The sequence below is a fragment of the Somniosus microcephalus genome, chromosome 9 (assembly GCF_052327205.1).
Source record: "Somniosus microcephalus isolate GS21.2 chromosome 9, FLI_Smic_1.0, whole genome shotgun sequence".
Taxonomy (NCBI): domain Eukaryota; kingdom Metazoa; phylum Chordata; class Chondrichthyes; order Squaliformes; family Somniosidae; genus Somniosus; species Somniosus microcephalus.
The window spans coordinates 145,832,286-145,904,374 of NC_140995.1; the positions used below are offsets into that span (position 1 = coordinate 145,832,286).

General features: G+C 47.3%; 1 protein-coding gene across 1 annotated transcript; it reads right to left on the bottom strand.

Annotated features, from left to right (window-relative positions):
* Window positions 1–9,644: 9,644 nt before the first annotated feature.
* On the bottom strand, window positions 9,645–34,426 carry LOC147112749 (heparan sulfate glucosamine 3-O-sulfotransferase 5). The gene is made up of 2 exons (XM_085997355.1): window positions 31,611–34,426; window positions 9,645–16,352 (listed from the first exon to the last, which is right to left on the bottom strand). The coding sequence occupies exons 1-2, from the start codon at window positions 31,715–31,717 to the stop codon at window positions 15,428–15,430; spliced, it is 1,032 nt and encodes a 343-aa protein (XP_085853481.1). The 5' UTR covers window positions 31,718–34,426; the 3' UTR covers window positions 9,645–15,427.
* Window positions 34,427–72,089: the final 37,663 nt, after the last annotated feature.

A 72,089-nucleotide genomic window follows, 5' to 3' on the forward strand; every position in this document is an offset into this window, starting at 1 on the left:
ACATGTCTGTAGGATTTCTCCAGAGTAGGTTTTTAACTCTACGGTACTCTTTGTAAGTGGTACTTGATTAAACTTAATCTCATATGTGTCCTTAGTCATGATAGAGCAGTCCGCCACCGTGTTAATACAAATATCAATATATTGGTCATTGATCAAAAGTTTTGTATGGAAGTCTTTCTCACAACTACTAGTATTGCTGCTAACGGCATAGATGCTGTAGATGCCTAATTCTTCAAAATCAGGTGTGTTCACCTCAATATTATGAATTCCTCCCTTTTGTTATCGCTGCTTGCATTGCCACTAGAAAGGTTCTTACTTCCTGATTTAGATCTAGCTCTGCAAGCTGTTGAAATATGGCCTGGCTTCTGGCAGTGAAAACACTTCACAGTTCTGTATTGGCAGGACTGTGGTGAGTGATTTCCATTGCAGCGATACCATTTCACTGAACTGCTCTCACCGACATGCTTTTGACTCGGTCTCACAACTTTAATTTTGGCGGTGGCTTTGTGACTGTAGACCTCAGCTGCACTAGTCACTTGATTTGGACAGAGCTCCCAGCATTCTTAGATGCCATCTCCATAGATAGGGTAATTTTGCATGCTATATCAAGCTTTAGGTTTGGAGTGTTCAGTAACTTGGACTGTGTGCGCTCATTCACCAGTCCACACACAAACTTACCTCGCAACGCACAATCCAAAAATGTGCTGAAGTTACAATGCAAAGACAGGTTCTTAAGAGCTACGTTAACTCTGTTTCTCTCTCCACGGATGTTGCCTGGCCTGCTGAGTTTTTCCAGCGTTTTCTGTTGTTATTTCTTAAGAGCTACAACATACTCACTGATGGTTTCACTTTCTTTTTGGTTTCTGGTAGCAAACTTATAGCTCTCTGCTATTTCTAACGGCTTTTGGGTCAAAATGGTCCTCGAGTTTCTCGACAATATCTTCAAACGACACATCCATCTCTATTATAATAGCAAAATACTGTGAATGCTGGAAATCTGAAATGACAACAGAAAATGCTGGAAATACTCAGCAGGCCAGGCATTATCCCCTCTGACCTTCCCCTCTCTGACCCCGAACGATCAGTCCTCAGCAAAGGCCTGAGCTTCATCCCCTTACGCCCCCATCTGAATGAATTTCGAGCTCGGCACGATGCTGAGCTCTTCTTCCGTCGCCTTCATCTCTGTGCCCACTTCTCTGGCCAGGAGTCTTCCCCCTGCATGGCTGATCCTTTCTCCCGCTTTCTAAATTCTCGTTCTACTTGGACCCCTCCCAGTGGCCTCTTACCCTCTCTAGATCTTTTCATTGCTAACTGCCGACGTGACATCGGCCATCTCCATTTCTCTGCTCCCCTCTCTCACTCCAACCTATTACCCTCTGAACTTGCAGCACTCCGTTCTCTCCGATCCAACCCTAACATTATAATTAAACCTGCTGATAAGGGTGGTGCTGTTGTTGTTTGGTGAACTGACCTCTACTGTGCGGAAGCTGAACGCCAACTCTCCAACACCTCCTACTACCTCTGCCTGGACCATGACCCCACTAGCAAACATCAAGCCATTGTTTCCAAGTGTGTCACTGACCTCATCTCCTCTGGAGATCTTCCCTCCATGGCTGCCAACCTCATAGTCCCCCAACCCCGCACAGCCCACTTCTACCTCCTTCCCAAGATCCACAAACAGGACTGCCCTGGTAGACCCATCGTTTCAGCCTGTTCTTGCCCCACGGAACTTATCTCTTCCTATCTCGACTCTATTTTTTCTCCCCTTGTCCAGTCTCTTCCCACCTACATTCGTGACTCTTCCGACGCCCTCCGTCACTTTAACAGTTTCCAGTTTCCTGGCCCCAACCGTCTCCTTTTCACTATGGACATCCAATCCCTCTACACCTCCATCCCCCACCAGGACGGCCTTCGGGTGCTCCGTTTCTTCCTTGAACAGAGGCCCAACCAGTCCCCATCCACCACCACCCTCCTCCGCCTGGCTGAACTTGTTCTCACATTGAACAACTTCTCCTTTGACTCCACTCACTTCCTCCAAATTAAAGGTGTTGCTATAGGAGCCCGCATGGGCCCTAGCTATGCCTGCCTGTTCATGGGATATGTGGAACATTCTTTGTTCCAGTCCTACTCAGGTCCCCTCCCTCACCTCTTTTTCCAGTACATCGATGACTGTATTGGTGCCGTTTCCTGCTCTCGCCCTGAACTAGATAAGTTCATTCACTTTACTTCCAATTTCCACCCTTCCCTCACCTTCACATAGTCAATCTCTGACTCTTCCCTTCCCTTCCTTGACTTCACCGTCTCCATTTCTGGCGATCGGCTTTCGACAAACATCCGCTACAACCCCACCGACTCCCACAGCTACCTGGACTACACTTCCTCCCACCCCGCTTCCTGTAAGGACTCTATTCCATTCTCCCAGTTTCTCCGTCTCTGCCGCGTCTGTTCTGACGATGCCACCTTCCATACCATTGCTTCCGACATGTCTTCCTTTTTCCTCAACCGAGGATTCCCCTCTACTGTGGTTGACACGGCCCTTGACCGTGTCCGTTCTATTTCCTGCACTTCTGCCCTCACCCCTTCCCCTCCCTCCCAGAACCACGATAGGATTCCCCCTGTCCTCACCTTTCACCCCACCAGCCTCCACATTCAACGGATCATCCTCCGCCATTTCCGCCACCTCCAACGTGATCCCACCACCAAACACATCTTCCCCTCACCTCCCCTTTCAGCATTCTGAAGGGACCGCTCCCTCTGCGACACCCTGGTCCACTCCTCAATCACCCCCAACAGACCTTCTCCTTCACCTGGCACCTTCCCGTGCAAGTGCAGGAGATGCAACACAAGCCCTTTTACCTCCTCCCTTCCCACTGTCCAGGGCCCCAAACACCCCTTCCAGGTGGAACAGCGATTTACTTGTACTTCTTGCAATCTAGTATACTGTATTCGCTGCTCATGATGCGGTCTCCTCTATATTGGGGAGACCAAACGCAGATTGGGTGACTGCTTTACGGAACACCTCCGTTCAGTCCGTAAGGGTGACCTTGAGCTTCCGGTCGCTTGTCACTTTAATTCACCACTTCACTCCCGCTCTGATCTCTCTGTTCTCGACCTATTACATTGTTCCAATGAAGCTCAATGTAAGCTCGAGGAACAGCACCTCATCTTTCGATTGGGCACTTTACAGCTTGCCGGACTCAACATCGAGTTCAACAATTTCAGATAATTATCCCTGCCCCCATTTTTCATGCAGTATGATTTTTGCCACTCCCATTTGCAACATTTTATCTTTCCTGCCTCTTACAGGATGTTCTTTCAATTCCTTCCTCCCCTCCTAACCCCACCCCACCCCTCGTCTCTGCACCTGCTTAATATCTGTTGCATCTCCAGCTTTTTCCAGTTCTGATGAAGGGTCCCAGACCTGAAACGTTAACTCTGTTTCTCTCTCCACGGATGCTGCCTGGCCTGCTGAGTATTTCCAGCATTTTCTGTTGTTACATCCATCTCTATCCCTGGCGCAAGTAGATTTGTCAACGTTCTGTAGACATCTGGCCCAATCTCCGTTAGAAAAATTGATTTCTTCCATTCACGGATTACTTTATTTTGAGCTTGAACATTCCCATCTGCACCTTCGGTCTCAATAATGTTATTGGCCCTATAAAACATCTCCACCTGCTCATTGTAAGAACTGAATGGTTCGTGAGCTCAGTCATACATGCCGAGGCTTCCAATGAATCCCGTAGGTGCGGCCATGAGGGTCCCGATCCTATTGAACAGTGACTCAGCACGCTACCTGTGTACCTGTGAGATTCAACGCTGCTGTTGCTGTGTATACATACATACGAAGGCGAAGCACAGACGATTCTGCATGAGCATTAACAGTAAAACATCACAAAAATTCAGGTTAGGTGTCACAAATTCACCTTAAACTTTTCCACTCAAATGTTGAACACTGTGTCCTTCCATGTTCCCTAAAAATGGCTTTGGGATCCCATTCTCATCACCAAAAATTTAATATATATCGGTAGAACAAATGAAAGACAGAGACATGATGGGCTGCTGGTTCATGTGCTAGCTTTATTAGGCTAAAGCAAACGGAGCATACTCATACTAAACCATGTGATAAACCATGTGATAATACCTTACAATGTTGAGGCTCATTTCATTTGCCTAATAATCTCACTGAGGATGCATTTACACTATGAGGTTGAGTTTCTGTAAGGGTTCTCCCAATCTTGAACTGTAACTTTGGTGAAAATGCCAGAGGAACGGTGTAAACACCATATACGCTGTTGCTCTGGGGCTTCCACATATCTTTGCCGATACTAAAGCAGAGGAGTGAGAGAACAGCTGTGGAAATTAAACCCCCCTGCTTCACATGGGCCCCGACAGCATCCCGGCTGTCGTGCTGAAGACTTGTGCTCCAGAACTAGCCGCACCTCTAGCCAAGCTGTTCCAGTACAGCTATAACGTTGTCGTCTATCCGACAATGTGGAAAACTGCCCAGGTATGTCCTGTCCACAAAAAACAGGACCAATCCAACCCGGCCAATTACCACCCCATCAGTCTACTCTCAATCATCAGCAAAGTGATGGAAGGTGGCATCGACAGTGCTATCAAGCAGCACTTACTCGCCAATAACCTGCTCACTGATGCCCAGTTTGGGTTCCGCCAAGACCACTTGGCTCCCGAACACATTACAGCCTTGGTCCAAACATGGACAAAGGCGCTGAATTCCAGAGGTGAGGTGAGAGTGACTGCCCTTGATATCAAGGCAGCATTTGACCGAGTGTGGCATCAAGGAGCCCTAGTAAAATTGAAGTCAATGGAAATCAGGGGGAAAACGCTCCACTGGCTGGAGTCATACCTAGCACAAAGGAAGATGGTTGTAATGGTTGAAGGTCAATCATCACAGCCCCAGGACATCACTGCAGGATTTCCTCGGGGCAGGTCCTAGGGCCAACCATCTTCAGCTGCTTCATCAATGATCTTCCCTCCAACATAAAGTCAGAAATGAGGATGTTCGCTGATGACCGCACAGTGTTCAGTGCCATTCCCAACTCCTCAGGTAATGAAGCAGTCCATGCCCGCATGCAACAAGACCTGGACGACGTTCAGACTTGGGCTGATAAGTGGCAGGTAACATTCACGCCACACAAGTCCCAGGCAATGACTGTATCCAACAAGTGAGAGTCTAACCACTCCCCCTTGACATTCAACTGCATTACCATCACCAAATCCTCCGCCATCAATATCCTGGGGGTCACCACTGACCAGAAACTTAACTGGACCAGCCACATAAATACTGTGGCAACAAGAGCAGGTCAGAGGCTAGGGGGGGAAAATTCAGTTATTTGCGCCTCCCATTAGCGCCTTAAGAGGGCGCAACTAGCGCCTGGGCGCCACGATGTTTGCGCCGCTCGCAAAATTAACTAGACATTGTGCGGTGGCGCTAAACACTACTGCCACAATCTCCTGCGCCGGCAGATCGTGACGTCAGTCGAGTGTGCAACACCCTGGTAGCGCCCTGGACTGGATATTGAGTGGCACCCCCTGCCTTACCGCCTGCCGCTAGCAACGACAGGTTGAGGGGAGCGTTTTGCAGTCAGAAAGGGACTGGGGGAGCGCTATTTAAAGGCGGCCGCTTCCTGCATTTTTTTGTTGGTGACATTTGTGCACCACGCATTCTGAGAGCGAGAGAGAGAGACTTCTGGAGAGATTCAACGCTGTGTGAAGGAGTTTTGGGTACTGAGCAGCACTTTGCAGGTTCATTTTGATATGTACTTCCTTGCTTCGCTCGCGCTCTGAGGTAGCGCCTCGCTCCTCGGACTTTGCACCTTAAGAGAGGTGTGTAGCGCCTGATTTAGCGCTCCAATCACCACCGGGGCGATAAAAGCCAATTTTGCCGTTGGAGGCGATAATTAGTGCCAGGCGCTAAACTTTACGCACGGCCGATAATGGCGCCCCTAATGGGGCGATACTGAATTTTTCCCCCTAGGTATTCTGTGGCGAGTGTCTCACCTCCTGACTCCCCAAAGCCTTTCCACCATCTACAAGGCACAAGTAAGGAAAGTGATGGAATACTCTCCACTTGCCTGAATGAGTGCAGCTCCAACAGCATTCAAGAAGCTTGACACCATCCAGGACAAAGCAGCCTGCTTGATTGGCACCCCATCCATCACCTTAAACATTCACTCCCTCCACCACCAATGTACCATGGCTGCAGTGTGCACCATCTATAAGATGCACTGCAGCAACTCGCCAAGGCTTCTTCGGCAGCACCACCCAAACCTGCGACCTCTTTCACCTAGAAGGACAAGGGCAGCAGGCACATGGGAACACCACCACCTCCAAGTTCCCCTCCAAGTCATACACCATTCTGACTTGGAAATATATTGCTGTTCCTTCATCGTCGCTGGGTCAAAATCCTGGAACTCCCTCCCTAACTGCACTGTGGGAGTACCTTCACCACACGGACGGCAGCAGTTCAAGAAGGCGGCTCATCACCACCTTCTCAAGGGCAACTAGGGATGGGCAATAAATGCTGGCCTTGCCAGCAATGCCCATACCCCATAAATGAATTTAAAAAAAATCAACAATATACTTATATATTGTAAATCTGGAATTAGGGCCCAATTTGATTGCAGAATAAAGTGGAGGGACATCACCCTGCAGGTTCAGCCCTGACACTGAATTTGAGCTGCAATTACATTATAATTGTAGTGTCATTGTGAAGCAAAAACTACTTTGCACCACTACCTAAGTTGTATTGCAAATGTATCTTAACATTTAGTCTTGAAACTCACCAACTCTGGAATAGTTTAGTCAAACAATAACTTCATAATTCGGTTGTTAGCGCCACCGATTAACGCCTAAAGAGGCCGAGAAGTGGGGCGCTAGCCAATTTCTGGGCAGGCGCAAGGCGCCTAGCGCCTCGCCCCATATTGAGCATGCATTTAGCACCGGTGCTAAATCTTAGTGCCCGCTCATGGGCGCAGGCTGATTATGACATCATTTGAGTGTGCAATGCCTTTTGAGCACCCCGGACCGGAAATTCAGTGGCGCCCCCCTCCGTAGCACCTGGCGCTAATAGTGACAGCTTACCTGGACCTTACCAAGTCGCTCTCGGGCTGGAGGAGCGTTATTTAAAGGGGACTGGTGTGGTTTAAAAGCGGCAGCCATTTTTGGAGCACAACTTCCTCGAGAGCTACAAAGAGTTGCTGAGCTCACACTGAGAGCCATTTGACCACTGAGCCAGCGCAGGCAGACGATCTTCAGCCTTCTGACCATCACCTTGCTGTTGGTGAGCCTTGACAAAGGGGAACCTTCCTGTGGGCACTTATTATGGGGGTTGCATTGGAGGGGAACGTCCTGCTGCTGAATCATCTGGAAAGGGCACAGAGATGCTGGGAGAGGGGGGCGGGCATGGCCAGACGGAGGAGGGCCAACAGACGTCGCCACAGCAGACCTTACGCTGGCAGGGTTTTCCGACAGCAGTTTTCCTACATGAACATGCCGGAGGAGCAGTGTGTCAGAAGGCTGCGATTTAGAAAGGAGGTGGTGATTGAGCTGTGCCAGCTGCTTCAGCCAGATCTGCAGCCTCAGATAAGGTGCAGGACATCTCTGTCGGTGGCTGAGAAGATGCCTGCTGGCCTGAACTTCTACACGAGCGGCTCTTCTCAGGCTGCACGTCAGAGGCTGATCAGAAGTAGCTTCTAGGCCCCTCTCACGGAATGCTTGCTGCCATTCCAAGAACAGGAATGGAGCCGGTCTGATACCCCCAAGCCTGTGAAGGGCAAGATGCATGTAAATAGAAGGCATGGCCATTGTAAATGAAGAAAGTGTTTCATTACACAAAATGTGGTTCCTTCAAACATGAGAAAGCTATGGCTACAGAAAGCAAAACTAATACACTGACACATAACTGCATCTCACACCCGGGAGACTGTCCAAAACATAAATCACATTCCGACCATCTTCCACTGCGCCAACCAAAGCATCCAATGCCCCATCAGTGAGGCGTTCCGCCCTTTGCCTCACCCTTTCCATGTCTTGCTAGGCTGGTGCGCCACAGGTAGGCTCCCACCGCTTTGAAGGCCTACAAGGCAGTGAGTGTGTCTGGTGATGCCAATTGACCTGCCCCTTTAAGAGCTGGCCGGCACCAGTGTGTCTCAGGGAAAGTGATTATTGACAGCACCCTCGCTGCGCCCCGCCGCCGCAAAATTGGGTTGCGCCGCCAGGTTAGTGCCTTAAGAGTAGCGTGCAGCACCTGATTTAGCGCCGCAATCACCTTTAGGGGCGCTGCCACCCAATATCGCGCTAGGTGGTGCTAAATTGTGCCTGGCGCTAAACTTTGCGCATCGCCAGGACTAGCGCCCCAAACGTGGCTATACCGAATTTCTACATATCTTTTACAATTCCAGCTTTGCTTTAGAGCTGAAACCAGTATTGACTCCTCTACAGAATAAAACTACCATTGTTAAGATTTTGGCAAGAAACCAGCATACAAACCACCTTAAGGCTTGTATTTGTCAAATATACTACCTTCTGCAATGCTCACATTTCAATTGTGAAGGAACACACAATAGATTTCTGCCACTTTTACAGTGGATTCTGACTAGCATATAGACACGCAATATGACACAAGAATTGATATCCTGTCAGTCTTTGCTGCTCCATGGTAGCGCAGATGCTAAGAATATCAAGATGTGCAAATTTATAATATTTCAGCAATCATAGCCACCCTGTTTCAAGTGTGGTGTAAATGCAAACAAATACCTGATGTTAACTCAGCATTATTCAGAGTGAAGATGTCAGAATAATGTCAGGTAAGCAATGTCACAGTCAATTTGTGAGAATAGATTGGCACTTCTCAGGAATTCAGAGTCAAGTATCAGTAACATTTTCCTGCTGTGCGATTCCTGACGTTGTTTCTAATTGTACAAGAAACAAATACCAACCTTAAGGTGAATTTGTATGCTGGTTCCTTGCCAAAATCTTAACAATGGTAGATTTATTCTGTAGAGGAGTCAATACTGGTTTCAGCTCTAAAGTAAAGCTGGAATTGTAAAAGATAATGACTAAACTGTGAACTATTTGGAATTTGCAGTATTTTGGTGCACCACATAAATAATAAAAATGTAATTGCTATAGGTAGTGACTGTAATTTAACCCGTTACACTGGGTAAGAGCTGTAAGTTGGACAAAGTATTAGAAAGTATTAGGCATATACAACAAAAATAATTAATTTAACAGGAATACTTAGAATAGCTGAATATAGAAAAGTTTTAGGTTTCTCAACGGCCATTTAGTTAATATAAACATAAACCCTTAACTGTTCCATTTAAGTGGAGCTGACTATATATAAATATTTCTTATAGCAATGATATTTTGATGGGAGAAACAAACCTGAGACCAAAACAGAATTAAAAATGTATGTATTAAGCAGAAATTACTGTTTGAATTTTAGATGTGTTCTCATGACGTTCCTTTGTCTATTATTTCAAAAGAGATATTAACCTATTTATTTTAGGCTTTATACATTTACATTACAAACAATAATTTCTAAGCGACATAGATCTTTAAAATAATCTAAATTTATCTTGAAAGCCAAGCATCAAAGATAAGACAATTTAAAAATTGCGAATGGTGAATATTACATAAGCATTTATTATTGGAATGCAGTCTCAGTACATACATTACTTACATATAAACAAATAATGTGTACAGTGAAAATATACAGAAGTTATGATGCTTACAAATTCCACAGTGCGGTTTGAAACATTTGATGCTGGGCTAGTTCCAGGTTACAATAGTATACCTCTTACAACAGATTAGGAAAAATAGATTGTGTTTATTTTGCCATTGCATCTGATTTTCCATCACCATATTGGGCCTGATTTCATATTTTTGTGATGTGGCATTAAAATATTTTAGACTTTACTTTTAAATGCAATTGTAATGACCAGACTAAGATTGTGCACACAGGTGCTTAGGAGGGGACTATCAGTCACAGTGCATTCTAGCCTGGCTCAACAGCTGGCTGCAGTTTGAATTGAGCGACTACGTCTAGGGATGGTCTAGTCCCTGTGCCACAGAGCGGATTTAACGTTTGAATGAAACAGAAAAAAAGAAAAAGGTTTGTGTTGCATGCACGAGACAAACTTCCGAAAAGAAAACTGCCATGGATTTTTTTTCTTGTGCATCATATATTTGTATAAAATATTTAGAGAATGGTTATGGCTGCCTTACTATATGAGTGAGTGTTCTTCCCAGGTTCATAGCTGAAAATGGCAGCCTTGGCATAAAAGAAGCCATATTAATCAATAATTTAAATATTTTGTGACACGGCTCATAGGCATATATAAAATACTAGCGTTGCACTTGACTGTATAAACGCCCTAGTGGTACCGCTATATTATGCCCAACTGAAACCCAATACTTGATGCTTGAGTTCAAGCTCTTGCCATTTTGTACCTAACAATATGTTAAATTGCTTGATATGCAATACAGCCTACCACAAGATAGACCCACAGCAAATCTGTGGCAAGAGGTACACCAGGAATTACACTAATATTACAATTCAACAAAAAATCTCTCTCTGTGTGCTTAATGTAACATTGCATGGAAGAACATATAAACTAACAGGCAAATTTTTGACATTAAAAGCTTTCACAGAAAGCGTGACTAGTGCTCTCCAGGCACATGATGTAGTGTTTAGAGTACTGTATACTCAAGTTATGCAAGACATTGGATTTTTTGTGTTTTGATAACAGAGTTGATCTGGCATTTTTTTTTACCTTTTACAATGGAAGCATGATGCATGGACTGTGCTGTATGTAACTCTGTAGTGAGAATGAACCATATGTTAAGTAAAAACCATTTACTAGTGGTAACTGTGACATCCATTTTGCTTAGTCAATGAAGAAAACTGCTCCAGGGACACTTTTGTTTTGCGGTTGTCCTAGAAAATAAGAATCGCCTGAAAGATATTTTAAAGAATTGTGATATGGTCCTAACTATGTTTAACATTACATTATGTCAATTAATTTTCTCTGCCCAAACCCAGTTTACAGCAATTTAACCATTAGAATCATTAAATGCACAGAGAAGAAGTACTTGCAAATGCATACAATAAAGTGTAATATTTTTAAAGATACCTTTAGTGTATCATTTCTTTTTGTTAGTCCCCTACAAATATACATAAATAATTTCTGTATTATGAGTTATGAAGTGATATCATTTAGGCCTATCCATCCTTAACATTTATTATATATAGAAATATGCAGCAGTAATCTATCTCATACTGGGAATCATGTATTTGTAGCCAGACATTCACAGCTAATTACTTAAGGGCCGATACTAATCCCTCCATCCATCGGTAACAGCGTGGGCGGGAAGATAAGATGACGGGAGAGGTTTGCGCTGCTTTCCCGACATGTTCCCGTGCCCCTGCCATTTTTACTTGCCTGAATTGTGGCACGAGAAGGCTGTTCACCCCAGAGGAGGGGGGCCTAATTTAAATGACAGTGTTTTGTCCCGACGACATCATTGGGCCCAACTAAGGCCTGCACGGTCTCTGGCGGCAGTAAGAATTCAGACCACAGGAGAACCAGACAAGTCTTTTTTTAATTGTTAAAGGTTCCTTGTTGGCTAGGTGGAGCAGCAGTGCTCCTCTTGGTCCCACAAGAACACCTTGGGCCTCCCCTTCCCCAGGCTTTCCCCCTAATGATCGTGGACATACCGACCGCTCCCCTCCCCCCACCCCCCATCCGTACTTACTTTGCCGGGGACCATTTCTGTGGGCCTCCAGCGGCGGCCTAACTCCCCATCAATTTTGACTCTCCGATGATGATGTCATTCCTGCCAGCTTCAGGCAGGAGTCAGTGATGGGACACGTAAATGAGGCCTGAGAGTTACAATCATCTGGACCTCAATATCCGGGTGGAGCCGAATGGTTCGCTGCCCATTTTTTCCCGCACCCCTGATTCCCACTCCGTAAAAATCAGCTCTTCGGCTTCATATTTGTCCCAAAATTCACTCAACTAGGAAGCTGTAACTACTAAATGTAAATTGCCTAAATAAAAATGGCCAAAGCTTGTTAATTGGCTGGTGGTAAATTAATGTTTCTGTAATTTACCATACAGTGTTCATTTATACTCTTCTGCTTTCTTTTCTCCTTGCTAACATCTATACAAATTACACAATGCCAATAAAACACTGTAGCAAAATGTATAAAAACCTTGTTTTTGAAACGCATGTGGGATTTTTTTGTATGTTTGAAGGTAAATTATTCTGCAATAATGCAGCCTTTTGGAGGTGCTGTACTGAGATAATGCATTAAAGCTGATTATCTCTTGCAGTTCCACAGATAGACCATATTAAGAAGGAAAAATTAGAATCTGATCACTTAGGCCAAGAAAAAGTTGCTACAGCTTTAACAGTAATGCACAGCTGCTACATCAAGCTTGATAAAGTTAAAGATCCAGGATTCTAACAGTGGTTTCTGTCTTACTGTATTATTACACCCAATGTGCCAGCAAAATGTCAGATATTAAGTGGGGCTACAACTACAATAGTGAGATTATAATTTCAATTAATTATCAGGTGCTGAAGTACTGTAACTGGACCAAATTGTAGGACAAATATACAGATATGGATCAGAAATTATTTTTATTTTTTATGGTAAATTATGACATATGTCAATATAATAGGAGGGTATATAAAAGGTCCTGATAGCTAATACAAAATGAATTATTTTACAGTCTAGTAACAGAAGTTGTTTTATTGTTGAGAGATCACATAGACATTTGCAATATGCTGTGAAATAGTGTACTTCCTTTTACTGCTTGGCAGATGATGGTGTTAGCAGCAGCTTGCCAAGTTTCTAACTACTGTTCAAGAACAAGAGAGCCTCATTTGCAAGAAGTTGTAGCAGGTGTTAACGGTTTTGAGTTCCTTGTGTGTATGGAGAATGAATCAGGGACCAATTAGAAAGATATGAAAATAGAGAGCAAAGTGTGCAAAAGCAAGTCAGACAGAACAGAAAATCTATTCCCAGTTTAAACACCCAATTCACAATCAGTAATATACAAAATAGAACTGCTCAGTGTCAAACTAGTATTTACAAAAGTATGTTACATATGTACAATTCCGTCCTGTGGTTGTGTATTTGTTGTTGGAAAAAAAGGTAGAGTTTCCATCTAATCAACAGTAAATGATATATTGAAAGACAAGTAGTCAAGATGTTTGAACGAAAATGGCCACACACATCTACTCACTCTAAAAACTTCACACTTGAAAAGCTGTTGATTTCTTGGAGTTGCTGACATTTTAATATCACAGAAATGATGCAGTTGGAAAATAAAAGAAAATGTATGTGCATTATTAGGAATTCCATTTAAAGCTGCAGTTCCCCAAACATTGACAATAAAAGAATAATTTTTCAAAGTAATAATAAAATACACATAGCTATGACGAGCCAAGTTCCGAATCTCAACTGGACCATGAGAGGGAACCTGAGCGTTGTAGGTTCCCAATAGGGAACGTTCCAGAATGAGTCTACCTGAACTGTGACTGGCTACATGTAAACATTGTTAAAGAGTGACAGCAGGGTGCACTCTCAGCCAAGGAATCCTAGAAGAAGAAAAAGAAAATTCTTTAAAAAAATGTCTTCCCCCAATTTTCTGCCTTTCATTTGTGAAGTTGCTGATTGGTGCTAGTATTTGGCCTGCTCCAATACTCAAGCCAAGTATCCATTCTTCATGTGTGAGGTAGGTTAATTAATTGTTAAGCGAATCATAACTGAGTCCAATTCTGTTCCCACCCAATGTCCGCACACACACACACACACACAAACATTCCAGCTGGGGGTCACTAGATAATGATCGTGGAGAGGAACCCTGCCTGACATTCCCTCCCAATACCTGGGGCCCTTAATTTTTTTTCAAATGCGGATAACTTTTTTTGAAGTAATAAAATAACAAAAAGGTAATTTGCTAACTGAACATTTTTCTGTGACTGAAACATACTACACCTCTCCTCTAAAAAAATCTAAATGTCAATGTTTGAAGTACTGCACCTGTCCAATACCTAATGCCAGTGGTGAGAGTTACTGGTAATGTTTGGCAGCCAAAATTGTGCTGGAACCATTGAGCTGGAGTAAGACTGCTATACAACACACCACAATAGTCACTCCCCCATATCCTTTATCCTACATTTTTTAGTGAATTTAATGACAGCTCTAAGATGAATTTTCCATTTTCTAACTGGTAGCTGTAGTGACAGTAAAAAAATACTGGAAGATCAAAATGCATTCTCTAGGGAGTCAGTGGTAATAGCCGCTTCCCTCATTTTGCTTAGTAGAGCTAATCGGGTGTGAGTAAATAAAACTTTTTATTTGGGAAAATAATTTTTTAAACCTAGAAAACATGAACAAGCTGATGGTAGTTTAGAGCCTGGCAGGTCTAATTAATCTTGTTATTTAAATATATTTACGTATTTTATGACAACACTTTTCCCAGGATTTTATTTCTGAGAGAAAATGGCTGTGCATTTACTTCACTGTAGAGTCAAATTGTGTGACAGCTGTACAGTGAACCTATAGCAGCTTCAAAATGACAGCAGTTCACTACAATCTGTTAAAATTGAGGAATAAATGTAAACAAAACCTTCACAACATGCACTAGTGATTGTACTATACAAACAAAAGCTACATGAAGAGCCATTTCCCCACTGAAACACATGCAGGCCAAATAAAAAAAACAAGTAGCCTAGCAGATTCTGCAATTGGGTTTAGCAGTTTCACCCTCTGGTATGAAAAAGGTTGCCACCTTCTACCAACCCCAAGCCAGGCAGGGGATAGAATAGGGGCCGGGCTTATGATACAATCATGACCTAAGGGTTCCAATGTTGTTGTTGAAGATTCAGTGAAAATCTTAGCAACCTTGACATGGGAAGTGTTAAAATCTGGCTTTTAGTGGCAGATTTAGATTTAATAAATATCCAGGCACCTCAGTTAAAAACTGGTCCCAAATTAGACAGAGTGACAACCATACATGTGAGGACGGAAAGGAAGTGGTAATGGTTGATCTCTGTTTAAGATTTCTTTAAAAAAAACGACTTACATATTTTGCTCCCTTTGCCAAGTTTATAAGAAAACATAGATATGATTATAAAGCAGTGATCTCTGCTTTACACTCACATCGATCTTTTTACTAAAATGACCAAATGGAAGAAAATATAGCACCCTAAAACATATTGTTATAAGTATGCCATATTGATAACAAACCCTTATATAGTCAGCTGCACACCATCCCATTTGCTGGAAAGTATGACTACTGTTATATGCCAACCATTGAAAGTACTGGATATCACTCTCTTGACAATTTTTGCTTTACATCAACACACAGTGTTGCAAGGATCACTTCTATGGCCAGCTAAATGTCCTTCCAGTGATCTGATAAAACTTCTGATTGAAAGGATGAAAAAACTTGTGCAATTTGTTAACAACCAAGGGATCCACTTCAGGGTGTATCCGTCCCTTGCTGCCTGCCAGACACTTGTTAAATACAATGTTAAACCGCAGACAGTAGAACCCCCTTGTGGCATTAAAGTACAAATTATACTGGCTTATTCTGGGGGGCAGATTCAGAAAATTCTCCACTAGCTGGAGTTCAGGTAACGGCTCAGTTATGAGGCGATCGCCATCCACAATGTGAAACTGTTCAATGGGGAAGTACTTGAGCCATCTCTCCAGGTGTTTTGTGTATATACTAGTTCTCACAGCTTTGTATTTAGTGTTTACCTCGCAGGTAGTGGGGTCAATTGCTAGCTTCTCAAATTTGTAGTATGTTTTATTCTTCCTTTCCTTGCCCTCCAGCACCTGAGTGTAATCTGAAATGGCTCGAGTTGTTGGCTCTCGCACAATGATCAGCAGTTTGATGGACGAGTTCATTTTGTAAATTCTTTCGGGGACTTCCTCGGTGATGAAGTATGCTGGGCTTTTCTCAATAGTGATCTGATAAGGGTAGGAAAAGGGCATTTTTTTCCTGTACCATTCGATACCCTTAGCATAGTTTTCATCATTGTCAAAAAAATGGATTTCCTGTGAGGCTTTGACTACAGCTGGGTGTAAGTTCAGCATTTCGAGCAGGGCACGTGTTCCACCCTTGCGAACACCAATAATAATGGCCTGGGGAAGCTGCTGCACCATGTTGTGTAGTCTGATTTGTTCCTTTGTTGCATTGCCTCTGCGTAAGTCATGTGACAAGCCTCGCTTGTACTGTAAAGCACGAAGCATGATTTGCTCTTGGCCCCCAAATTGACCTTCTATGGGACATGTGGGCTGGAGTCTGTAATAAAACAAGCATAGTCAGTGAAGCTCTATTGGTTATCAATACATTTACAATGGATTCTACAATGGCTGGGCAATCTGCCCGTACACGTTACCGCCCAGCGGCAAAGGTGAAAATGACCCCAATGGTACTTCAAGCAGGCTGGTAGGTCATTTGGGTCAAATTGCCTTGAGGAAAAAGATGGCTTTCATGTCTCATGATAAGCATGTTAATTTTAGTAAGGAAACACTACTAACATCACAATTATAATAGGACCTATAGCCCATTCACCAGCCTTCCTGCCTGAATGAAAGATGTGTGGAATTAAACAGCAATGATGGGAGAGATAAAGCAGAGAAAATAGAGAGAAAATCTAATATCTAATACAGTAGTATTATATAATTTATGCTCAATTTTCCAGAAGCTGTTTAGCATGCATACCTCATAACCTCTTGAATATTAATTTTAATTTATCACAAGTAGATCTGCTGTGAATTTTCTGAAAGTGGATTAATTTGGTACATAAATGGAGCAGAATTTTATTATTGTCAAGTGCCAACGTATTTTTGCTGCAGCACAAATTAGAATTCAGCCCACGTTTGTTTCTCTTCCATTGCTCCTAATGAGAGTTACTTATACACCGATTGAACTCCAAGGGGCAAACAGGAGTATTTCAACTTTAAGATCATGTCAGCACTATCATTCCTTAGTTGTTATCTCCCGATACCTGTGAACAAGGAAGATAAAAGCATAGAAGAGTCGAGACTGAAAGTAGTGTGATAAAGAATTGGTACAGAATATTGACTTATTCACTGAGGCAGGTAAATGTATTTTGCAGGGTCACTATTTCATCTGTGTATATATCCATAAAACACCATAGGGCTGATTTGAACTCACGGCATTTGGTGTGAACAGGGCAGTACTGGGCCAAAAATAAAATTGGGTCACTTCCTGCCCCATTTACACTGGCGCTTTGGCTTCCACCATCTTGGTGAGGGCCCCGAGATGGAACGCCTGCCTGTTTCAAGCTGGAGGCCATTTCTAATATGCAAATCAGGGTCCTCTAATGGACAAAGGAGCCCAATTGCAATTTTCAGGTACAAATGGGTGGAACGTGCACCGGACACAGTCCGTCCATTTCTACCAGGCGCAAGCTGCCTAACCAGCAGTTGTTAAAGGGACCACTGGAGGCCACTCAAAAGAACGGCCCAGGCAATGTTTAATTATTTTTTTTTGGTGTGCCAGGAGGAAGAGGAGTGCTCCATATGGGTCCATAAATTTTTTTTTGGCCTGTTGCACAACTGTCGGAGTGGCCTCCCGGGATCGCCTTTCCTCTCCTAGGCTCTGTCTCTCGGCTAGCTCAGCATGAGAACCGGTCAATTACCCGCCCTCCCACTACCAACGAACTGCAACAGGCCGCCCACTTGGCCCCCGCAGCTTGCAAATGAGGACCGGGCCTCAGAATGGTTCGGACCTCACGCTGCCAACAGGTGGCACGCCTCGCCCCCCACCCATCCCTTATCTACCTGACGTTAAAATCAGCCCTCATATATTCCATATCGATAGCTGATGCTTTGCAGTCTGGATATTAATAGCTGACTTTAGGCGGAGGTAATGTAATCAGTCTGGTGAGAAAAGGAAGTTGTGAGCAAGGGTACATACCTCAAGGCAGGAGATTAACTCTCAGTTAAAAGAGTGGCACATGGAGGAACTAGAGCCTGCAGGTACTGAGGGATTGAAAATTCTTCAGTTTTTAGCACACAAATGACACTATATTGGTTTGTAAACAAAAATTTAAATGAATTAATTAAACAAATCAATGCTAAAGCAAGTACTCAGGATGAACTTGTATGGAAGTTATCAAATCATGTTCAATTGTTGAGGTACTTATCATAATTCACTACTGGTCACCATCATATCCTGGATTTATTTCCACCACTGGTTTGGCGACACATGTAGTACTCACTATCCTAAGGAAATCCTATGGCTAGTATTGAAACTGTAGCATCCGCAAGCCTCAGGATTATCAGAAAAGAACATAAAGACTGCATTGTAGCTACTTTTCTCTAGTGATACCCTCTTAAATTTGAAACAGCCAAATAAAGGGCACATAAAAAATGTTTGACTACTTAAACTGAAATGGCCAGCACTACGGTAATTCTCTTTTTAAAAATTCATTTATGGGATGTGGGGGTCGCTGGCAAGGCCAGCATTTATTGCCCATCCCTAATTGCCCTTGAGAAAGTGGTGGTGAGCCGCCTTCTTTAACCGCTGCAGTCCGTGTGATGAAGGTACTCCCACAGTGCTATTAGGGAGGGATTTCCAGGATTTTGACCTAGCGACGATGAAGGAACGGCGATATATTTCCAAGTCAGGATGGTGTGTAACTTGGAGGGGAACTTGCAGGTGATGATGTTCCCATGCGCCTGCTGCCCTTGTCCTTCTAAGTGGTAGAGGTCACGGATTTGGGAGGTGCTGTCGAAGAAGCCTTGGCGAGTTGCTGCAGTGCATCTTGTAGATGGTGCACACTGCAGACACATTGCGCTGGTGGTGGAGAGAGTGAATGTTTAAGGTGGTGGATGGGTTGCCAATCAAGCAGGCTGCTTTGTCCTGGATGGTGTCAAGCTTCTTGAGTGTTGTTGGAGCTGCACTCATCCAGGCAAGTGGAGAGTATTCCATCTCACTCCTGACTTGTGACTTGTAGATGGTGGAAAGGCTTTGGGGAATCAGGAGGTGAGACACTCGTCACAGAATACCTAGCCTCTGACCTGCTCTTGTTGCCACATTATTTATGTGGCTGGTCTAGTTAAGTTCCTGGTCAATGATGTTGATGGTGAGGGATTCAGCAATGGTAATGCCATTGAGTGTCAAGGGGCATTGATATTTGCTTGTTGGAGATAGTCATTGCCTGGCACTTGTGTGGCACGAATGTTACCTACCACTTATCAGCACAAGCCTGAATGTCATCCAGGTCTTGCTGCATTTGGGCATGGACTGCTTCATTATCTGAGGAGTTGCGAATGGAACTGAACACTGTACAATCATCAACGAACATCTCCACTTCTGACCATATAGCGGGGGGAAAGTCATTGATGAAGCAGCTAAAGATGGTTGGGCCCAGGACACTGCCCTGAGGAACTCCTGCAGCGATGTTCTGGGGCTGTGATGATTGACCTCCAACAACAACAACCATCTTCCTTTGCGTGAGGTATGACTCCAGCAGTGGAAAGTCCCCACCCCCCGATCCCCAATGACTTCAATTTTACTGAGGCTCCTTGATGCCACACTTGGTCAAATGCTGCCTTAATGTCAAGGGCAGTCACTCTCACCTCACTTCTGGAATTCAGCTCTTTTGTCCATGTTTAGACCAAGGCTGTAATGAGGTCTGGAGCAGAGTGGTCCTGACAGAACCCAAACTGAGCATCGGTGAGCAGATTATTGATGAGTAAATGTCGCTTGATAGCACTGTTGATGACACCTTCCATCACTTTGCTGATAATTGACCAGATTGGATTTGTCCTGCTTTTTGTTGCCAGGACATACCTGGGCAATTTTCCACATTGTCGGGTAGATGCCAGTGTTGTAGCTCTACTGAAACAGCTTGGCTAGAGGTGCGGCTAATTCTGGAGCAGAAGTCTTCAGCACGATAGCTAGGATATTGTCAGGGCCTGTAGCCTTTGCTGTATCCAATGCGCTCAGCCTTTTCTTGATATCATGTGGAGTGAATCGGATTGGCTGAAGACTGGCTTCTGTGATGGTGGGGACCTCAGGAGGAGCCCGATATGGATCATCCACTCGGCACTTCTGGCTGAAGATGGTTGCAAACGCTTCAGCCTTGTCTTTTGCACTCACGAACTGGGCTCTGCCATCATTGAGGATGGGGATATTCATGGAGCCTCCTCCTCCCGTTAGTTGTTTAATTGTCTACCACCATTCACAACTGGATGTGGCAGGACTGCAGAGCTTTCATCTGATCCATTGATTGTGGGATCGCTTAGCTCTGTCTATAGCATGCTGCTTCCGCCTTTTAGCATGCAGGTAGTCCTGTGTTGCAGCTTCACCAGGTTGGCACCTCATTTTTAGGTATGCCTGTTGCTGCTCCTGGCATGCTCTTCTACACTCCTCATTGAACCAGGATTGGTCCCCTGGCTTGATGGTAATGGTAGAGTGAGGGATATGCTGGGCCATGAGGTTACAGATTGTGGTGGAATACAATTCTGCTGCTGCTGATGGCCCACAGCACCTCATGGATACCCAGTTTTGAGCTGCTTGATCTGTTCTGAATCTATCCCATTTAGTACGTTGGTAGTGCCACACAACACGATGGAGGATGTCCTCAGTGTGAAATCGAGATTTCATCTCCGGAAGGACTGTGCGGTGGTCATTGCTACCAATACTGTCATGGACAGATGCATCTGCAACAGGTAGATTGGTGAGGACGAGGTGAAGTAGGTTTTTCCCTTGTGTTGGTACTCTCATTATCTGCTGCAGTCATAGTCTTGCAGCTATGTCCTTAAGGACTCGGCCAGCTCGCTCAGTAATGGTGCTGCTGAGCCACTCATGGTGATGGACATTGAAGTCCCCAAGCCAGATTACATTCTTTTCTAATTTTCTTCTAACTTATAAGCCAACCCGTTGCCAGGAGGCAGGACGTCAATCTAAAGATTACAATGAAGCTGGAAGCCTCTTCTTTAACCGCCATTTTGTTTTTAACTCTACCTGGTTGGGTTTTACACACTTCGTAAAACCCGGCAGTTACAGCAAGGCGGGGACTGCTACATCCAGGCAGTAAGTGCCTTTAAAACTACCTCCTGGATCCAGGGACCCTGCCTAGCCCACCACCCGCGATCAGCGACCCCCTCTATAGGCCTCCAATCGCCTTCCCGGAACCCCCGCCCCAACGATCATCCTGAGGCCAGCCCCGATCCTCCAGTGGCCGGCCCCGATCTGCCCTTTCCTCCCACGATCCTCCGGAGTCCACGATATGCATTGTCCTCCTCCCCATCGATCCTCCGGAGGCCGGCATTGGCCCCCACCAGATCTCTCCCTCCCTCCTCTGTGTGGCCTAGTGCCGCAGGCCTACCTGCCCGGAGCTAACCAGCTTCTCCTTCTGGCTGGCTGTGGGTGGGATTCATATTCAATTCAGGCCCTGCCGTTAAAGTTGGCATGGTCTGCGGGAAACCAGGTTCCCTGCCCACGTCGGAGCCCACCCTGCCAGCTCTTGGAGACCAAAACTGGACACAGTATTCAAGGTGCGATCTGACTAGAACACCATAAAGTTTGAGTATTACCTCCTCTGACTCGCATTGTACGGTTTTAGCTATGTAGTTCAACATTCTATTGGCTTTGTTGGTTGCTGCTCTGCATTGGTTAAACTACTAAGGGGGCAAAATTGTGTCGCGCCCTCTTTGGTGCGCTAACTTTGCCTGGGCGCTACTTTTAGCGCCCCAAAAAAGTTAGCACCCCCGTGCCCAAAATTGACTGGTAGCGCCCCAAGAGGGAGGCGGGGCACTACTGGAAGCGCTCCTGCCTCCCTCTTGGGGCGCAGCGAGTGAATATTGCAGCGCTACGCGCAGCAGTGCCATGCGCTGCGGCACGTTGCGTCGCGATACTGCAGGCCTTTCCCCCCTCATTAAAGGGGAGGGGCCTAGCACAGCGCATCCCGGCGCCCAGCTGGGCCACCAGGGATCGGTGTGCCGGCAAAAGAGCCTGGCCCTCAAGAGAAGTGCCGGGCTCACGGAGCGTAGCTGGCACCCCATGGGGGGGCTGCACAGGAGGCCGGGGACAGCAACAAAAACGGCCGCCCGGCACCTCCCCTTTAATTTGTGCTGCCCCGGCTGCAGGTAGGGCTCCTTGACCCTGTCGGACATAGCATCCGGCAGTAAGTCAGGGGGCGCTACCGAAGATCGCGGCCGGGGCGCAAGTGGGGCACTGTGCACGGCGATGATGCTATTGCCAGAGGCGCAGTGCCGCGGGGCGCTAATGGTTACCACTGCCGCTAACATCCCGCTGAATTTCGCAGGAGGCGTTAGCGGCGCCGCGTCCAGGCGCTAGTTGCTTTGCGGCCCGTTCGCGCCCTCTTAGAGCGCTAATGGGAGGCGCAAATCAACTGAATTTCCCCCCCCAAGACTCCTAGGTCTCTTTCAGTTTCATTCTTAACTATTCTAACACTATTCATCTGTGTCTATTTTTCCTTCTTATGTGTAACACTTTACATATATCTGCAATAAATTTCATCTGCAATGGTTCTGCGCACTTACATATCTTGTCCAACTCATTCTGCAATTTCTGAGCTGCTTCTTCCCATTCCACTGCCCCATCTAGTTTGGTATCATTCACAACTTTGGTGACTTTGCATTGAGTTTCTGAATCCAGGCCATTTATGTAAGGTAGAAACAGCACTAGTCCCAGCACTGAGTCCTGAAGTGCCCGACTTAGTACTGACCTCCCACCGACATAACTCTACTAACAAGTACACATTGTTTCCTATCTTTCAGCTAGTTTCTTATCTATTCCCAGGTTATACCCTGAATTCCTACAGCTTTGAGCTGTGTGGAACTTTATCAAAAGCCCTCTGGAAGTCAAAATACAGCATGTCATGGGGATTAGTACAATCCACTTGGATTGTCACTTCCTCAAAGAGGTTGAGGAGGTTAGTCAGGCAGGATCATTCCCTTCTGAACCCATGCTGACTGCTGTTAACTAGTCTTGCTGTGTGCAGTTTGGCTGTGACTATACTTCAAAAATACTTCGTTTGCTTTAAAGCACTTTGGGACGTTCCAAGGTTGTGAAAGGTGCTATATAAATGCAAGTTATTTCTTGCTTCTTTCTTAACTTTACTCCTGATAATCAATTTCATTGCTTTACATGGAATGGAAAGACAACAACGCCACTTACCCTTATATAGCACCTTTAATGTAGAAAGATTAATGGGTTTGTCATTGCCTGTTTTGTCACCCTTTTCAATATGGGCACCACATAGGCCTGTTGTCAATTTACTGGACTCTCTGATAATGATTGTCAATGTCTCGCAAATCTCCTCCCAAATCTCTGTCAACACTGGGATAAATACCAGCTATCCCTTGGGATTTATTTGTTTTCAGCCCGTTTAGCCTATCGAGAACTTCCATCTCATTTATAACAAAGTCATTGATTTTACTTGGGACACTTTTGTTTGGCAAGGACATGTTGCTCGTGTCTTCCCTTGTGAATACTTGGAGGGAATAGTCGTTCAGAATATTTATTATGTTTGTGCTCATCCTCAGGCTCGAGCCCGTTTGCATCGTTAATGCTTTTCACCTCTCTGCTGACTGCCCTCTTGCTGTTGTGCTACTGAAAGAATTGTTTTATTGTTATGCTTAGCCTCAGCTGCTGAGCTTTCCCACTGCCCCCCCCCCCCCCACCCCCAGGTCTCCCTTAGCCCACCCTTTTAATATGTTTCTGCAGTTTCTCCTTCAATTAGCACTATCTCTTATTCCCACAGAAAATCTGCCAATTCCTACACAATGGGTCTTAATTGAAACAAGTCACACCCACCCTTCAACTTTCTCTCCTCCTCTCTGAAAGCAATGGTTAATGCTGGGCTATGGCTCCACTGTGTGCCGACATTCCTCTGATACATCAGACAAATTACCATTCTTTGGCCGCGATTTCGCCGACCGAGGTGGGTCCAGGGCGGCCAGGGTCGGTGTCGCGGTCCCAGCCCGCTGCTGACTGCAGCCCACACTCTCCAAGCGATTTTTTGTTGATTGGGCTTGTTAAGCCCACCCAGCGAGGCTCCAGGCCAATTAATAGGAAGCGGGCCTGATGATGTCATTTGATGATGTGTCATCAGCCGGTTTCCTTAAAGGGGCCATGTCCAAATTGATCTTGACAGTTCTGCTGTCAGTGTTCTACAGCATTGAGGTGTTGCAAACACTGACAAGCACTGCACAGAGGTGCACAGCTGCACGCAGGTTCTCCCACAACTCCCTCCATATGGAGGAGGTCACAAAACGTTCCTGCCAAGCCACACTCAACCTCATCCTGCTGTGCCACTCATCACATTCACATCACTCTGCCTTCCCTACCCTACTCCTGCACATTCTTACTCACACCAACTTACCTTGCACCTTCACCCATCCCTCTCTATCTACATTATCATTTCCCCATCTCACTAGCCACCCCTCACACTCATCCTCAACCTACTGCAAGCATACGAACTAACAACACACAAGGGTAGGCACTTGGGTGGTTCAGCTACTGTTCAAATGAAGTTTCTCTTAATGTGTTGTCAAACATTGAAATCTATATTTTCAACACTTACCTTATTGGACAGATCTGTGCTCACCTTTGGAAGTATCTTACTGAGTTCCAGTGAATGTTGGGATATAACTTCCACCCCCCCTCTAATTGTGATGAATGTGAAAGGAATGGCTTGGACATTGTGGGGATGCTTTATGGTGCTGGTGTGGGGTGGTGTCAACCTGGCGCATCATGTGGCAGCCAAGGTGTACAGCGTCAAGTGAAGTAAATCTGGCCATGGTGATGCCATCCCTGGCCTCCCAGGCAGCAATGTTGTCGGGTGCTGATGCCCTGTGTCCTGTACAGCATCAGGTGATTGCGGAGAAGGTTGGTGTTATTGTTGGTGATGTTGTTGGTGATGTTGGTGTGCCTGGTGATGTTGGTGTTGGGGCTGATCATGGAGGGATTCAGAGGACCAAGGTGAGATTTTTTCAAGGGCACCGATGTTGTTGGAATAGATGGCAGCTGAAGTTGAGATGACAGAAGCGACCTGTCAATGGTGAGAGAGCTTGCTCCAAGAAGGTGACAGTGGATAGATAGTTTACTCCAAACACTGCCAAACTACATAAAGCTCAAAAGTGTCTTCCAAGTCCTGAAGACTCAAGCTTCTGACATTTGAAAGTGACCAATGGTAGCTTTCATACCATTTTTACAGCTGTCACCTATTCACAGCAATGGGGAGACATAGAGAACCCAACCTACTTACCTGACGTGATCTCAGAATGATGTGAAGCCCGTTAAAAAAGTGAGAAAAGAGAAATAGGCTAAATAGGCAAAATAGTAGTTAACAAGCGTTTAACAAGCATTTAACAATCTTAAATGTATCCCCCGCCGCTTGGTGTCAGGTCTGTTCTTAAATCGCAGACCCGAGACTTTGGAAACTTACATAGAGGCGGGTTCGGAGCGGGTTCCCAATCCGCTGTCAATCATTTCGATTTTGACAGCGGACCCGCCTCCTAACCCGCACTTTGAGCAGCGGCAAAATCGCGGCCTTTGCGTGTGAACTTGGAGTGCAAATGGTGGCAAGCTATTAACTGTGTAGGGGCCACAGCCGAGACCAACTACGCCCTTAATTCACATCCACATACACATTCACTTTCTAACAGTGGTCATTCGATTAGGATCAGGAGCTAGGAACCTGCCGATTTTTTCCCTTCCCTGAAGCTAATAGTAATATCCCTCCACCGCTTTGACTGAAATCAGCTAAGTCAGTAAAATCCATGGATCAAATCAGGGATTTATTCGCTCTGTGTGTAAGTATCACACTAGGTAGTTTGTTTGCCTACTGTGGCAAGAGTAGAGCCGAAAGTAATTTTTGCCATTCTTTCTGGAACTGAACTAAAACCTTCATCTTCTTCCATGAAAACCACTGCTTCCGCAAAACACAAATCCTCGAGTCCAGAAAGTCTTGAAATGAATGTTCAGCCATAAATAAAGGTTTATGATCTGGACATGTATGATCTATATTATAATCATATAAGCAGTATCTACAGTATCTCACCAGTGCAAATCTGATTCAACTTGTGATAGGTGAAACAGCGAGAGCCAAGCTTCACCCACTCCATAGGAGGAACGGGAAAATAACAGGTTTTCTATGTCATATAAATAATAATGAAAGAAATGAGCTTTAAATCATATTAACATGATGTCAGTTTATGACACACAGCTGATATAACTACATTAAATTTCTGTTTAAATTATTGAGCATGTCTGCCTTACAGAACAATTACAGAAATGGATTTCATCAAAGATTTATTGATTCTAATCATAAATTACAGCATTCTATTTATTGCTAGTAACAGTGGGACCAGTCAGTGAAATATATCAATTTCCTTTTCTATATCTAACAGTTCTCTTCTTCTACAGTACTATTGATGAACAATTCCTGCATTTTTTTCCTCCTGGCTGTAGTGATTTGTCATTTATATATGTATATATATATATATATATATCCTATTCTATATATATATATACCCTATTCTATATATATATCCTATTCTATATATATATCCTATTCTATATATATACAATATATATCTCCTATTCTCTATATATATATCCTATTCTATATATATATATAGATACCCTATTCTATATATATATATATATCCTATTCTATATATATATCCTACTCTATATATATATATACAATATATATATATCCTATTCTATATATATATATCCTATTCTATATATATATATACCCTATTCTATATATATATCCTATTCTATATATATACAATATATATCTCCTATTCTCTATATATATATCCTATTCTATATATATATATAGATACCCTATTCTATATATATATATATATCCTATTCTATATATATATCCTACTCTATATATATATATACAATATATATATATCCTATTCTATATATATATATCCTATTCTATATATATATATTCTATTCTATATATATATATATTCTATTCTATATATATATATACAATATATATATCTCCTATTCTCTATATATATATCCTATTCTATATATATATATATATCCTATTCTATATATATATATCCTATTCTCTCTCTCTCTCTCTATATATATATATAATAATAATAATAATTCAACTTTATTGTCATTGCACAAGTACATGAACAACGAAATGTGATCTTGCAAGCTCCCATGAGTCCAGTACAAATAACATTAACATTAAACGTAAATAGCACCGTCCTGGGAGAAGCAAAGCCGCTGCGTCTGTGCGTGCTGCCATTCCATTTCCGCCATTCCTCCTGTCCGACAATCTTCAGCCCAACACCCGGGCCTGCTCACCAGCCGCCCCTCCCGGGGCTCCTTCCGTGACCTTCTCACCAACCGCCCCTCCTCGGGGCTCCTTCCGTGACCTTCTGCACCTGGTCTTCCCTGATGGTCACTCCTCCAGGTCTGACGCTGCTTAGCTTCCAAGCCTTGCCAGTGACCCTGTCCCTAGTCCCAGGAACATATATATATATATGTATATATATCCTATTTCTATATATATATATATTTATATATATATATATATATATATCCTATTCTGGGCAATCAGTATCTTGACTATTCCCTCCGACAGAACATCTGTACACCATCATTAATGTAAAATGTGTTCATTCTGATCCCACTGACATCACGCCATTTAGTGTGAATGTGCAAAGTAACCCAATTTGAATTTGTAAGTGCCTTGCAAACAGTGTCAGGTCAATTTTACTATGGATTGCTTTGGGTTAAGTGTTTCTTTTTAAAAATAAGAAAAAAATAGAAAAAGACTATTTTTGTAAAAATACTCACAAAAAAGATTACATTTTTACTGATGTGGTGGTTGCCCAGAAAGCACTTTTTAATTGAGAAAATATAATTCATTAGCAATGCAGATTCCTGCTGGTCACATCTGAAATAATTGGAAGTCAGACAGGATGACAATCTGAACTTATCTGGTGTCAAGTTGTGTGTGAAATGCTCTAGTCTGACATACACCTCATGTCAATGCGGCAGTAGGCTCAGTCCATTTGTGTGTCAGGCACAGTGTTGTTGATCAATCAAGCCAAAACTGATGGCCGATTCCCCCCTTCAGATACAAAATGACAGAATTGGCAAAACCATTTCTGTTTTTTTGTTTCTTTGTATTTTTAAATGAATAAATTCATAGGCTAACAGGCTCTATTGGAGATTTTGGATGCAAAAGAGTGGGGGGGTGGGGGGGGGGGGAGGTGGGTGGCGGGGTGAGTAAAAGTCAAGATCTTTGCATCAATTACAACGTCCGTAAATGTCAGGGTGCAGGCTGGAATGATAAGTACGGGATAAGAGAGAAGACAATTTCTTTTAAATATGAGTGGCTTGATGGGGAAGTGCAGACTTAAAAAGTAATATGGATTTCTTCTTTTTTTTAGCTCTTTTAATCTTAATTCTGTTATTTTTATTTAAACTTATTTGAAATATTTCCTATTCTGTCTTATTCCCATTCTTGCTGTTTCTTATTTTGTTTTTTTATTTCTTTTCACCTGGAGTTCTCCTGCTCCCCTTGTCGACTTCACTGTAATTACAGTTAATTTCAGGACATTTATAGTAATGTCTAATGTTGACCAGAGAATGACAACAAACAAGGATACTTCTAAACTCTTCCTCTTCGCTGGCGGTTACTGTAATGCAAAATAGCTATTTTTATTTTCTCCCTCTTTTTCATTTCTATTCTTGACTCAGATACTAGGAGCTAAGGAGAGTGTTCTGGGTGACTCACATGCTAATTCTCAGCTCATTACCTGTGTGAGACGGCTCAACATTTAACACCTCCTCTTCATGGCACAGCTGCGATCAGGAACTTACCTGCTTGGTTTTATTTGTGCAAAATAATTTTACTTTTAGCAATTATTTGTTTTTATACATCAGTTTTGTTATTTAATTTTATTTCTGCAATCATTTTAGTTTTATTGAATGGAAAATACTTATTAGTGATTTATTTATTGCTATATTTAATGAAAACCAAATTGGAAGGGAAATCCCATGGGGGAAAAAATCAGTTGTTTGCGCCTCCCGTTAGCACCTTAAGAGGGCGCTAATGGGGCGCAAAGCAACTAGCGCCCTGGCGCGGCGATGTTTGCGCCACTCGCAAAATTAACTAGACATTTTGCGGCGGCGCTAAACATTACCGCCATGATCTCCTGCGCCGGCAGATTGTGAGATCAGTCGAGTGCGCAATGCCCCGGTAGCGCCCCGGACCGGATAATGAGTGGCGGCCCCTGCCTTCCCGCCTGCCGCTAGCAATGTCAGGTTGAGGGGAGCGTTTTGCAGTCAGAAAGGGACTGGGGGAGCGCTATTTAAAGGCGACCGCTTCCTGCCTTTTTTTGTTGGTGACATTTTTGCACCACGCATTCTGAGAGAGAGAGACTTCTGAAGAGATTCAATGTTGTGTGAAGGAGTTTTGGGTACTTAGCAGCACTTTGCAGGTTCATTTTGATTTGCCCTTCCTTGCTTCGCCAGCGCTCTTAGGTAGCGCCTCGCTCCTCGGCCTTTGCACCTTAAGACAGGTGTGAAGCGCCTGATTTAGCGCTCCAATCACCTCCGGGGCGATAAAAGCCAAGTTTGCCGTCGGAGGCGATAATTAGCACCAGGTGCTAAACTTTGCGCACGGCCGATAATGGCGCCCCAAATGGGGCGATACAGAATTTTTCCCCCCATATGTTTCATTTTGCCAATCCATGAAGCAGCACAGATTATAGGAGCCATAATGTGCTGTACCATAAAAAGCTGTAAATGTCCTGAATTACTCACTGAGGAAAGTATTATTATGGAAGTTGTCATGTCTTACTTCCTTCACTTAGACAAGGTGGTCCTCACTGGACCAGCAGTGGGTAGCTTACCTGTGATCAGTGATGATAAACTCTCTGGTTTTAGCTGATTAAACTCAAGCAGTAGCCTTGCACACACCTGGGGGCCTCCTAAGCCTTGGCTCTGCAACCTGTACTTAAACTCTGTGGACTTAGCTAAGTGGTGTATGTCCCTACAGGGAGAGAGTGTCGGGGCATACACCACCTAGTCTGTATCGAACAAACAGAAACACTATCTGTGTACATTTCTCAGTAGTTTGATTTGGAGATTCTTACGAGATCTTTTTCTGCATATGTGAAACACCCAACTGACCAAAGAAATGATTGTGTTAAAGATGGGCTCACCAACAGACTCATGAATTTGAAGAGATTTTATTTGAAATGCTGTTGTTTTTATGTGTTAGCAGTGGAATTGTTTGATTAATTTCTGCTGAATTTTTGCTAATGTATAGACAATGGGCCGTCATTTGCCACCCCTACGGGTATGTACGAGGTGTGTACGTGCTCATAAGGGCCCCGCAAGTTCTGGGTTTTGGTGCGCAAAGCGCATGCGCGAAAACCCAGAACTTGCGATCTTTCAAGAATCTTCTTGACAGATCACCTGCATCCCTGGGAAAAGGGCATCCATGGGCGGAGACCAGCGAATGCCCATGAAATTCTTACGCTTGGTAAAACCAGGTGTAAGGCTTGCTTTTACCAGTGTAAAAGTTTATAAAAACATAAAAATACATTTTTATCCATCATTTATACATTAAAAAACCTATGAAATAAGGTAAGCTTATTTTTAGCCCCTTTAAAAATATTTTAATTTATTTTTCAAATTTTTGTTTTTGTTTTAAATATTTAATTAAATGGCATTTTAATTAGTTTTAATTATGTAATTCTTTTTTTATTTATTTGAAGTGTAGAGGTATTTTTGGGGTATTCCCATTCATGCTCATGGGGTTTCCGTACATATGGAATCTCCATATGTACGAACGGGGATTCCCTTCTTTCATTCGTTGGGCCAGCCCACCTAATCCCAGGGGCACTTGCGAACTGCCTGTGCTCCTGGGATGTGTGGGCCTCTGGACCGCGAATCTCCGTACCTCCCGGACCACCAGGTACACGGGCATTTTATTTGCGGATTGGAGACATTTCCCCGCGGGAAGCCTCCGACCGCAAATTCGGGGCCATAGTAATTGCCAGCTTAGCCTAAATCTATACATTTAAATTCTGAATTTTATGATGAAATTAGAGAAAGTGCAGAGCGTTGCTTTAGTCAGTGTTCTTGGAATAACTTAAAACAGTTGCCCCACAGAACAAAATATTTTCCATAAAAAACTGCTCACTTCAATGGACGTGTTTCTTTTAGGCTCCTCTCTCCCATCCCTTCCCTGCCTGTCAAGCCTGGCATTGGCCTATCCCTAAGCCTCTGCCAAAGCTGCTCTGAAAGAACAGGTGTAAGTCTCAGGTTGACTTGTGCTCAGATTTTTCATCCATCAGACACGTCTTCCTCTGCGGGCTCTCCGAGATCTTGAACTTGTAGGCGTGAACCTACATTCAACTGCTATGTCAAATAGGCACAAAGTTAAGAAAGTACATTTAACTGGAACTTATTACGTGCAGAAACAAATACAGGTAATACAACACAAATGTCACCCTTTCAATGTGAAAAGTGAATAAATATACTAACCTATCCAAGCTCCCAACTCTGGCAACTATGTATAAGAGACTTCCAACAGCAAGGCTGCCCAGCACAAAGAGCTTCTGTCTCAGCAACGCCTGCTGTTTGAATAGCATGGCCCTCCATCAATCTTCAGGACTGCTTCTTCAGCCTGCAGTGACCAGAGAGTAAAAGCACCAATCAGAAATGTGGAAATCCATAGGCTGCCATTAATTAGAAGTCAGTTGATCAATCATTTGGTTTTTAAAGGTTAAGTAAGCATATACTTAAAAAAAAAAAATGGAACCCGTAGATAATCCGTTAGATCAATAGTTTTCTCCCATAATGAAGAATGATGATCCAGAGTAAAGGTTCCAGGAGAGCCCATTCATTATTTAGCTTTTTACACTTTAACAATAATGCACAGTGCCAATTTACAGGGCATGCCTGTATTCCCTTGCAGTTAACTCTTATCAATCATGACATTTGTTATGCCAACTCTATGTAGAACAGAAGCACTAATCTGTGTCTTTGACATGAGAAAGTTTTGATTTTTCAGCTGTAGAGTTGCTGTAGATTTAAAAGGGGCACGGATGCTATTACTATCAGACGAGTGAAACACCTGGGACATCATTCAAACTTCCCTCAAATTCATCATATTGTCTGTTGGATTCAGTTCACATTGTAGCAGATGTTGAAACAACCTAAATTTTCCAGGAAACTTTTTTTTTCCACAGTTCGACCTTTGCTAATCTAGTATTTCAAATTTAACTTTACTCTAACTTCTTGATTTACAGTGATATTTAGTGAAGCAATAGTACCAATGTTACTCCCTTTGTAAAGTATCTGAAGCCCTTTGGAATGAACTCAGCAGACCTTTAAGCATGTCAAAAATTATTTTCACTCAACAAAGAGCTCTGTTCTCCTACTACTCTTTTGGTCTGTATTCAATGAGCCCCATCTGTTTGAGCAGAGCATAATCTCCGTTTACTTCAAGGGTTACACAAGATTCCCATAAGATATTTATTATCTCTCCATTTCCTTCTTTCTTTAGGTCTCTTTAGGCACACCAGGCTGCCTACAGGAAGATAGTAAGACAATATGCTTCCAGGCTTCTGCCACAATGTCCTATAATCTGCTGTTAGAAAGTGAATGAAAGCAGCTGCAAGATCAATCCCCCTCCAGCTTTGGTTTTTCTCTCCTTGTGAGGGAGGATATGGTTCATACTTCCCCATAGTGGAGCAGCAGAAACTGGGAATTCACTGTGTGGGCAACCAGCACCCACTACCCATGTCTTGCTGTGGCACAACCCGTTGGGATTCCAAGGCCACTGAGCCACCCATGACATACATTTCAAGTAATTTTCTTTAAATATTTTATGCTGTATATTATAGAAAGAGAATCACCGGAGAAACATACAAACTATTTCTTAGTCCCTATGGTTCTGTGAGCGAAAAAAAATGCTAATCCTATTACAGTCTTCACAATGTAAGCTTCTTTATTTTTCCATCAATTACATGAAACTAAACTCTTCCAGCTTCAAACAATCAGCTGTAACCTTTACAAAGGCAGTAGCAGCAGTGGTGACAGCTGCCCACCACTTTGATGGAGCATCTATGAAGATGTATTATGTACAACAGTCTGCTGCTGTGCTGGCTTACAAAAATCAAATAGACTGAACATAATCCCCATCCCAATATAGCAAATGATAGTCAATTGAATTACAATTTTAACCTTTCTCTGGCACAAATCTTTATTTAGGCTTGAACGAAATGCACTTGAGTGAATTTACATATATTTCTAGGTAGCCTAATGGCGTAGGGTGTTAGCACATCAATGCACTGCACTACGGCATGGGTTTGCACCAGTGAGGCTACAAGGAGCGAACTTCCAGCCTTGGATAGTTTGTATTGGCAAGTTTTTCCAATCATGCCATCTTGACAAATGCACAAAAGCTGACTTAATTGCTTCAAAAAAGCTAAGAGCATCAAAAAATGCTGGTAGCTCAAAAACAGCCCTGAGTATGGACCTAAAACAAGTGGACACACTGGTAGTGCAGTGGGGGCTCCAACTTGTCATAACTCGTGCTGCAGGTTTACCTGACTTTCAGCCCTTGTTCAGGGGATGATTGTGTCAAAAATTGTGGTTATTTTCCCTCATTTCTTGCAGTAACATTGGGGTGGGGTGGAATCTGGGACACGGTTCCCACCAGGAGTCCCAGTCCATTTTCAGGGCCAGGCCTCATTTGCATCAGACCATCAGGATGCAGCCAGAAACTGAGCAACCGGGACAACCCTTCGGCTCTGGGTCGCTTCAATATCAGACGGTTTGATTCCTGGGGTGGGGAAGGAGCTGGAGCGGCAGCGGCCTAGGCTGGGTTTCTAGAGCCTGGAGGAACACTCCTGCTCCTCCTGGCCCCATAAAAATGAAGAAGAACTCACCTGTCAGGTCCTCTTTGTCAAGCTGCCTGCCGATACTGGTTGGAGCATGCATGCCACATGCTCTATCCAGTTCAGCCCAAAAATAGCACGGAGGTCCTATTAACATCATAGAATCTCAATCTAAATATTTCAATCAGCATGGTTGGAACAAAATGGCGATGGTCGCTGTAATTTCAGCAATAGGGCAGTACGTTCTTATACTCCATTTTCAGGAGACTATTTTACCATTTCCACCAGGTGTGAGGCCTGAACATTCAGCCCGTTGTGGTGGGTTATTAAGGATATGTATTGATACCCTATTGCTGAATCTGATATTTAAATTGTTTAAAAATTGTATAAAACGTTGTCACAGTGACTGGGAAGTACTTTTCATCCCCTACACCCCAATTCACATCTGCAATTCCTCTACCCCTCCCACCCCAGTTCATGCTGGTGCTCTTCTCTTCCCCCCCCCACCCCCTATTGCTATTGGCACTCTTCTTCCTCCAGTGATTCAGTCTTCTCCTCTTCTCCCTCATGTTGCCACTCTTCAGCATAAGTCCCTCCAATTTGTGCAAGCTCTCTCCTCATCTCCCCGCCCTCCCAAGTGCTGCTTCCAGTTTCTGCCTCTCACTGCTGCTTAAGGAAATGGCTAGCTGTTAAACGCGGTGGTGGGAATTCCTGACCTTGCCAGAATTCCTGCCCTTGCATGCAGCAGCGTTCTAATCCTTTGGAGCAGCAACAGGAGGAAAGAGCCAGCAGCGACACTGAGGGGTGAAGTGGGAGCGATGCCGATTGTTGTCTGTGGATGCAGACATGGCCAGAAAATGCTGACTGTCCAGATAAAGTCCAATTGTGGCGCCTGTTAGATGTTGTCACCAAGAGGCCTGAGTTTGGTGGTACAAATCACAGGGGGAGCCCAGGAGAGCGCGAGAGTTCGGCGGTACAAAACACAGCGGGAGCCCAGGAGAGCGCGAGAGTTCGGCGGTACAAATCACAGGGGGAGCCCAGGAGAGTGCGAGAGTTCGGCGGTACAAAACACAGCGGGAGCCCAGGAGAGTGCGAGAGTTCGGCGGTACAAAACACAGCGGGAGCCCAGGAGAGCGCGAGAGTTCGGCGGTACAAAACACAGTGGGAGCTCAGGTGAGCGCAAGAGTTCGGCGGTAGAAAACACAGTGGGAGCCCAGGAGAGCGCGAGAGTTTGACAGTACAAAACACAGCGGGAGCCCAGGAGAGTGTGAGGATTCGGCAGTACAAAACACGGCACGAGCCCAGGAGAGCGGGAGAGTTCGGCGGTAGAAAACACAGCGGGAGCCCAGGAGAGCGCGAGAGGTCGGCGGTACTAAACACAGCGGGAGCCCAGGAGAGCGCGAGAGTGCGGCAGTACAAAACACAGCGGGAGCCAAGGAGAGCGCGAGAGTTCGGCAGTACAAAACACAGCGGGAGCCCAGGAGAGCGCGAGTGTTCGGCTGTACAAAACACAGCGGGAGCCCAGGAGAGCGCGAGAGTTCGGCAGTACAAAACACAGCGGGAGCCCAGGTGAGCGCTAGAGTTCGGCAGTACAAAACACAGCGGGAGCCCAGGAGAGCGCGAGTGTTCGGCAGTACAAAACACAGCGGGAGCCCAGGTGAGCGCTAGAGTTCGGCAGTACAAAACACAGCGGGAGCCCAGGTGAGTGCTAGAGTTCGGCAGTACAAAACACAGCGGGAGCCCAGGAGAGCGCGAGTGTTCGGCTGTACAAAACACAGCGGGAGCCCAGGAGAGCGCGAGAGTTCGGCAGTACAAAACACAGCGGGAGCCCAGGTGAGCGCTAGAGTTCGGCAGTACAAAACACAGCGGGAGCCCAGGAGAGCGCGTGTGTTTGGCTGTACTAAACACAGCGGGAGCCCAGGAGAGCGTGAGAGTTCGGCGGTAGAAAACACAGCGGGATCCCAGGAGAGCGTGAGAGTTCGGCGGTACAAAACACAGCGGGAGCCCAGGAGAGCGCGAGAGTTCGGCGGTACAAAACACAGCCGGAGCCCAGGAACGCACGAGAGTTGGACGGTACAAAACACAGTGGGAGCCCAGGAGAGCGCGAGAGTTCAGCGGTACAAAACACAGCGGGAGCCAAGGAGAGTGCAAGAGTTTGGCGGTACAAAACACAGCGGGAGCCTAGGAGAGCGCGAGAGTTCGGCGGTACAAAACACAACGGGAGCCCAGGAGAGTGGGAGAGCTCGGTGGTAGAAAACACAGCGGGATCCCAGGAGAGCGCGAGGGTTCGGCGGGACTAAAAGAAGTGGGAGCCCAGGAGAGCACGAGAGTTCAACGGTGTTGAGATTCACGTATCTCTGGTAAACAGGATCAAGTGCAAACCGAAATGGTGGGTATATTGTGTTTAATCAGAGTTTAGGATTGAATATAACACATTAGTAATACAGCAAAAACATATGGCCGTGACAAGCAGCTGATCTCGGACCCGATCGGACAGTCGGCTGGCAGGCATAAACAGTTCTCTGGCTTCTGGTCTCTCTCTCTCTCTCTCTCTCTAGGGCCTTCGATGGTGAGCATGGGATCACTCTTAAAAGAGCGTTCGACCAGCTGTTCGGTTCTCCCTTCCACCGTCTGTGTGCAAGCCCTTGGGGTGTCACTTTTTATTCTCTTTTTAGGGGTGGGCCTGAGGCCAAGTTATTTACAAGACCATTTAACCTATAGAGATTCCTACAAAACTTCATCAACCAATGACAGCTTAAGTTCTTTGTCTTGGTGTTTGGATGAAAGCCCTCCCCAAAAGAAGGTCTCATTACTTCATCCAATTTATCTTTCTTGTTCTTACATTTTGAAGGTTCCTCCATTGGAATCCATCTTATCTCTTTTTACTCTCCCCCCCTTTTTCCCAGCAAGTACAAGGCCCGGCCCTGTCCCTCTTAATCATTGCCCCAGCCAGAGCTGTCGCACACTAATCAGTCGCTATCTCACCTTCATCTAGCAAATGGCCCATTCTAAGATGGATACCTTATCTTTCTCTATGTCTTTTCCTAATTAACTTTTAATTATCTTCACAAGCAGTTCTGCTAAACAAACTCCAAATTCTATCTGTGGAGATTATAATATGGTTATTAGTAATAATGGAAGAAACATAGGTTGGCCCTTCACTGGCCAAATTAAAGCTACATTAACAAAGTCAAAACCCTAACTTACAAACAACAGATAACTAGCCTGGCAGGACCATCTTATGGGCCCCCGTGTGGAATGTTTATGTTTCACCTAATCTAACTGATTAAAAAGACTGTCTCAAATTCTAATGCAAGCTTCCCAGGAAAACGAAACTTATTTAAAAGCCAAATACATTTTCTGGCACCCCTAGATTCTAACATGGTACAAAACACAGCGGGAGCCTTGGAGAGCGTGAGAGTTCGGCAGTACAAAACACAGCGAGAGCCCACGTGAGCGCGAGAGTTCAGCGGTACAAAACACAGCGGGAGCCCACATGAGCGCGAGAGTTCAGCGGAAGAAAACACAGTGGGAGCCCAGGAGAGTGCGAGTGTTTGAAGTTACAAAACACAGCGGGAGCCCAGGAGAGCGCGAGAGTTCAGCGGTACAAAACACAGCGGGAGCCAAGGAGAGTGCAAGAGTTTGGCGGTACAAAACACAGCGGGAGCCTAGGAGAGCGCAAGAGTTCGGCAGTACAAAACACAGCGAGAGCCCACGTGAGCGCGAGAGTTCAGCGGTACAAAACACAGCGGGAGCCCACATGAGCGCGAGAGTTCAGCGGAAGAAAACACAGTGGGAGCCCAGGAGAGTGCGAGTGTTTGAAGTTACAAAACACAGCGGGAGCCCAGGAGAGCGCGAGAGTTCAGCGGTACAAAACACAGCGGGAGCCAAGGAGAGTGCAAGAGTTTGGCGGTACAAAACACAGTGGGAGCCTAGGAGAGCGCGAGAGTTCGGCGGTACAAAACACAACGGGAGCCCAGGAGAGTGGGAGAGCTCGGTGGTAGAAAACACAGCGGGATCCCAGGAGAGCGCGAGGGTTCGGCGGTACTAAAAGAAGTGGGAGCCCAGGAGAGCACGAGAGTTCAACGGTGTTGAGATTCACGTATCTCTGGTAAACAGGATCAAGTGCAAACCGAAATGGTGGGTATATTGTGTTTAATCAGAGTTTAGGATGGAATATAACACATTAGTAATACAGCAAAAACATATGACCGTGACAAGCAGCTGATCTCGGACCCGATCGGACAGTTGGCTGGCAGGCGTAAGCAGTTCTCTGGCTTCTGGTCTCTCTCTCTCTCTCTCTCTCTCGGGCCTTCGATGGTGAGCATGGGATCACTCTTAAAAGAGCGTTCGACCAGCTGTTCGGTTCTCCCTTCCACCGTCTGTGTGCAAGCCCTTGGGGTGTCACTTTTTATTCTCTTTTTAGGGGTGGGCCTGAGGCCAAGTTATTTACAAGACCATTTAACCTATAGAGATTCCGACAAAACTTCATCAACCAATGACAGCTTAAGTTCTTTGTCTTGGTGTTTGGATGAAAGCCCTCCCCAAAAGAAGGTCTCATTACTTCATCCAATTTATCTTTCTTGTTCTTACATTTTGAAGGTTCCTCCATTGGAATCCATCTTATCTCTTTTTACTCTCTCCCCCTTTTTCCCAGCAAGTACAAGGCCCGGCCCTGTCCCTCTTAATCATTGCCCCAGCCAGAGCTGTCGCACATTAATCAGTCGCTATCTCACCTTCATCTAGCAAATGGCCCATTCTAAGATGGATACCTTATCTTTCTCTATGTCTTTTCCTAATTAACTTTTAATTATCTTCACAAGCAGTTCTGCTAAACAAACTCCAAATTCTATCTGTGGAGATTATAATATGGTTATTAGTAATAATGGAAGAAACATAGGTTGGCCCTTCACTGGCCAAATTAAAGATACATTAACAAAGTCAAAACCCTAACTTACAAGCAACAGATAACTAGCCTGGCAGGACCATCTTATGGGCCCCCGTGTGGAATGTTTATGTTTCACCTAATCTAACTGATTAAAAAGACTGTCTCAAATTCTAATGCAAGCTTCCCAGGAAAACGAAACTTATTTAAAAGCCAAATACATTATTAGGCACCCCTAGATTCTAACATGGTACAAAACACAACGGGGGCCCAGGAGAACGCGAGAGTTCAGTGGTACAAAACGCAGCAGGAGCCCAGGAGAGTGCGAGAGTTCGGCAGTACAAAACACAGCGGGAGCCCAGGTGAGCGCGAGAGTTCAGCGGAAGAAAACACAGCGGGAGCCCAGGAGAGTGCGAGCGTTTTAAGTTACAAAACACAGCGGGAGCCCGGGAGAGCACGAGAGTTCAGCGGTACAAAACACAGCGGGAGCCAAGGAGAGTGCGAGAGTTTGGCGGTACAAAACACAGCGGGAGCCTAGGAGAGCGCGAGAGTTCGGCGGTACAAAACACAGCAGGAACCAAGGAGAGCACGAGAATTCAGTGGCACAAAACACAGCAGGAGCCCAGGAGAGCGCGAGGGTTTGGCGGTACTAAACACAGTGGGATCGCAGGAGAGCGCGAGAGTTCGGCGGTACAAAACACAGCGGGAGCCCAGGAGAGCGCGAGAGGTCGGCGGTACTAAACACAGCGGGAGCCCAGGAGAGCGCGAGAGTTCGGCGGTACTAAACACAGCGGGAGCCCAGGAGAGCGCGAGAGTGCGGCAGTACAAAACACAGCGGGAGCCAAGGAGAGCGCGAGATTTCGGCAGTACAAAACACAGCGGGAGCCCAGGAGAGCGCGAGTGTTCGGCTGTACAAAACACAGCGGGAGCCCAGGAGAGCGCGAGAGTTCGGCAGTACAAAACACAGCGGGAGCCCAGGTGAGCGCTAGAGTTCGGCAGTACAAAACACAGCGGGAGCCCAGGAGAGCGCGAGAGTTCGGCAGTACAAAACACAGCGGGAGCCCAGGTGAGCGCTAGAGTTCGGCAGTACAAAACACAGCGGGAGCCCAGGTGAGTGCTAGAGTTCGGCAGTACAAAACACAGCGGGAGCCCAGGAGAGCGCGAGTGTTCGGCTGTACAAAACACAGCGGGAGCCCAGGAGAGCGCGAGAGTTCGGCAGTACAAAACACAGCGGGAGCCCAGGTGAGCGCTAGAGTTCGGCAGTACAAAACACAGCGGGAGCCCAGGAGAGCGCGTGTGTTTGGCTGTACTAAACACAGCGGGAGCCCAGGAGAGCGTGAGAGTTCGGCGGTAGAAAACACAGCGGGATCCCAGGAGAGCGTGAGAGTTCGGCGGTACAAAACACAGCGGGAGCCCAGGAGAGCGCGAGAGTTCGGCGGTACAAAACACAGCCGGAGCCCAGGAACGCACGAGAGTTGGACGGTACAAAACACAGCGGGAGCCCAGGAGAGCGCGAGAGTTCAGCGGTACAAAACACAGCGGGAGCCAAGGAGAGTGCAAGAGTTTGGCGGTACAAAACACAGCGGGAGCCTAGGAGAGCGCGAGAGTTCGGCGGTACAAAACACAACGGGAGCCCAGGAGAGTGGGAGAGCTCGGTGGTAGAAAACACAGCGGGATCCCAGGAGAGCGCGAGGGTTCGGCGGGACTAAAAGAAGTGGGAGCCCAGGAGAGCACGAGAGTTCAACAGTCTTGAGATTCACGTATCTCTGGTAAACAGGATCAAGTGCAAACCGAAATGGTGGGTATATTGTGTTTAATCAGAGTTTAGGATGGAATATAACACATTAGTAATACAGCAAAAACATATGACCGTGACAAGCAGCTGATCTCGGACCCGATCGGACAGTCGGCTGGCAGGCATAAACAATTCTCTGGCTTCTGGTCTCTCTCTCTCTCTCTCTCTCTAGGGCCTTCGATGGTGAGCATGGGATCACTCTTAAAAGAGCGTTCGACCAGCTGTTCGGTTCTCCCTTCCACCGTCTGTGTGCAAGCCCTTGGGGTGTCACTTTTTATTCTCTTTTTAGGGGTGGGCCTGAGGCCAAGTTATTTACAAGACCATTTAACCTATAGAGATTCCTACAAAACTTCATCAACCAATGACAGCTTAAGTTCTTTGTCTTGGTGTTTGGATGAAAGCCCTCCCCAAAAGAAGGTCTCATTACTTCATCCAATTTATCTTTCTTGTTCTTACATTTTGAAGGTTCCTCCATTGGAATCCATCTTATCTCTTTTTACTCTCCCCCCCTTTTTCCCAGCAAGTACAAGGCCCGGCCCTGTCCCTCTTAATCATTGCCCCAGCCAGAGCTGTCGCACATTAATCAGTCGCTATCTCACCTTCATCTAGCAAATGGCCCATTCTAAGATGGATACCTTATCTTTCTCTATGTCTTTTCCTAATTAACTTTTAATTATCTTCACAAGCAGTTCTGCTAAACAAACTCCAAATTCTATCTGTGGAGATTATAATATGGTTATTAGTAATAATGGAAGAAACATAGGTTGGCCCTTCACTGGCCAAATTAAAGCTACATTAACAAAGTCAAAACCCTAACTTACAAACAACAGATAACTAGCCTGGCAGGACCATCTTATGGGCCCCCGTGTGGAATGTTTATGTTTCACCTAATCTAACTGATTAAAAAGACTGTCTCAAATTCTAATGCAAGCTTCCCAGGAAAACGAAACTTATTTAAAAGCCAAATACATTTTCTGGCACCCCTAGATTCTAACATGGTACAAAACACAACGGGGGCCAAGGAGAACGCGAGAGTTCAGTGGTACAAAACGCAGCAGGAGCCCAGGAGAGTGCGAGAGTTCGGCAGTACAAAACACAGCGAGAGCCCACGTGAGCGCGAGAGTTCAGCGGTACAAAACACAGCGGGAGCCCACATGAGCGCGAGAGTTCAGCGGAAGAAAACACAGTGGGAGCCCAGGAGAGTGCGAGTGTTTGAAGTTACAAAACACAGCGGGAGCCCAGGAGAGCGCGAGAGTTCAGCGGTACAAAACACAGCGGGAGCCAAGGAGAGTGCAAGAGTTTGGCGGTACAAAACACAGCGGGAGCCTAGGAGAGCGCGAGAGTTCGGCAGTACAAAACACAGCGAGAGCCCACGTGAGCGCGAGAGTTCAGCGGTACAAAACACAGCGGGAGCCCACATGAGCGCGAGAGTTCAGCGGAAGAAAACACAGTGGGAGCCCAGGAGAGTGCGAGTGTTTGAAGTTACAAAACACAGCGGGAGCCCAGGAGAGCGCGAGAGTTCAGCGGTACAAAACACAGCGGGAGCCAAGGAGAGTGCAAGAGTTTGGCGGTACAAAACACAGCGGGAGCCTAGGAGAACGCGAGAGTTCGGTGGTACAAAACACAACGGGAGCCCAGGAGAGTGGGAGAGCTCGGTGGTAGAAAACACAGCGGGATCCCAGGAGAGCGCGAGGGTTCGGCGGTACTAAAAGAAGTGGGAGCCCAGGAGAGCACGAGAGTTCAACGGTGTTGAGATTCACGTATCTCTGGTAAACAGGATCAAGTGCAAACCGAAATGGTGGGTATATTGTGTTTAATCAGAGTTTAGGATGGAATATAACACATTAGTAATACAGCAAAAACATATGACCGTGACAAGCAGCTGATCTCGGACCCGATCGGACAGTTGGCTGGCAGGCGTAAGCAGTTCTCTGGCTTCTGGTCTCTCTCTCTCTCTCTCTCTCTCGGGCCTTCGATGGTGAGCATGGGATCACTCTTAAAAGAGCGTTCGACCAGCTGTTCGGTTCTCCCTTCCACCGTCTGTGTGCAAGCCCTTGGGGTGTCACTTTTTATTCTCTTTTTAGGGGTGGGCCTGAGGCCAAGTTATTTACAAGACCATTTAACCTATAGAGATTCCTACAAAACTTCATCAACCAATGACAGCTTAAGTTCTTTGTCTTGGTGTTTGGATGAAAGCCCTCCCCAAAAGAAGGTCTCATTACTTCATCCAATTTATCTTTCTTGTTCTTACATTTTGAAGGTTCCTCCATTGGAATCCATCTTATCTCTTTTTACTCTCTCCCCCTTTTTCCCAGCAAGTACAAGGCCCGGCCCTGTCCCTCTTAATCATTGCCCCAGCCAGAGCTGTCGCACATTAATCAGTCGCTATCTCACCTTCATCTAGCAAATGGCCCATTCTAAGATGGATACCTTATCTTTCTCTATGTCTTTTCCTAATTAACTTTTAATTATCTTCACAAGCAGTTCTGCTAAACAAACTCCAAATTCTATCTGTGGAGATTATAATATGGTTATTAGTAATAATGGAAGAAACATAGGCTGGCCCTTCACTGGCCAAATTAAAGATACATTAACAAAGTCAAAACCCTAACTTACAAGCAACAGATAACTAGCCTGGCAGGACCATCTTATGGGCCCCCGTGTGGAATGTTTATGTTTCACCTAATCTAACTGATTAAAAAGACTGTCTCAAATTCTAATGCAAGCTTCCCAGGAAAACGAAACTTATTTAAAAGCCAAATACATTATTAGGCACCCCTAGATTCTAACATGGTACAAAACACAACGGGGGCCCAGGAGAACGCGAGAGTTCAGTGGTACAAAACACAGCGGGAGCCCAGGAGAGTGCGAGCGTTTTAAGTTACAAAACACAGCGGGAGCCCGGGAGAGCACGAGAGTTCAGCGGTACAAAACACAGCGGGAGCCAAGGAGAGTGCAAGAGTTTGGCGGTACAAAACACAGCGGGAGCCAAGGAGAGCGCGAGAGTTCGGCGGTACAAAACACAGCAGGAACCAAGGAGAGCGCGAGAATTCAGCGGCACAAAACACAGCAGGAGCCCAGGAGAGCGCGAGGGTTTGGCGGTACTAAACACAGTGGGATCGCAGGAGAGCGCGAGAGTTCGGCGGTACAAAACACAGCGGGAGCCCAGGAGAGCGCGAGAGGTCGGCGGTACTAAACACAGCGGGAGCCCAGGAGAGCGCGAGAGTTCGGCGGTACTAAACACAGCGGGAGCCCAGGAGAGCGCGAGAGTGCGGCAGTACAAAACACAGCGGGAGCCAAGGAGAGCGCGAGAGTTCGGCAGTACAAAACACAGCGGGAGCCCAGGAGAGCGCGAGTGTTCGGCTGTACAAAACACAGCGGGAGCCCAGGAGAGCGCGAGAGTTCGGCAGTACAAAACACAGCGGGAGCCCAGGTGAGCACTAGAGTTCGGCAGTACAAAACACAGCGGGAGCCCAGGAGAGCGCGAGAGTTCGGCAGTACAAAACACAGCGGGAGCCCAGGTGAGCGCTAGAGTTCGGCAGTACAAAACACAGCGGGAGCCCAGGTGAGCGCTAGAGTTCGGCAGTACAAAACACAGCGGGAGCCCAGGAGAGCACGTGTGTTTGGCTGTACTAAACACAGCGGGAGCCCAGGAGAGCGTGAGAGTTCGGCAGTACAAAACACAGCGGGAGCCCAGGTGAGCGCTAGAGTTCGGCAGTACAAAACACAACGGGAGCCCAGGAGAGCGCGAGAGTTCGGCAGTACAAAACACAGCGGGAGCCCAGGTGAGCGCTAGAGTTCGGCAGTACAAAACACAGCGGGAGCCCAGGAGAGCGTGAGTGTTCGGCTGTACAAAACATAACGGGAGCCCAGGTGAGCGCTAGAGTTCGGCAGTACAAAACACAGCGGGAGCCCAGGAGATCGTGAGGGTTCAGCAGTACAAAGCACAGCGGGAGCCCAGGAGAGCGTGAGGTTTCGGCGGGACAAAATAGAGCGGGAGCCCAGGAGAGCGCGAGAGGTCGGTGGCACTAAACACAGCGGGAGCCCACGAGAGTGCGAGAGTTCGGCGGTACTAAACACAGCAGGAGCACAGGAGAGCGCGAGAGTTCGGCGGTACAAAACACAGCGGGAGCCCAGGAGAGCGCGAGAGTTCGGCAGTACAAAACACAGCGGGAGGCCAGGAGAGTGCGAGGTTTTGGTGGGACAAAATACAGCGGGAGCCCATTGTAGTGATCAATAGCATGTCATTCTATAGTGGACACTAGGTGGAGCTGTAGAGCTGTATATAGCTGTATGTATAAGACTACACTACCCAGCTATATATTATATTAAGACTACATTACCCATGAGGCTAGGCTACCCACAAGGCAACAGTCAAGATGACAGCCTGCACACAGGAGCACACATGGATGCCTCTACAGATACTGTACCTAGAGAACGTCTACTGAATAAATGACTAGCTAGAAGCTAGCTGTGTTCATAATAAGAATGTCTAGTTATTAATGAACATAACATGGTACCAGGGTGGTGAAGATCTGCTGAAAAATTGTGAAAAGCGTCATGGAGAATTTGAAGCCACCAGAGCGTTTGAATCTCACAGAAAAAATCGACTACAATTGGCAGACTTTTAAACAGCAATTCGAACTCTACATTGCAGCCATCGGATTCGGTACGAAGCCAGACGCAAGGAAGATAGCGTTGCTGCTTACGGTTGCAGGCCCACAGGCGATAGAGGTATTCAATACATTTGTATTTAATCCAGATGAGAACAGAGGAAAATTAGAAGACGTGCTAAAAAAATTTAATGCACATTGCTCTCCCAAAAAGAATGAGATGTATGAAAGATACATCTTCCGTTCTCGGACACAGCAACAAAATGAGACTTTTGTTAGCTTTATAACTGATCTGAAACTGAAAGCACAGACATGTAATTTCTCTGAGCTCAAAGCATCCATGATTCGTGACCAGATTGTGTTTGGTATTCATGATAAAAAAGTCAGGGAATGCCTGTTGAGAGAAACCGAACTAACATTGGAAAATGCTGTGACAATATGCAAAGCCAGCGAGCTAGCTCAAAATCACGCGAAGACTTTCAGTGAAATCAATAATGATGCGAATGTAATGATAATGCTGCTGTCGGTGCTGTGTCCTACAAGGGGAAGAAACGTGGGCAGAACAGAAATGAAAAGCAATCGGAGGATGAAATTTTTAATTGTAAACGCTGTGGTTACAAACACCAGTTAAGACAATGCCCAGTGTTTGGAAAAATGTGCACAAAGTGTAATGGAAAGAATCACTTTGCCAAACAATGCTTTTCAAAAGTACAAACTAAGAAAGGGCAACGAGTTAATGTGATTGAGGACACTGATGTAAGTGAGACATTTTTTGTAGGAATGGTGTCATGTGACGATATCAAAAAAGATACAGAAAATGTGCAGCCCTCAGAAATAGACAATGCTGAACATAAAGTTAATGCAGTAAAAGAGGACAAATGGATGATCCCACTGCAGATACATGGAGCATTAGTTACATTGAAACTGGACACTGGGGCAAAAGCAAACTTAATCAGTATGAGTGACATTAACAATATGAAAGAAAAGCCCAAAATACAGAAAAAGTCAGTACTACTGAAGGACTATAATGGACAGAAAATAGATAGCTTAGGTGTATGCAGACTTAAAGTGACAGTCAAAGACAAAGTGCATCAGCTCATGTTTTCTGTTGTGGCTGAAAGGCTTGATTCACTATTGGGTGACAAAGCTTGTGAAGAATTAGAACTGGTCAAAATAGTTTACCATATAAACTGTGCCATAAGCAGACCAGATGACTCAGGTGATGAAGCAGAGAGCCCATCAAGGATGAAAAGGCCAAAGGGTATCCATGTCTTCAAAAAGCCTAGTTTCTCCAAGAAGAAAGAAAAAGACTTCAAGGTCAAAGAGAAGCCAAAGGAAGAAAAGCACAAAGAGGAAAAACACAAGGAGAAAAAGTCCAAAGATATAACCGCAGCAGATGTTGTTAAGCAGTGGAAAGAGAAAAAGAAAAAGAAGAAGCCTGCACCAGAGCAGGAAGCAGTTCCGGTGGATACTCCTTCTTCCCTCAGGCCAATCTTTGGTGTTCCATTAGCCGAGGCTGCTGAGAGGACTATGCTGTATGATGGGATCCAGCTGCCAGCAGTTTTTCGAGAGTGCATTGACTACATTGAGAGTTATGGCATGAAGAGTGAAGGAAACACTGAAACCCTCTCCAAGCAAAGATCGCAAGGAGACCTCGATCTATACAAGAGCAGATTGATGACAATGCCGCAACTGCATCTTGTCATTCACCGCCAGAACAATCTCATGAAGACACATCAGACTTACCAGTGTTGAGAAGATCCACATGTGAAGTAAAAGAGCCTGATAGACTTAATCTTTGAGTACAATGTAAAGCTTTGAAAATGTGTTGACTGTTTTGAAAATGTTTATGTTTATAGAGCACTAACAAAAGTGTTACTGATATTATCTTTATTGTTTTCTTGAAAGTTGATTGATATTGATTTTGTTAAACCTCAAAGAAAGGGGGATGTAGTGATCAATAGCATGTCATTCTATAGTGGACACTAGGTAGAGCCGTAGAGCTGTATATAGCTGTATGTATAAGACTACACTACCCAGCTATATATTATATTAAGACTACATTACCCATGAGGCTAGGCTACCCACAAGGCAACAGTCAAGATGGCAGCCTGCACACAGGAGCACACATGGATGCCTCTACAGATACTGTACCTAGAGAACGTGTACTGAATAAATGACTAGCTAGAAGCTAGCTGTGTTCATAATAAGAATGTCTAGTTATTAATGAACATAACACCCATGAGAATGCGAGAGTTCGGCGGTAGAAAACACGGAGGGAGCCCAGGAGTGTGCGAGAGTTCGTTGGTACAAAACTCAGCAGGAGCCCAGGAGAGCATGAGAGTTCGGTGGTATAAAACACAGCGGGAGCCCAGGAGAGCGTGAGCGTTCGGCGGTACAAAACACAGCAGGGGCCCAGGAGAGCGCGAGAGTTCGTCAGGAGAAAATACAGTGGGAGCCCAGGAGAGCGCGAGGGTTTGGCGGTACAAAACACAGCAGGGGCCCAGGAGAGCGCGAGGTTTCGGCGGGAAAAAATAGAGCGGGAGCCCAGGAGAGCGCGAGGGTTCGGCGGTACAAAACATAGCAGGGGCCCAGGAGGGCGCGAGAGTTCGGTGGTACAAAACACAGCGGTAGCCCAGGTGATCGCGAATATTCAGTGGCACAATACACAGTGGGAGCCCAAGAGAGTGCGAGAGCTCGGCGGTACAAAACACAGTGGGAGCCCAGGAGAGCGCGAGAGTTCTGCGGCACAAAACACAGTGGGACCCCAGCGGCGGACCTGGGTGTGGACTGAGGAGTGAGCAAGCAGCGAGGTATAAAACCGACAGCAGCAGCGAGGCCCGACCACAGCGGCGGACCTGGGTGTGGACTGAGGAGCAAGCGAGCAGCGAGGTATAAAACCGACAGCAGCAGCGAGGCCCGACCACAGCGGTGGACCTGGGTGTGGATTGAGGAGCGAGCAAGCAGCGAGGTACAAAACTGGCGGCAGCAGCGAGGCCCGACCACAGCGGCGGACCTGGGTGTGGATTGAGGAGCGAGCAAGCAGTGAGGTATAAAAGCGGCAGCAGCAGTGAGGCCCGACCACAGCGGCGGACCTGGGTGTGGATTGAGGAGCGAGCAAGCAGTGAGGTATAAAAGCGGCAGCAGCAGCGAGGCCCGACCACAGCGGCGGACCTGGGTGTGGATTGAGGAGCGAGCGAGCAGCGAGGTTTAAAACCGGCGGCAGCGAGGCGAGGCCCGACCACAGCAGCGGACCTGGGTGTGGATTGAGGAGCAAGCAAGCAGTGAGGTATAAAAGCGGCAGCAGCAGCGAGGCCCGACCACAGCGGTGGACCTGGGTGTGGATTGAGGAGCGAGCGAGCAGCGAGGTACAAAACCGGCGGCAGCAGCGAGGCCCGACCACAGCGGTGGACCTGGGTGTGGATTGAGGAGCGAGCAAGCAGCGAGGTATAAAACCGGCGGCAGCAGCGAGGCCCGACCACAGCAGTGGACCTGGGTGTGGATTGAGGAGCGAGTGAGCAGCGAGGTATAAAACCGACGGCAGCAGCGAGGCCCGACCAATTCAGCAACGGGAGAGAGAGGTAAAATGTAATCAAAGTGTGATGTCACCAGAAAGCAGGTAAGTGATTGGTTGGTGAGTATTTCTCTCTTTCTCCTTTTTTTCCACACTTAAACTCTGTGGTTTATAGTTTCTAAGCTCTGAGGTGTAGCGGGGGCTGCTGGTAACCAAAAATTTAACTTAATTTAAAGGAAGTAAAGGGTAAGTCATGTCAGGACAGCTCAGCCCCATAGTTTGCTCCTCCTGCACTATGTGGGAAATCAGGGAAACTTCCTGTGTCCCTGACGACCATGTGTGCGGGAAGTGTGTCCAGCTGAAGCTACTGACAGACCGCATTGCGGCACTGGAGCAGCGGATGGATAGATATTGGAGCATTCGCGAGGCTGAGGAAGTCGTGGATAGCACGTTTAGGGAGGTGGTCACACCGCAGGTAAAGGTTGCACAGGCAAAAAGGGAATGGGTGACCATCAGGCAGAATACTAGGCGTGGGCAGGTAGTGCAGGAATCCCCTGGGATCATCCCCCTCTCGAACAGTTATACCATTTTGGATACTGTTGGGGGGGATGGCTTAACAGGGGAAGGCAGCAGCAGCCAACCTCCTGGCACCAGGGGTGGTTCTGCTGCACAGGACAGGAGGAAAAAGAGGGGTAGAGCTACAGTGATAGGGGATTCTATTGTAAGGGGAATAGATAGGTGTTTCTGCGGCAGCAAACGAGACTCCAGGATGGTGTGTTGCCTCCCTGGTGCAAGGGTCAAGGATGTCTCAGAGAAGCTGCAGAAAATTTTGGAAAGGGAGGGTGAACAGCCAGTTGTCGTGGTGCATATAGGTACCAACAATATAGGTAAAGAACAGGATGAGATCCTAAAAGCTGAATATAGGGAGTTAGGAGGTAAATTAAAAAATAGGACCTCAAAGGTAGTAATCTCAGGATTGCTACCAGAGCCACGTGCTAGTCAGAGTAGAAATAGAAGGATACTTCAAATGAATACGTGGCTAGAGGAATGGTGCAAGGGGGAGGGATTCAAATTCCTAGGACATTGGAACCGGTTCTGGGGGAGGTGGGACCAGTACAAACCGGATGGTCTGCACCTGGGCAGGACCAGGACCGATGTCCTTGGGGGAGTGTTTGCTAGTGCTGTGGGGGAGGGTTTAAACTAAAATGGCAGGGGGTTGGGAACCAGAGCAGGGAGACAGATGAAAGGGAAACAAGGATAGAAGCAAAAGACAGGAAGGAGAAAAACAAAGATGGCAATCAGAGGAATCAAGGGTTTAAAACAAACATGGCCACAGTAAATAATAATTCTAAACGGTCTAAGAGCTTTAAAAAATAAGCCTGAAGGCTTTGTGTCTTAATGCAAGGAGCATCCGTAACAAAGTGGAAGAATTAACAGCGCAAATAGAGGTAAATGAATATGATATGATTGGGATTACGGAAACATGGCTCCAGGGGGACCAAGGCTGGGAACTCAACATCCAGGGGTATTCAATATCCAGGAAAGCTAGGCAAAAAGGAAAAGGAGGTGGGGTAGCATTGCTGGTTAAAGAGGGGATTAACACAAATGTAAGGAAAGATATTGGCCTAGAAATTCATTAAGGCACTGCCAGCTTTGCGGCCAGTTACCGCCTAAAGAGGGCTTCTGCGCCAAAAATGAGTTTGCGCTGAAATTCAGCGCAGCGGTATTGGCGGCGGTAGCTGTTAGCGCTGCGCCGGCACCGATGACATCATCGGTGTGCGCAGTGCCCCGGTTCCGCCCTGAAACCGGCCCGATCCCCATATTTAGTAGCGGCCGCCTCCTCCGAAGCGGCCGCAAACAGCGACCAAAAAACGGGGCTGTGCTGTAGCCTTAGTGGGGCACTTTAAAGGGGAAGGTGCGGCCGGCCGCTTTTTCGGCGGCCGCCTGCCCGCACCTCCTTCCCCGGCCTCCTCCACCCCCCCCCGCGGCATTGCCGGCTGCTTTCCGCGAACCCGGCACTTCTCCGTGGTGCCGGGCTCATTTGCCGGCACTCTCCAGCGGCGATCTCCCCGTTGCAGGCAGCTCCCCCTTAAGAGAAGGAGGAGGCCTGCAGTACCGCAGCCTGCCGCTCTGCAGCGGCTGGCGCAGCGGCGCCAAGAGCGCTGAAATTCAGTGTCAGCGCCCCAAGCGGAGGCGGGCACACCCTGGTATAGCGCCCGGTTCCGAATTGGGGCGCTAACACTGAATATCTGATGATCGCTAATGGCTCCCCGCCCAGCGCTAACTTTTAGGCGCGAGCGAGCTGGCCGCCCCAAAGTGAATTTCTAGGCCATTAGCTCTGATGATGTGGAATCTGTATGGGTAGAACTGAGAAATAACAAAGGGCAGAAAACGTTAGTGGGAGTGGTATATAGACCCCCAAACAGTAATGCAGAGGTTGGGGATGGCATTAAAAGGGAAATTAGAGAAGCGTGCAATAAGGGCACAGCAGTCATCATGGGTGACTTTAATCTACATATAGATTGGGCTAACCAAATTAGTAACAATACTGTGGAGGAGGAATTCCTGGAGTGTATACGGGATGATTTCCTGGACCAATATGTCGAGGAACCAACTAGGGATCAGGCCATCTTAGACTGGGCATTATGCAATGAGAAAGGATTAATTAGCAATCTTGTTGTGCGAGACCCCTTGGGTCGGAGCGATCATAATATGATAGAATTCTTCATTAAGATGGAGAGTGAAGTAGTTGACTCAGAGACTAAGGTCCTGAATTTAAATAAAGGAAACTATGATGGTATGAGACGCGAGTTGGGTAGGATTGATTGGGTAATGTCACTCAAAGGGTTGACGGTGGATAGGCAATGGCAAACATTCAAAGATCACATGGATGAAATATAGAATTTGTTTATCCCAGTTTGGCATAACAATAAATCAAAAAAGGTGACTCAACCGTGGCTAACAAGGGAAATTAGGGATAACATAAGATCCAAAGAGAGGACATATAAATTGGCCAAAAAAAGAGGCAAACCTGAAGATTGGGAGCAGTTTAGGCTTCAGCAAAGGAGGACAAAGGGGTTAATTAAGAGGGGGAAAATAGATTATGAAAGTAAGCTTTCAGGGAACATAAAAACTGACTGTAAAAGCTTTTATAGATATGTGAAGAGAAAAAGATTGGTGAAGTCAAGTGTAGGTCCCTTACAGTCAGAATCAGGGGAATTTATATTGGGGAACAAAGAAATGGCAGAACAATTAAATACATATTTTGGTTCTGTCTTCACAAAGGAGGACACAAATAACCTCACAGAGATGTCGGGGAACATAGGGACTAATGAGAGGGAGGAACTGAAAGAAATCAGTATTTGTAGGGAAATGGTGTTGGGGAAGTTGACGGGATTGAAGGCCATTAAATCCCCAGGGCCTGATAATTTGCATCCTAGGGTACTTAAGGAAGTGGCCCTGGAGATAGTAGATGCATTGCTGGTCATCTTCCAGAACTCGATAGACTCTGGAACAGTACCCATCGATTGGAGGGTAGCTAATGTTACCCCACTATTCAAAAAAGGTGGTAGAGAAAAAGCGGGGAAGCCTGACATCGGTAGTGGGGAAAATGCTAGAGTCCATTATAAAAGATGTAATAGCAGAGCACTTGGAAAGCAGTGACAGGATCAGACAAAGTCAACATGGATTTACAAAAGGAAAATCGTGCTTGACTAATCTACTGGAATTTTTTGAGGATGTAACTGGTAAAATAGATAAGGGAGAACCAGTGGATGTGGTGTATTTGGACTTTCAGAAGGCTTTCGATAAGGTCCCGCATAAGAGATTAGCGTGCAAAATTAAGGCACATAGGATTGGGGGCAAGGTATTGACTTGGATAGAGAACTGGTTGGCAGATAGAAAGCAAAGAGTTGGAATAAACAGGTCATTTTCTGAGTGGCAGGCAGTGACTAGTGGGGTACCGCAAGGATCGGTCCTCGGACCCCAGCTGTTCACAATATATATTAATGACCTGGATGAGGGAATTGGATGTAATATCTCCAAATTTGCAGACGACACAAAGCTGGGTGGGAGGGTATGCTGTGAGGAGGATGTCGTGAAACTCCAGTACGATTTGGACAGGTTGGGTGATTGGGCAGAAACATGGCAAATGCACTATAATGTGGATAAATGTAAGGTTATCCACTTTGGTGGCAAAAACAGGAAGGCAGATTATTATTTGAATGGCAATAGATTGGGAGAAGGGGAAGTGCAAAGAGACCTGGGTGTTCTTGTGCACCAGCCGCTGAAGGTAAGCATGCAGGTGCAGCAGGCGGTTAAGAAGGCAAATGGTATGTTGGCCTTCGTAGCAAGAGGGTTTGAGTACAGGAACAAGGATGTCTTGCTGCAGTTGTACAGGGCCTTGGTGAGACCGCACCTTGAGTATTGTGTGCAGTTTTGGTCACCTTACCTGAGGAAGGACGTTCTTGCCATGGAGGGAGTGCAGCGAAGATTCACCAGGCTGATACCTGGGATGGCAGGAATGACGTATGAGGAGAGATTGTGTCGATTGGGCTTATACTCACTGGAGTTTAGAAGATTGAGAGGGGATCTCATCGAAACCTATAAAATTCTGTCAGGTCTGGACAGACTAGATGCAGGAAGGATGTTTCTGATGGCCGGGGTGTCCAGAACCAGGGGTCATAGTCTAAGGATAAGGGGTAAGCCATTTAGGACTGAAATGAGGAGGAATTTCTTCACCCAGAGAGTGGTGAACCTGTGGAATTCTCCGCCACAGAGGGCGGTGGAGGCTAGTTCATTAAATATATTCAAGAAAGAGTTGGATATATTTCTTGAGGCTAAAGGGATCAAGGGATATGGGGAGAAGGCAGGGACAGGGTACTGAAATTGGATGATCAGCCATGACCTCATTGACTGGCGGAGCAGGCTCGAAGGGCCGAAGGGCCTACTCCTGCTCCTATCTTCTGTGTTTCTATGTTTCTAGTACAAAACACAGTGGGAGCCCAGGAGACCGCGAGGGTTCAGCAGTACAAAACACAGCGGGAGCCCAGGAGAGCGCGAGAGTTCGGCGGTACAAAACACAGAGGGAGCCCAGGAGAGCGCGAGGTTTCGGCGGTACACAACACAGTGGGAGCCCAGGAGAGTGCGAGAGTTCGGCGGTACAAAACACAGAGGGAGCCCAGGAGAGCGCGAGAGTTCGGAAACACTAAACATAGCGAGAGCCCAGGAGAGCGTGAGAGTTCGGCGGTACAATACAGAGCGGCAGCCTAGGAAAGCCGGAGCATTTGGCGGTACAAAACACAGCAGCGGCCAAAGAGACCATGAGAGTTTGGCGGTGCAAAACACAGCGGGAGCCCAGGAGAGCGCGAGGTTTCGGCGGGAAAAAATACAGCGGGAGCCCAGGAGAGCGCGAGAGTTCGGCGGCACAAAACACAGCGGGACCCCAGGAGAGCGCGAGAGTTCGGCAGTACTAAACACAGTGGGAGCCCAGGAGAGCGCAAGAGTTCGGCGGTACTAAACACAGTGGGAGCCCTGGAGAGCGCGAGACTTCAGCAGTACAAAACACAGCGGGAGCCCAGGTGAGCGCGAGAGTTCGGCGATCCAAAACACAGCGGAAGCCCAGGAGAGAGCGAGAGTTCGGCGGTACGAAACACAGCGGGAGCCCAGGAGATCGTGAGGGTTCAGCAGTACAAAACCCCGCGGGAGCCCAGGTGAGCGTGAGAGTTCGGCCGTACATAACACAGCGGGAGCCCAGGAGAGCGTAAGAGATCGGTGGTACAAAACACAGCGGGAGACCAGGAGAGTGCGATAGTTCAGCGGTACTAAGCACAGCGGGAGCCCAGGAGAGAGCGAGAGTTCGGTGGCACAAAACACAGTGGGACCCCAGGAGAGCGCGAGAGTTCGGCAGTACTAAACAGAGAGGGAGCCCAGGAGAGCGCGAGAGATTGGCGGTACAAAGCACAGCGGTAGCCCAGGAGCAGGTGAGACCTCGGCGGTATAAAACACAGCGGGAGTCCAGGAGAATGAGAGAGTTCGGCGGGAAAAATACAGCGGAAGCCCAGGAGAGCGCGAGAGTTCGGCGGTACTAAACACAGCGGGAGTCCAGGAGAGCGCGAGTTTTCGGCGTGAAAAAATACAGCAGGAGCCCAGGAGATCGTGAGAGTTCGGCAGGAAAAAGCACAGCGGGAGCCCAGGAGAGCGAGAGAGTTCGGGAGTACTAAACACAGATGAAGCCCAGGAGAGCGCGAGAGTTCTGCGTTAAATAACACAGCGGGAGCCCAGGAGAGCGCGAGGGTTCGAAGGTAGTAAACACAGCGGTAGCCCAGTTGAGCGCGAGAGTTCGGCGATACAAAACACAGCGGGAGCCCAGGAGAGCGCAAGAGTTCGGTGGTACAAAACACAGCGGGAACCCAGGTGAGCGCGAGAGTTCGGCGATACAAAACACAGCGGGAGCCCAGCTGAGCGCGAGAGTTCGGCTGTACATAACACAGCGGGAGCCCAGGAGAGTGCGAGATTTTGGCAGTACAAAACACAGCGGGAGCCCAGGAGAGCACGAGAGTTCTGCGGCACAAAACGCAGTGGGACCCCAGGAGAGCGCGATAGTGCAGCGGAACGAAACACAGCGGGAGACCAGGAGAGCGCGAGAGTTCGGCGGCACAAAACACAGTGGGACCCCAGGAGAGCGAGAGAGTTCGGCGGTAGAAAACACAGCCGGAGCCCAGGAGAGCGAGAGAGTTCGGCGGTGCTAAACACTGCAGGAGCCCACATGAGCGCGAGAGTTCGGCTGTACAAAACACAGTGGGAGCCGAAGAGAACGCGTGAGTACGGCGGTGCAAAACACAGCGGGAGCCCAGGAGAGCGCGATAGTTCGGCGGTACAAAACACAGCGGGAGCCCAGGAGAGCGCGATAGTTCGGCGGTACAAAACACAGCGGGAGCCCAGGAGAGCGTGAGAGTTCGGCAGGAAAAAATACAGTGGGAGCCCAGGAGAGCGCGAGGGGTCGGCGGTACTAAACACAGCGGGAGACCAGGGGAGCACGAGAGTTCGGCGGTACAAACCACAGGGGGAGCCCAGAAGAGCGCGAGAGTTCGGTGGTACAAAACATAGCGGGTGACCAGGAGAGGGCGAGAGTTTGGCGGTACAAAACACAGGGGGAGCCCAGTAGAGTGCGAGAGTTCGGCGGTACTAAACACAGTGGGAGCCCTGGAGAGCGCGAGAGTTTGGTGGTATAAAACACAGCGGAAGCCCAGGAGAGAGCGAGAGTTCAGCGGTACGAAACACAGCGGGAGCCCAGGAGATCGTGAGGGTTCAGCAGTACAAAACCCCGCGGGAGCCCAGGTGAGCGTGAGAGTTCGGCCGTACATAACACAGCGGGAGCCCAGGAGAGCGTAAGAGATCGGTGGTACAAAACACAGCGGGAGACCAGGAGATTGCGAGAGTTCGGCGGTACAAAACACAGCGTGAGCCCAGGAGAGCGCGATAGTTCAGCGGTACTAAGCACAGCGGGAGCCCAGGAGAGAGCGAGAGTTCGGTGGCACAAAACACAGTGGGACCCCAGGAGAGCGCGAGAGTTCGGCAGTACTAAACACAGCGGGAGCCCAGGAGAGTGCAAGAGTTCGGTGGTACAAAAAACAGCCGGAGCCCAGGAGAGCGCGAAAGTGCGGCAGTACAAAACACAGCCGGATGCCAGGAGAGCGCGAGACCTCGGTGGTACAAAACACAGCGGGAGCCCAGGAGAGCGAGAGAATTCGGTGGTACAAAACACAGCCGGAGCCCAGGAGAGCGAGAGAGTTCGGCGGTGCTAAACAATGCAGGAGCCCACGTGAGCGCGAGAGTTCGGCTGTACAAAACACAGCGGGAGCCAAAGAGAACGCGTGAGTACGGCGGTACAAAATACAGCGGGAGCCCAGGAGAGCGCGCTAGTTCGGCGGTACAAAACACAGCGGGAGCCCAGGAGAGCGCGAGAGTTCGGCAGGAAAAAATACAGTGGGACCCCAGGAGAGCGCGAGGGGTCGGCGGTACTAAACACAGCGGGAGACCAGGGGAGCACGACAGTTTGGCAGAACTAAACACAGTGGGAGCCCAGGAGAGCGCGAGAGTTCGGCGGTACAAACCACAGGGGGAGCCCCGAAGAGCGCGAGAATTCGGCGGTACAAAACACAGGGGGAGCCCAGGAGAGCGCGAGAGTTCGGCGGTACAAACCACAGGGGGAGCCCCGAAGAGCGCGAGAGTTCGGCGGTACAAAACACAGGGGGAGCCCAGTAGAGCGCGAGAATTCTTTGCTACAAAACACAGCGGGAGCCTAGGAGAGCAGGAGAGTTCGGCGGTACTAAATACAGTGGGAGCCCAGGAGAGCGCGATAGATCGGCGGTACAAAACAAAGCAGGAGCCCTGGAGAGCACGAGAGTTTGGTGGAATAAAACACAGCAGGAGCCCAGGAGAGCGCGAGACTTCGGTAGTACAAAACACAGCGGGAGCCCAGGAGAACGCGAGAGTTCGTTGGTAAAAAACACAGCAGGAGCCCAGGAGAGCGCGAGAGTTCGGCGGCACAAAACACAGTGGGACCCCAGGAGAGCGCGAGAGTTCGGCAGTACTAAACACAGCGGGAGCCCAGGAGAGCGCAAGGGTTCGGCGGTACAAAAAACAACCAGAGCCCAGGAGAGCGCGAAAGTGCGGCAGTACAAAACACAGCCGGATGTCAGGAGAGCGCGAGGCCTCGGCGGTACAAAACACAACGGGAGCCCAGGAGCGCGAGAGAGCTCAGCGGTACAAAACACAGCAGGAGCCCACGTGAGCGCGAGGGTTCGGCTGTACAAAACACAGCGGGAGCCGAAGAGAACGCGTGAGTACGGCGGTACAAAACACAGCGGGAGCCCAGGAGAGCGCGATAGTTCGGCAGTACAAAACACAGCGGGAGCGCAGGAGAGCGCGAGAGTTTGGCGGTAAAAACACAGCGGGAGCCCAGGAGAGCGCGAGGTTTCAGCGGGAAGAAATACAGCAGGAGCCCAGGAGAGCGCGAGAGTTCGGCAGTAGAAAACACAACGGGAGCCTAGGAGAGCGCGAGATTTCGGCGGTACTAAACACAGAGGGAGCCGAGGAGAGCACGAGAGTTTGGCGGTACAAAACACAGCGGGAGCCCAGGAGAGCACGAGGGTTCGGTGGTGCAAAACACAGCAGGAGCCCAGCAGAGCGCGAGCGTTCGGCTGTACAAAGCACAGCTGTTTCCCAGGAAAATGCAAGAGTTGGTTGGTACTAAACACAGCGGAAGCCCAGGAGAGCGCGAGAGTTTGTGGTACTAAACACAGTGGGAGCCCAGGATAGCGCGAGAGTTTGGCAGTACTAAACACAGTGGGAGCCCAGGTGAGTGCGAGAGTTCGTCGGTAAAAAACACAGTGGGAGCCCAGGTGAGTGCGAGAGTTCGTCGCTACAAAACACAGCGGGAGTCCAGGAGAGCGCGAGAGTTTGGCGGTACAAAACACAGCGGGAGCCCAGGAGAGCGCGAGAGTTCGATGGTAAAAAACACAGCCTGGGGCCCAGGAGAGCGCGAGTGTTCAGCGGCACAAAACACAGTGGGAGCCCAGGAAAGTGCGAGAGTTCGGCGGTACTAAACACAGCGGGAGCACAGGAGAGCGCGAGAGCTCGGTGGTGCAAAACACAGCGGGAGCCCAGGACAGCGCGAGAGTTTGGCTGTACAAAACACAGCGGTATCCCAGGAGAATGCGAGAGTTCGTTGGTACTAAACACGAGTGCCCAGGAGAGCGCAAGACTTCGGCGGTACAAAACACAGCGGGATCCTAGGAGAGAGCGAGGGTTCGGTGGGAAAAACACAGCAGGGTCCCAGGAGAGCGCGAGAGTTCGGCGGTACAAAACACAGTGGGAGCCCAGGAGATCGCGAGGGTTCGGCAGTGCAAAACACAGCGGGAGCCCAGGAGAGCGCGAGAGTTCGGCGGTACAAAACACAGCGGGAGCCCAGGAGTGTGCAAGAGTTCGGTGGTACTAAACATAGTGGGAGCCCAGGAGAGCGTGAGATTTCGGCAGTACAAAACACAACGGGAGCCTAGGAGAGCACAAGATTTCGGCGGTACAAAACAAAGTGAGAGTCCAGCAGAGCGCGAGAGTTCGGCTGTACAAAACACAGCGGGAGCTTAGGAGAGCGCGAGAGTTCGGCGGTAAAAAACACAGCAGGAGCCTAGGAGAGCGCAAGAGTGCGGCGGTAAAAAACACAGCGGGAGTTCAGGAGAGCGTGAGAGTTCGGCGGTACAAAACACAGCGGGACCCCATGACAGCGCGAGAGTTCGGCAGTGCTAAACAGAGCGGGAGCCCAGGAGAGCGCAAGAGTTCGGCGGTAAAAAACACAGCGGGAGCCCAGGAGAGCGGGAGAGTTCGGCGGTACAAAACACAGCGGGAGCCTAGGAGAGCACAAGATTTCGGCGGTACAAAACAAAGTGGGAGCCCAGGAGAGCGCGAGATTTCGTCGGTACTAAACACAGTGGTAGCCGAGGAGAGCGCGAGAGCTCGGTGGTGCAAAACATAGCGGGAGCCCAGGAGAGCGCAAGAGTTCGGTGGTACTAAACATAGCGGGAGCCCTGGAGAGCGTGAGATTTCGGCAGTACAAAACACAGCGGGAGCCTAGGACAGCGTAAGATTTCGGCGGTACAAAATAAAGTGGGAGCCCAGGAGAGCGCGAGAGTTCGGCTGTACAACACACAGCGGTAGCCCAGGAGAGCGCGAGATTTTATCGGTACTAAGCACAGAGGGAGCCAAGGAGAGCGCAAGAGTTTGGCGGTACAAAACACAGCGGGAGCCCAGGAGAGCGGGAGAGTTCGGCGTTACAAAATACAGAGGGAGCCTAGGAGAGAGCGAGAGTTCGGCGGTACAAAACACAGTGGCAGCCCAGGAGAGCGCGAGAGTTCGGTGGTAAAAAACACAGAGGGAGCCCAGGGGAGCGCGGGAGTTCGGCGGTACAAAATACAGAGGGAGCCCAGGAGAGCGCAAGTGTTCGGTAGTACAAAACACAGCGGGAACGCAGGAGAGCGCGAGAGTTCGGCGGTAAAATACACAGCGGGAGCCAAGGAGAGCGCGAGGTTTCGGCGGGAAGAAATACAGCGGGAGCCCAGGAGAGCGCGAGAGTTTGGCAGTACAAAACACAGCAGGAGCCTAGGAGAGCGCAAGAGGTCGGCGATACTAAACACAGCAGGAGCCCAGGAGAGCACAAGAGCTCGGCGGTACAAAACACAGTGGGAGTCCAGGACAGCGCGAGAGTTCGGTGGTACTAAGCACAGCGGGAGCCCAGGAGTACGCAAGAGTTCGGTGGTACTGAACACAGCGGGAGCCTAGGAGAGCGCGAGAGTTCGGCGGTACAAAACACAGCGGAGCCCAGGAGAGAGCGAGGGTCCGGCGGTACAAAACACAGCGGGATCCCGGGAGAGCACGAGAGTTCGGCGGTACAAAACACAGCGGGATCCCGGGAGAGCGCGAGAGTTCGGCGGTACAAAACACAGAGGGAGCCCAGGTGATCACGAATGTTCGGCGGCAAAAAACACAACGGGAGCCCAGGAGAGTGTGAGATTTCAGCAGTACAAAATACAGCGGGAGCCTAGGAGAGCGCAAGATTTCGGCGGTACAAAACAAAGTGGGAGCCCAGGAGAACACGAGAGTTCGGCGGTACAAAACACAGCGGGAGCCCAGGAGAGCGCGAGAGTTCGGCGGTAAAAAACACAGCGGGAGCCCAGGGGAGCGCGGGAGTTCGGTGGTACAAAATACAGAGGGAGACCAGGAGAGCGCAAGTGTTCGGTGGTACAAAACACAGCGAGAGCGCAGGAGAGCGCAAGAGTTCGGCGGTAAAATACACAGCGGGAGCCAAGGAGAGCGTGAGGTTTCGGCGGGAAGAAATACAGCGGGAGCCCAGGAGAGCACGAGAGTTCGGCGGTACAAAACACAGCGGGAGCCTAGGAGAGCGTGAGAGTTTGACGGTACAAAACACAGCAGGAGCCTAGGAGATCGCAAGAGTTCGGCGGTACTAAACACAGCAGGAGCCCAGGAGAGCGCGAGAATTCGGCGGTACAAAGCACATTGGGAGCCCAGGACAGCACTGAGTGCGAGTCATCAAAGAGTGCTCTGAGTTTGGGTAAGTGTGAGTTAGGGTAAGTGGGGTGTTAGGTGCTCTTTTCAAACTTTAACTCTGTGGGTTGTAGTTAATAAGGCCTTTCTGGTGCAGAGTGACTGTTGGTAAACCATTTAACTGGTGTAACTAGAGGGATTGATTTAATTTAAATCCAATTAATTAAAGGGGATACTAGCATCTAAAATCAGGCAGAGGGTGTCCATAACTAACAATAAAAAATTTAATTAATTACATAGAATGGAGCAGGTGATGTGTTACTGTTGCGAGATGTGGGAGCTGGTGAACCCCATTGAGGCTCACGGTGATTACGTCTGTGACAAGTGTCTGCTGCTACAGGAACTCCAGCTCCATGTTGATGAGCTGGAGTCTGAGCTTCAGACACTGCGACACATCAGGGAGGGGGAGAAGTACCTGGACTCTGTGTATCAGGAGGTGGTCACACCTATGAAGTTAATTAATTCAGATGTAGCCCATGGTCAGGGACAGGACGGTGTGACTACGAGTGAGGCAGGTACGGGGATCCAGGAAGCAGAGCTGGAGGAGCCGCAGCCCTTGCTCTTGTCCAACAGGTTCGAGGTTCTTACTCCCTGTGGGGACAGGAGCAGAGACTGCAGGGAGGATGAGCAACCTGGCCACAGCACCGTGGAACGGGGGGCCATTCAAGATGGGGGAGTAAATAGAAATGTTGTAGTGGTAGGGGATAGTATTATTAGGGGGATAGATAGAGTTCTCTGCAGCCGAGAGCGAGAGTCCCGAAGGCTGTGTTGCCTACCCGGTGCCAGGGTTAAGGACATCTCCTCTGGGCTGGAAAGAAACTTGCAGTGGGAGGGGGTGGATCCAGTTGTCGTGGTCCATGTTGGTACAAATTACGTAGATAGGACTAGGAAGCCGGTTCTGTTAAAGGAGTGTGAGCAGCTAGGGGTCAAATTAAAAAACAGAACCTCAAGGGTAATAATCTCTGGATTATTACCTGAGCCACGAGTGAATTTGGCTAGGACAAATAAAATTAGAGAGTTAAATGCGTGGCTCAAAGACTGGTGTGGGAGAAATGGGTTTTGCTTCCTGGGACACTGGCACCAGTACTGGGGCAGGAGGGAGCTGTTCCGTTGGGACGGGCTTCACTTGGTCAGTGCTGGGACTAGAGTCCTGGCGGATCATATAACTAGGGCTGTAGAGAGGGCTTTAAACTAACTAGTGGTGGGGGGGAGGTTCCTAGAGAGCAAATAATAAGAATGACAACAGAGAAGGTCATAGACTTAGGTAGCAGTGGGGAAATTAAAAACCAGAGCATGTCAGGAAGGGGCAGAAGGTATGGAGTAAAAGGTAAAGTAATAAAAAGGGCAAAAGCAGGAACTAAGTGTCACAAAACATATTTGAAAGTTCTCTATCTGAATGCACGTAGCATTCGTAACCAAATAGATGAGTTAATGGCACAAATAACTACATATGGGTATGATCTTGTGGCCATTACAGAAACATGGCTGCAGGGTGACAATGCCTGGGAATTAAACATACCAGGTTATTTAACGATCAGGAAGGACAGGCAGGAAGGAAGGGGAGGTGGGGTGGCTATGTTAATAAAGGAAGGAATCACTGTAATACAGAGAAATGATATTGGGTCAAAAGATCAGGATAATGAAACAGTTTGGGTGGAGGTAAGGAATAATAAGGGGAAAAAAACACTAGTAGGCGTAGTCTATAGGCCTCCAAACAGTTGCAACTCTGTTGGACGGAGTATCAATCAGGAAATAGTTGAGGCTTGTAATAAGGGAACATCTATAATTATGGGGGATTTTAACTATCATATTAATTGGACAAATCAAATTGGGCAGGGCTGCCTTGAGGATGAGTTCATTGAGTGTATTAGGGATGGGTTTCTTGAGCAGTATGTAACTGAACCGACCAGGGGGCAAGCAACCTTAGATCTGGTCCTGTGTAACGAGACAGGATTAATTAAAAATGTCCTAGTAAAGGATCCCCTTGGAATGAGTGACCATAACATGGTTGAATTCCATATTCAATCAGAGGGTGAGAAGGTTGGATCTCAAACAAGCGTGCTAAGCTTGAATAAAGGAGACTATGAAGGTATGAGAGCGGAATTGAGTAGAGTGGATTGGGAAAATAGATTAAAGGGTAAGACGATACATGATCAGTGGTGTACATTTAAGGAGTTATTTTACAACTTCCAAAAAAAAAATATTCCACTGAGAAGAAAAGGGTGTAAAAGAAAAGACAGCCATCCGTGGCTAAGTAAAGAAATTAAGGATAGTATTCGACTAAAAACAAGGTAGCCAAATCTAGTGGGAGGATAGAGGATTGGGAAAACTTTAAAAGACAGCAAAAAATAACAAAAAGATTGATTAAGAAAGGGAAGATAGATTATGAAAGTGAATTAGCAAAAAATATAAAAACAGATAGTAAGAGTTTTTATAGTTATATAAAAAGAAAAAGGGTGGCTAAAGTAAATGTTGGTCCCTTAGAGGATGAGACCGGGAAATTAATGGTGGGAAATATGGAGATGGCAAAAACACTGAATGAATATTTTATATCAGTCTTTACAGTAGAAGACACTAAGAATATCCCAACACTGGACAAACGGGGCTAAAGGGGGGGAGGAGCTAAACACGATCAAAATCACTAAGGAAGTGGTACTCGGTAAAATAATGGGACTCAAGGCAGATAAATCACCTGGACCTGATGGCTTACATCCTAGGGTCTTGAGGGAAGTGACTGTAGGGATTGTGGATGCATTGGTAATAATTTTCCAAAACTCCCTGGACTCGGCAAAGTGGAAAACTGCTAATGTAACACCCTTATTTAAAAAGCGCAGTAGACAGAAGGCTGGAAACTATAGGCCGGTTAGCCTAACATCTGTGGTAGGTAAAATTTTGGAGTCCATTATTAAGGAGACAGTAACAGGACATTTGGATAATCATAATTTAATAGGACAAAGTCAGCATGGTTTTATGAAGGGGAAGTCATGTTTGACAAATTTGCTGGAGTTCTTTGAGGAAGTAACATATAGGGTGGATAAAGGGGAACCAGTGGACGTAGTGTATTTAGACTTCCAAAAGACATTTGACAAGGTGTCACACAAAAGATTATTGCTTAAGATAAAAAATCATGGGATTGGGGGTAATATTCTGGCATGGATAGAGGATTGGCTATCTAACAGAAGGCAAAGAGTTGGGATAAATGGTTCATTCTCAGACTGGCAATCAGTAACTAGTGGTGTTCCGCAGGGGTCAGTGCTGGGTCCCCAACTCTTTACAATCTATATTAACGATTTGGAGGAGGGGACCGAGTGTAACATATCTAAGTTTGCAGATGATACTAAGATGGGAGGGAAAGTAGTGAGTGAGGAGGACATAAAAAACCTGCAAGGGGACATAGACAGGCTAAGTAAGTGGGCAGAGATTTGGCAGATGGAATACAATACTGGAAAGTGTGAGGTTATGCACTTTGGCAGGAAAAATCGGAGAGCAAGTTGTTGTGTATGTACCTTTAAGAGAATAACTGGTCTCAGACTGCAGTACCGGCAGTGACCACCCCTGTGTAAAAGGCGCTAGAGAGCCTCTGTTTGTTAGTTTTCACTATTGACTTCCACCAGTAAAGACTTGTTTGTTTTCACTCCTGCTGGTCCATGTCTCAATCATTCACGGCCTTAACACTGGCGACGAGTAAGAAACGAACTTACCTGCAACTCGGCAGCACCTCAGACGACGTTGTTGAAGGTCGGAGCCAGAAGAAATAAAAATAAAAATAAAAATTGAGTCCAAAGAAACTCGAGAAACGGGCGTCGACCGTCAATCATCGGTTTGAAAACTTGCAGGAGAGACTGTCAAGAGCCAGGTTCGGTTCACCAGTCTGTGGTTTCCCAGCTAGTCGGGCTGGTGGCAGGTAGTGCTCTGATCCTTCCTGGGCTGCGGCGGGCTGAAGCTCGATCGGATGGCTTTTCAACGGGGCCGGGCAGCGAGTCGGGAGGCAAAGAGAGAGAGAGAGGGTGGAGCACACAGGGCGCAGCCGGTGCTTCGAAGCCGGGCAGCGTTCGGACCTAAGAAGAGGGAGGGAAGTGTCCCAGAGGGTCCGCTCCACGACGGGAAAATAATAAAAGAAAAAGAATCAATATTTAACGCGCAAGAAACCGTGGAAAGCAGCGCTAACAACAGCGGGGAAGAAGGCAAAGCGCGGGAGGCGCCATTTTGTTAAATCGGGGAAGAAGGCAAAGCGCGGGAGGCGCCATTTTAGATTTGCAAGATGCTGAAGACTGGCTGTATCACTGCTTTTGATAATACATTAGAGGACTGGACCACGTATGTGGAAAGAGTCGAGGTATATTTCGAGGCAAACGAAATAGCGGAGGGGAAAAAGGCATCGATATTGCTAAACTTAATGGGTGCTAGAATGTACGGCCTATTGCGGGACCTGATTGCTCCAGCCAAACCGAAGGCGAAGAGTTTTAATGAAATTGTTGCTGTCCTACAGGAACAACTAAACCCTGCACCGCTGTTGATAGCAGAAAGATTTAATTTCCACAGGAGAACGCAGCACAAAGATGAGAGCAATGCTGAGTATCTTACGGAACTACGCAAGCTATCAAAGCACTGCCAGTTCGGAGCAGGACTGGCAGATACCCTACGGGACAAATTTGTCTGTGGACTCCTGAGTGAAGGAACTCAGAAGAAGTTACTCTCAGAAAAAGAGCTGGCACTAGATAAGGCTTTCAGCATGGCAGTATCGTATGAAGCAGCAGCCAGGGGAGCTGCAGAAATTCAACAAAAACCACAGGAATACGGCACCCATGAAATGACACGGGGATTTGCAAAATGTTATCGCTGCGGCAGAACTAACCATGACCAGAAGGACTGCTGGTCCAAAGACAAAATATGCAGACAATGCGGAAAGATTGGACACATTGCACGAGTTTGCAGGTCTGGGAAGAAGACCAGCGACAACAAAAAGGCTACTAAGGAACCGTACAAGAAAGTATAAAAGATGACGGACAGTCGTTCCGAAGACCAGATGAGCGATAGTGAATCCGAGAACAGGAGACTAAGCTGTCTCAAACTTCACAATGTAATCGCAAAAGAGGATCACCGAACCATTTGGGTCACCCTCACGATAGCAGGGTCCCAAGTTAAAATGGAATTGGATACAGGATCAGCGCTAACCGTCATGAATCGATGAGACTACGAGCGGCTATTTTCACACATACCTTTGAGAGAGACATCCATCGTCTTGATGACATATACGGGGCAAAAAGTATACCCCAGAGGAAAAATAAGGGTGCCTGTCGAATACAATGGCAAGAAAATACGGAAATTGTATCTCTACATACTGCCAAATGGTGGATCACCGTTATTGGGACGGGAATGGATCAGGAAGATAAACTTGGATTGGCATTCCATTCATGCAATGACGGTGGACGGTAAAAAAGATGCAGACGTCACTCCTGGACGATTGTCAACAACCTTAGCTAACGCCAAAGAGGTATTTCAACAAGAACTGGGCACGCTTAAAGGCGTAACCGCCTCGATAAAAATAGAAGAGAATGCAGTTCCCAAGTTTTTCAAAGCAAGACCGGTACCATATGCAATTCGCCCAGCCGTCGAGGCAGAGCTGGAGAATCTGGAGAAGGCGGGTGTGTTGTCTAAGGTCGACTGGAGCGAGTGGGCGACACCCATCGTTCCTGTCATGAAGAAAACGTTAAGCAATAAGTCCGGAGAGCCAAGGAAGATTTGCATCTGTGGGGATTTCAAGGTGACGGTGAACCCTGTCCTTCACACAGTACAATATCCTCTTCCAAGGATAGAAGACATCTTCGCCTCACTATCTGGAGGGAAGCGTTTTACAAAAATTGACCGAGCACAAGCATATTTGCAAATGGAGGTTGAGGAGTCCTCTAGGAAGTATCTCACGATCAACACTCACAAAGGTCTTTACCAGTATCATCGATTGGTATTCGGAGTAGCATCGGCTCCGGCGATATGGCAAAGAGCGATGGAACAAGTCCTGCAAGGGATTCCGGGGACTCAGTGTTACTTGGACGACATCCTTTTAACAGGTGAAGATGACAGTGAACACCTTAACAACCTAGAACAGGTGCTCACTAGACTACGGGAACATGGGCTGCGAGCCAACCGCCCCAAGTGCGAATTTTTTAAGAAACAGATATCGTATTGTGGCCACGTGATTGATGAAGAGGGGTTACATAAGCCCCCTGACAAAATTGAAGCGGTTGTTAAGGCCCCAGCGCCTGAAAATGTGTCGCAACTGAGGTCGTCCCTCGGATTGGTGAATTACTATCATAAGTTTTTGCCGAATTTGTCGTCAATTTTGCACCCACTGAACGCCCTGCTACGAATGGGGGTAGCATGGAAATGGAGCGATGATTGTAAGCGTGCTTTTCAGAAGAGTAAGGACTTAATCACTTCAAGGGAAGTATTGGCTCACTACAACCCAGCACTGCCGATCAGACTGGCGTGTGATGCGTCTCCCTACGGCATTGGGGCGGTACTGTCAGATAAGTTCCTTGATGGGTTAGAGAGGCCGATAGCTTTTGCGTCACGCTCGTTAACTTCTGCTGAGCGTAACTACGCTCAGATTGACAGAGAGGTCCTCAGCCTCGTGTGGGGGGTGAAGAAGTTCAATCACTACCTGCACGGTCAAAAATTTACTCTACTAACCGATCATCAACCTCTTGTCTCCATTTTCAACCCTCAGAAGGGCATACCGATAATGACGGCACAACGGCTGCAGAGATGGTCCCTTTTCCTAGGGGCACACCAATATGACATCGAGTACAAAGGAACTAAACAGCATGGAAATGCTGATGGATTGTCACGCCTACCGTTGCCGATGGTGGAAGAAGAAGACCTTGCAGTGGATCCAATGGAGTTATTCCACTCGACCATAGTCGAATGTCTCCCTGTGATGAATGCAAACATAGAAAAGGAAACACGGAATGACCCGACACTATCACGGGTCTATGATTTAACGGTGAAGGGATGGCCAGCACATGGCGAACCACTGCTGCCAGCATTCTCGCCGAGAAGAGAACAGCTGTCAGTGTGCAGAGGGACCTTGATGTGTGGATCCAGAGTAGTAATTGCACCTAAGTTGACGGATAGAGTACTCAATGAGCTTCATGAGGGTCATCTGGGTGGGGTAAAATGAAGGACTTAGCCAGAGCGTTTGTGTGGTGGCCGGGAATCGATAGAGAAATCGAAGAGATGACCAAGAGCTGTGCAAGATGCCAGAAGGTCCAAAACACCCCATCACAAGCTCCTCTGCATCCATGGGAGTGGCCCTCATCTCCATGGCAACGGGTGCACATTGATTTTGCTGGTCCCTTCATGGACTCGATGTTTTTAATTGCGGTGGATGCACATTCAAAGTGGCCAGAGGTCATAAAAATGTCCTCAACCACCACGGAAAAAACTATCACAGTTTTGCGAACCATACTCGGCAGGAATGGGCTGCCTGAACAGATTTGCTCTGACAATGGACCACAGTTTGTGTCTGAAGAGTTCCGGAGGTTCTTAAAGAACAATGGCGTTAAGCATTACACATCTGCCCCATATCATCCAGCCACTAATGGATTGGCCGAGAGGTTTGTCCAAACTTTCAAGAAGGCTATCAAGGCAATGTGTAATGAAGATATACCCCTACAACACAAGGTGGACAACTTCTTGTTTGCCTACCGGAATGCGACACATGCAGTTACCAACCAAACTCCAGCCATGATGTTCTTCAATCGAAGACTACGATGCCGCTTGGATTTGGTTAAGCCAAACGTCCAAAGAGATGTGGAGAACAGGCAGTTTCAGAATATGAATGATAGGCCGACCAGGAGTTTTAAGATAGGTCAACCAGTTTTGGCCCGGGACTACCGCACAGAGAAATGGCAGCCAGGAACGATTTGTACACGACAAGGACCTCTCATGTATACCGTGGATGTTGGGGAGAGCATTGTAAGACGCCATGCTGACCAGATTCTAGAGTCACTGGAAAACGTCAACTCCACACCACGGTCTGATACACCTGGTAATGAAATTGACGTTCCAATTGCAGCTACTGCAGAACCGGTAATATTGGAAGCAGATGAACCAAACAAAGACATTGATCCCGACGCAACATTGCCAGAAGAACCTGATACACCAAAGAGGCGTTATCCAGACAGAATCAGGAAGCCTCCTCAAAGACTGAACTTATAATTGCTTAAACTTAACCAACGTACCTCGCAACAGTAATTGTGATTGTAATTCGTTATCATTTAGTTGTTAAATGAATGTTATGTACTGTTTATCTAAAAGGGGAGGAATTGTTGTGTATGTACCTTTAAGAGAATAACTGGTCTCAGACTGCAGTAGCGGCAGTGACCACCCCTGTATAAAAGGCGCTAGAGAGCCTCTGTTTGTTAGTTTTCACTATTGACTTCCACCAGTAAAGACTTGTTTGTTTTCACTCCTGCTGGTCTGTGTCTCAATCATTCACGGACTTAACACAAGTTATTATCTTAATGGCAAGAAACTGGAAAGTACTGAAGTACAAAGGGATCTGGGGGTCCTGGTGCACGAAACTCAAAAGGTTAGTATGCAGGTGCAGCAAGTGATTAAGAAGGCCAATGGAATGTTGGCTTTCATTGCTAGGGGGATAGAATATAAAAATAGGGAGGTATTGCTTCAGTTGTACAAGGTATTGGTGAGACCGCACCTGGAATACTGCGTACAGTTTAGGTGTCCATACTTAAGAAAGGACATACTTGCTCTCGAGTCAGTACAAAGAAGGTTCACTCGGTTAATCCCGGGGATGAGGGGATGGACATATGAGGAGAGGTTGAGTAGATTGGGACTCTACTCATTGGAGTTCAGAAGAATGAGAGGCGATCTTATTGAAACATATAAGATTGTGAAGGGGTTGGATCGGGTGGATGCTGGGAGGATGTTCCCGATGATGGGTGAAACTAGAACTAGGGGGCATAGTCTTAGAATAAGGGGCTGCTCTTTCAAAACTGAGATGAGGAGGAACTACTTCACTCAGAAGGTGGTAGGTCCATGGAATATTTGCCCCAAAAAGCTGTCGAAGCTACATCATTACATAAATTTAAAACAGAAATAGACAGTTTCCTAGAAGTAAAGGGAATTAAGGGTTATGGGGAGCGGGCAGGAATTTGGACATGAGTCTAGGTTCGGATCGGTCATGGCCCTGTGGGTAGCGGAGCGGGCCCAGGGGCCGTGTAGCCTGATCCTGCTCCTATTTCGTGTGTCTAATTCTGTTAGATTCAGGAGATGGTTCTGTGATAGTGGATTGGTGGTTAGGATCAGATCAGCCATGATCTTATTGAATGGCGGAGCAGGCTCGAGGGGCCGATTGGCCTATTCCTGCTCCTTTTCTTATGTTCTTATGTTCTTAAGGTGACTGTGAACCCAGTCCGGCACACGGTACAATATCCACTTCCACGGATAGAAGATATTTTTGCCTCACTATCTGGAGGGAAACGTTTTACAAAGATTGATCTGGCCCAAGCGTATCTACAAATGGAGGTGGAAGACGCATCTAGAAAATACCTCGCGATAAACACTCACAAAGACCTTTACCAGTACAATCGACTGGTATTCGGGGTAGCATCAGCCCCGGCTATTTAGCAGAGGGCGATGGAACAAGTCCTGCAAGGGATTCCGGGGACCCAGTGTTATTTGGACGACATCCTAGTTACGGGCGAAAATGACAGCGAACACCTTGCCAACCTGGAGCAGGTGCTCACGAGATTACAGGAATATGGGCTATGAGCCAACCGCCCCAAATGCGAGTTCTTCAGGAGACAAATCTCGTATTGTGGCCACATGATTGATGAGGAAGGGTTGCATAAGTCGCCGGACAAGATTGAGGCTGCAGTCAAGGCCCCAGCACTGGAAAATGTGTCGCAACTAAGGTCGTTCCTCGGGTTGGTGAACTACTACCATAAGTTCTTGCCAAATTTATCTACAATTCTGCACCCACTGAACGCCCTGCTACAAACTGGAGTAACATGGAAATGGAGTGATGAGTGTAAGCGTGCCTTTCAGGAATGTAAATGCCTAATCACTTCAAAAGAAGTATTGGCCCACTACAACCCAACACTACCGATTCAGTTGGCATGTGATGCGTCACCTTACGGCATTGGAGCGGTGCTGTCACACAAATTCCGTGATGGTTCAGAGAGGCCAATAGCTTTTGCATCGCACTCGCTAACCTCAGCCGAGCGTAACTACGCCCAGATTGACAGGGAGGCCCTCAGCCTGGTGTGGGGGGTGAAGAAGTTCAATCACTATCTGCACGGGCAGAAATTCACCCGACTGACTGATCATCAGCCCCTGGTCTCAATTTTTAACCCAAAGAAGGGCGTTCCGGTGATGACGGCGCAACGGCTGCAAAGATGGTCACTTTTTCTAGGGGCACATCAGTACGACACAGAGTACAAAGGTACGAAACAGCATGGAAACGCTGATGGGCTGTCGCGCCTACCGTTGCCTACGGTGGAAGAAGCACCTGCAGTGGACCCTGTGGAGATATTCCATGCGACCATAGTCAAATGTTTGCCTGTTACAAACGCAAGTATTGAGAAGGAAACCCGAAATGACCTGACACTCTCTCAGGTCTATGATTTTACGGTGAAGGGTTGGCCAGCATATGGTGAATCACTGTTGCCAGCATTCTCGCCAAGGAGAGAACAACTGTCAGTGTGCTGGGGGACCTTGATGTGTGGATCCCGAGTGGTAATTCCAACCAAGTTGAAAGATAGCATGCTCAATGAGCTTCATGAGGGTCATCTGGGAGGGGTAAAAATGAAGAGCCTAGCCAGGGCGTTTGTGTGGTGGCCAGGAATCGATAAAGAAATCGAAGATATGACCAAGAGATGCACAGGATGCCAGAAGGTCCAAAACGCTCCACCACAGGTCCCACTACATCCATGGGAGTGGCCCTCATCTCCATGGCAATGGGTACACATTGATTTTGCTGGTCCATTTATGGACTCAATGTTTCTAATCGCTGTGTACAAAACACAGCGGGAGCCAAGGAGAGCGCGAGAGTTCGGCGGTACAAAACACAGCGGGATCCCGGGAGAATGTGAGAGTTCGGCGGTGCAAAACACAGCGGGAGCACAGGAGAGCGTGAGAGTTCGGCGATAAAAAGCACAGCGGGATCC

What these genes read in the sequence shown, in the direction of transcription:
- LOC147112749 (XM_085997355.1), bottom strand. Translation starts at nt 31,717, where the DNA reads ATGCTATTCAAACAGCAGGCGTTGCTGAGACAGAAGCTCTTTGTGCTG. An exon ending in AGAGTTGGGAGCTTGGATAG is followed by an intron (nt 16,353 to 31,610) that starts GTTAGTATATTT and finishes GTTTTATTACAG; the next exon opens with ACTCCAGCCCACATGTCCCA.